At 37.4% G+C, this 72,089-nt stretch overlaps 3 protein-coding genes across 4 annotated transcripts in view; 2 read left to right on the top strand and 1 right to left on the bottom strand.

Moving 5' to 3' along the window:
- The window catches only part of NADK2 (NAD kinase 2, mitochondrial), a 32,712-nt gene extending 22,035 nt beyond the window's left edge, over positions 1 to 10,677 (top strand). Inside the window, 5 exon segments of the mRNA XM_012721712.1 lie at positions 2,966 to 3,061; positions 7,057 to 7,112; positions 7,244 to 7,297; positions 9,319 to 9,442; positions 10,225 to 10,677. Coding sequence (XP_012577166.1) covers positions 2,966 to 3,061; positions 7,057 to 7,112; positions 7,244 to 7,297; positions 9,319 to 9,442; positions 10,225 to 10,363 — 469 coding nt within the window. The 3' untranslated portion in view covers positions 10,364 to 10,677.
- Positions 10,678 to 14,090: 3,413 nt separating this feature from the next.
- SKP2 (S-phase kinase-associated protein 2, E3 ubiquitin protein ligase) lies at positions 14,091 to 41,193 on the bottom strand. Of its 2 annotated transcripts, XM_004678095.2 has the most exons (10): positions 41,014 to 41,193; positions 40,270 to 40,541; positions 30,320 to 30,431; positions 29,057 to 29,200; positions 27,858 to 27,992; positions 26,416 to 26,514; positions 23,983 to 24,113; positions 20,009 to 20,060; positions 19,735 to 19,842; positions 14,091 to 15,917 (listed from the first exon to the last, which is right to left on the bottom strand). In XM_004678095.2, exons 1-10 carry the CDS (start codon positions 41,019 to 41,021, stop codon positions 15,704 to 15,706), a joined length of 1,275 nt encoding a protein of 424 aa, XP_004678152.1. In that variant the 5' UTR covers positions 41,022 to 41,193; the 3' UTR covers positions 14,091 to 15,703. The 2 variants fall into 2 exon arrangements, with proteins under 2 accessions (XP_004678152.1, XP_004678151.1); XM_004678094.2 differs by lacking the exon at positions 41,014 to 41,193 and having other exon boundaries at positions 40,270 to 40,555.
- A 197-nt stretch (positions 41,194 to 41,390) lies between these two features.
- LMBRD2 (LMBR1 domain containing 2) lies at positions 41,391 to 71,043 on the top strand. Its single transcript, XM_012721926.1, has 19 exons — positions 41,391 to 41,568; positions 42,518 to 42,764; positions 44,760 to 44,997; positions 45,236 to 45,330; positions 46,908 to 47,003; positions 47,967 to 48,134; positions 49,551 to 49,761; positions 51,158 to 51,232; positions 52,334 to 52,447; positions 52,792 to 52,975; positions 54,257 to 54,438; positions 54,922 to 55,055; positions 57,253 to 57,358; positions 57,977 to 58,074; positions 60,732 to 60,835; positions 61,951 to 61,997; positions 63,276 to 63,381; positions 64,571 to 64,700; positions 65,620 to 71,043. Exons 3-19 carry the CDS (start codon positions 44,824 to 44,826, stop codon positions 65,678 to 65,680), a joined length of 2,085 nt encoding a protein of 694 aa, XP_012577380.1. The 5' UTR covers positions 41,391 to 41,568; positions 42,518 to 42,764; positions 44,760 to 44,823; the 3' UTR covers positions 65,681 to 71,043.
- Positions 71,044 to 72,089: the final 1,046 nt, after the last annotated feature.

Genomic DNA, 72,089 nt, shown 5'->3' with positions numbered 1-72,089 from the left:
AGTATAAAATATGTGTTTTATTAGTGATGAAATCTGTTTTCTGATGTTGAATGTAAGTAAGATTTAAGTTACCAGAATTTGTTTTTTGCAAAATTGTGTTTGTGTAACATTAGTTATTAGTCATAAAATGACTTCTATAATGTAAATTTAATTTAACTCTTGGCAGTACTTTAGAACTTGCCTTCTCATTTTTGTTAGCTACAGCTAAATCAGGAATGAAAGATTAGAGAGGAGTCTATGTCCCCACTTTTCTGTGTGACCCTTCGAAGGCCATCTAATGTTGATTTTCCTAGTTTACTGAGAATTCTGTATATTTTGAAATTGTGTTTGTTTGAAATCATATTCGTTCATAAGGTTATGGTGAGCAAAGCCTTAAGGTAGCAAGGTAGCTGTGTTTTAGCCAGTGACTTCATTGAGGTAGGACTGAAAAGAACAGGCTTGAATATTTTAACAATATTTTTGAGGCTGCAATTGTTTTGATTAGTGTAATATAAATTATCAATAGAAATACATTGTGTATCTGTTATGTGTGCTAGGGATATAAAGCTAGGGTGAACGCTTATCCCCTTGAAGGCGATAAACTAAAGTACTAAAATAAAGTATGTTCTAAGAAATTTAATGACAATATAGTCTTTAAGAAACTTAAAAATATAGTGAAGTTTAAAAAACATTTATTTTAACATAGTAAAACTTATGCTAGATATAAAGTATTGCTACATATCAAGTTTGAAGCATTATGAAAATGAACAATAGATATATAATAGAATAAAGAAGGAAGAAAAATATAACTCTAGTGGTATAATCTAAATATTGCTAAATATGTGAGACAAAAGAGCAACTTTAAATGGAATTGAAGAAAGTCTGCATTACAATAAGTAGGTGACAAAGGCTAGAATCTCTTGGGTTTATGCTTATTCTAGAGAACCCACTTAATGGCTTGTATTGTTTGTATATTTTAAAGGTTGAAACTTCTGAGAGCTTCTACTAGTGTAGTGTGGCTTCATAATTTGTACTTACTAAAAAGTGAAATAACTTGTAGAAGGAGGAAAACTGGGATTGTCAACTGATTAACTTTCAAGAATTCACTGAAGCCCCACGAGATGTCAGATTGAATGCTTTTATTTTCTGTGGCAAAGCGATTTGGTTGGTTTATCTCCTAAATAATGTCTGCTGCTGCTGCTTTTTGTATTCTTTGATGTCTCATCTTGTATCTTTACTAGCAATGTGCTTTTATAGCAGTGTGCTAGCTTCTGATGTAATTGCAAAAGGTTTAACTACTGGAGGTGTTAAAGCTTACTTTAAAAGACTCTGTGACATAGACCCTTGGGCAAAAAAGAAATGAACATTTATTGGAGGCCTGTAACATATGGAGCATTGTGTGTATTGTATATGTTATCACATTTAATACTCAAAGCAACCCTATGGGGAAAGGTAGTTCTGTTTGTCAGTGAAAAAACCTGAGATTTGGAGATTCAAATAACTTGACCAAGGTTATATAACTTGTGAATATCAGACCATTTTATAAACCCAGATCGATGTAAACCCTGAATCCAGATTCTGCGTTGAGGCTTCACTTTGCCCTGAAAACTTGAATGCTTTGCTTTGAAATGTGAAATGCAGCAATAATATTCCTGCCTCACTTTTAATGTTCTTAGATTTAAGAACATTTTTAAAAGCCCAATTTTTTTTTCTTTTCTCCTATTCTAACCTAGAATGTCTTATTCTTGGGCTGTAGCAGTGGACAATTTAAGAAGAAGTATACCCACTCTAAAGGGACTGTGAGTTTTATTGCTGCCTTAAAAAATAATTTCCCTGAAACAAAAATCCTGCTATGAGTTGACTAATCTTGATAAACCTGCATGTAAGAATAACACTAAATTTACTCATTTTATTTTGGCCTTCAGCATCTTTCACCTGAATATATTTTCTTCCTGTCCACCATTGCTTCTCTTACACCTTTACTTAACTTCTAAGCTCTTTTGTTTCTATGTGATTCAAGCATAATAGCAGTCATTCCTGTGGATCTGGCTGGCTTGTCTGTATGTATTGGGCTCCTAATGTACCTAAATTCCAGATTTTCTAGAGGACATCACAAAATTATGAAATAGATTAAATGTGAAAATTATTAAGGCTAGCTTTCTTTTATTTTTATGAAGAATGCTTTCCGACTTAAGAGAGAAAATGAAAAGGAATTATATCATGTAAAACTTTCACAGATTTAGGAAATTGGCAGGAGAAATTGAAAGTGGTAGAATGAGAGAAATTATCTATAGAGTGATAGTGTTTGTAAGCTTTGTTTAATAATTGTCACTATTTTAACATTTTTTAATTTTTGGAGAAAAAGAATCAGTGTTGATCAGTAACACCATTATTTTTAAGATGTAGTTTACAGCTTAGGCTTTCACATGTTTACGGAGTACTTTTAATAGTTGCAAATTATTTATATATTGTGCAGTTAGAGAATAGTATACTTGTAATGGTGTCATAATATCCACTTGGATATCTGTGAAAAAACACTTAAGAAGTTTAAGTTTTTTATGAATTTATGAAACTAAGAAATATAAGTAAACAAGAGGTTAGCAGAAACTGTTGGTAGGTAGTTCAAAGGATTAGACACAGATTAATGAAATACTAGCTACCAAGAATGAAACTTACTTAAGAAGTCATTTTCTTTCTGAGTTCTGAATTAAGCTGCTGGATGTGTTATATTTGATGAAAGCAATACTAATAATGTTAGGCCAAAGTTTTTAAGAAGCTTCTGTTTGAAATACTAGGAGTGATAGAAAAGAACAGGTAGATCAGAGAATGTAGTTACATGGAATTTAATTTGTTTTCACTTAATCAGTATTTGAATTAGCCCACAATATGTATTAAGTCAAGCTGGCCGACTTAGACTTTATTAGTTCTGAGAAGTACTACTTATCTATAAGTTCAACAAGTTCAGTTTTATATTCTCATTTCATAGGGCTTCCTACTATGAGATTTCAGTTGATGATGGTCCATGGGAAAAACAGAAGAGTTCAGGGCTCAATTTGTGTACTGGAACAGGATCAAAGGCCTGGTGAGTAACTTGGGATGTTACATATCAATTTTTGTGAAATCTTTTAAGTAACAAAGTTCATTCAAGAGCTTACATGCACGAAGCAGTCTGATGGTGTTACGTTGGTTGGTATAGTCTCTGCTTCACTCATTAGCTGGGTCCAAGAGTCCTGCCATGACATCATAGATTACAACTGCAGTCTCTGTTTTGTCATTATTTGATCATTATTTAGCCTACCGCATTAGATTTGTAAAGAGGAAAAAAAAGTTAAATATTTTATGGGACTATATATGTGTGTGTGGGTGTGTGTATTTTTTTTTTTTTTTACTAAGACCTTTTTAAATGATCGTAAAGAAAGGAAAAAGTATAATACAAAAAATATGCTACAGGTTTGTGCATTGAAAGCGTAATTGGAGATAACCTGGGGCATTCTCCACCCCTCACCTCCACACATATGTACAGGTGCATCCATATTTGAGTTGCTTTGCTGTTACAGACAGTGATTCAGTATATTGCTCCGTACCATCTTTTTATTTTACATGTATAGTTAGGCTAAATTACTAGAGTTTTGGCTAACTGATGGATGTCCACTTAAAATGTTAATATTGCAGAATTGTCCTCCAACTTCAATTTCTGTAATTTCATCAGTGTATGAGAAGATTTGATTTTTGATACTTGTGCAGGTATAGAACTTCTCTCTACACTTGTCTTCTCACCTGAGTACAATCTCCTAAAGTAACCTTATAGATAAAATATTAGTAGTACTTAAGATTTAGCACATTCAAAACTGTGTTTTTAATAATTTTTCTGTTTATCCTAACTTCATGCTACAGAGAAAAAGCATTCTTCCTCAAAATTTTGCTCTTACTTTTGAGTCTTCCTATTCTTTACTTTTCTACATTGGTCTATAAATCCTGTCATAAATACTTCTGAATCCTCGCTTCTGTTTTTCCATTTCTATTGCTGTTTTTTTAATTCAATGCCCATCCCCCTTTGTGCCTCACTCATTATTCTTCAGGCTGTCATCTATACTGACAAGAAAGTGATATTTCTAAAAAGTAGACTAACCTGACTATATTCCTCTGTGCTTTTATTCTTCTATTGACTATTGACTGTGCTCAGATTACTTAGTCGGTTGTAAAGCCCTTTAAATATGACCTAAGTACCTTATCAGCCTATTCCTGCCCTTTCTATACCCATCAGCTCACTTGAGACACTTCAAGCTATTTGCAATTCTCAGCACAACCATGTTCTCTGTGGCCTTTTTGTTTTTGCTCAATGCAATTTAGTCCTTCTTTGAATGCCTGAGCACTCTCACTTTCTATCCACTGGCTAGAAAGTTTGGTCTTAAGTGTCATTCTCTGAAGAATATTTTTACTAGGACCTAGTTCCTTTCATGAACATAATTAATCCTGTTTTGTTCTCCCCCAGTACCTTGTCCTTATAGCACTAACCACATCATTAGTTATCTAAAAAGTTAAACTTTTAGTTAGTTTGAGCACTTTGAGATGTTTGGGATAGTGACTGGTGATTGTTTCTTTGATGTTTTAACTTTTTATGTACACAGCATAGTACCTAATATATATTCACTCAAATACCTTTTGAATGAATGATCCCATGCTCATTAAAACTGCAACAGTATTTACTGAACTATAATTTTAAGTTCTAAGATTTCCTACTCTTCTTCCTTACATGATTCTGTCCTTGACAGATTTAATTCTAGAAGTGGAGTGCTCTTAGTGACAAAGTTACTAGGTGATGAAGATCTGAGACTTACATTGTTTTTCTATTGACTGTAGTAGAAGTTATGTCCGAGTTCAAATGGTGGTGATGTTTAGAATGGTGAAGATTGGAGGCCTAACAAGAACACGATGGCCAGCAAATGCTCAGGCACACAGTTTGTCTTTAATGTAGAATTAAGTCACTCGTAAAAGTAACGTTATTTAACTGAAATACAGATTACAACATAGAAAGTTAGTCTTCATTTAACACTAGTTCAGAGGACTTCATTTGGGTTGGGTAGTGGGATTCTCAATAACTTATAGTTCTTAAGATGTTAGAGCAGGTCTGTAAGGCTTTTTATCCTGTTAATGAAGTCTTACACAGTAAGGGGATCAGTCAGTATATATTTTTTTGAGAAATGCAGCTCATTTTATGGGCTTTTTATTTAAAATAGAAAATTCCAAAATTGTAATGATGTGGATAATCATAGGTATTAGACTGCAACTTATATATGTACCTTGCATTTGACATTGTCATTCATTGTTGAGTCCTTGCAATACCCAGGTAGTGCCTTACATGCCTTATATCTTAGAGCGTGTAGTAGTAATAGTGATGAGATAGGTATCTGACCCTTATATTAAAACAATAAAATCAGAATGCTTAAAGTATTTTACTTTATACCACATAGTACCATAGTAAGTAAAGAATGCATAAAGAATATATTTGGTGTGTTTTGAATGTGAAAATGGAGGGCAGATAATGATGAAAAGTTAAAATAATCAAGTGCCAGATTTTAGTTGTTTTTTTTTTTTTAATTATAGGAGTTAGTCTGAATAACCCTAATATTTTAATGTAAAAATGTGTGTATCTGCATACCCATTTCTCGGGCTCTTCCTGGTGGCACAAGTGGGTTAAAACACAGCACTAAGGAGCTAAAGCCACTTCAGCATGAATTCAGTCCCCAACCTGGAGGTGAACCACATGGCACGGGCAGACCTCTCCTGACCCACCCGCTGCTCCCCTCAGCAGAATACTTTTTTGATCTGTCTGTTCTCTTCCCTACTCTGTCTCTGGTGAATCCTCTCACTGCTCCTGAACCTCTGGCCGTACCCCAGTTCTGTATGCATAAATAAATAAATATTTAAAAAAAGAAAATATCCCATTTCTCAAAATGTGAAGGATACCCCTATATGGGATATAGAATATCCCTTACTTCCACTCCTGAATTAGGTTGAGTTGTGTGACTCATATTATTCCTATTCATTGGTATTATCTGTTAAGACCATGAGGTAGTAGAATTATTCTAAGTTGATTGGAAGAATTAAAAAAACAACCTTTCCATTACCATTGTGATAGACCCCAGGACAGTACTACTTTTAAAAGTTATTCATGTTTGTGTTAACAGTTGATTTTAAGTTGTTAAATAACTTAAAATCATACTGGTCAAAGATTTCTCATCATCAGGAAAACTTTTATTAATCCTCTTTTACTATTTTATTGAAGAAAAACTTAAATATGTTAAAAATATGTCAAATAGTACAAAAGTGTATGCAATGAGCACTAATATCTTTCATTTCATATTGTTAGTATTGATCGCCAGATATAACAATAATACATATATGTATAGCTTTTTATATGCAATAGAACAGGAAATACTACACACACACATTGTAATACTTGGATTTTAAACTCAACATAATGGTTATCTTTCCATATCAGCACATATAGTTCTAGTTCATTCCTTTAATGCTTGTGTAGTAATTTTGAGTAGCTATAATTTATCTAACCAGCTTTCTTATGGATACATACATATTTGAGTTGCTTTACTATTATAAACAAAGCTTCAATAAATACCTCCATATCATCTTTGTGTTTTACATGTGCAAGTATAGTTAGGCTAAATTACTAGAGTTTTAGCTAAATGATGGTATGTCCATTTAAAATGTTAATAGTGTAGAATTGTTTGCTAACTTCAGTTTCTATTAATACCATCAGTATATGTGCCATACTCATGCCAATACATTGTTAGTTTTTAATTCTTGAAACCCTGAGAAAAATTATTTTGTGTTTTTTTAAGTATAAGATTGAACACTTTTTCATACTGTAAACTTCCATGTACTTTACCTACTTTTTAAAACTGGGTGAAGTAACTACTGTCTTTTAGTTATTGTTGTTTATTTTTTTCCTGGTAATTTCTAAGCATACTTTTTTTATACTAAATAACATTCCTTTTTCATTTTTAGTATGTTTTTAGAATTACAACAAAAAAGAATTGATGTGGTGTTTGTTTCTAGGTCATTCAATATTAACAGGGTTGCAACTCAGGCTGTAGAAGATGTTTTAAATATTGGTAAGTACCAAAATAGCTACTTATATTATAACTGTAATTTGCAGTATAATGTATATCTTTTATTATATCTTACTCATTATATACAATATTTTGTTTAATCAAGATATTTTTTTCCTTTCCTCTTTCAATAGCAAAACGACAAGGAAATTTAAATCTTCCATTGAACAGAGAATTGGTAGAGAAAGGTGAGTGACAAATGATCATAATTACTAATAGTTTCTTTAAGTTCTGTGTTGTTTTTCAGGATGTTATCAAGACATGTACTTGCCTAATTAATAAAAGCAAATTTTTTTTAACTCATATACACTCTTATTATCACTTTAAATATGTTCAAAGAATAAAGTGTTTTAAAGGGGAACTTTATTCTAATTGTTTTCAACCATGAAAATATAACCTCTGTGAAACCCTAACATCAAACATGTCCTGGGAGATAGATAATATAGAAAGATACAAACCTGGCCAGTAAGTATATACCTAACCTCAGTGTGTCATTCAGTGCCTTCTGAAGAAGGAATTCATTTAGTTGTGAATACTCACCACATTCACTAAAATGTTTCCTTTCTGTCTATTCCTGTGCACTTAACTTAGGGTTTACTTAAGAAGCTAGAACTGTTGAAGAAGGATAGTAAGCAAAGAATTTGAAGGTGTGGTTTCTAATCCTAAACTAACCATTCCCTGAAACTATGGGGCAGCCTGATTTTTCCATGCCTCTACTTCCTCAGCTGAAACAAGGGAATGGATATAGATCACTGGTACACAATTCTTTAGATTTAGTATTTAGAATTTATCTTGCTAAAAATTTAAGTTCTTAAATTGAAAAACATTTCATTTGCTTTGTATACAACATTTTGAAATATTAAAGTACTCTTCTCTACCAAGATCATTTTTGTACCACCTCAAACTAACGCTTTTCTTGCTGTCTGTTGGTCAGAGAGAAAGCATCTCTGATAAAAAAAAAAAGTTCAGGCCCTCCCTGGTGGCGCAATGGGTTAAAGCACAGCACTGAGAAGCTTAAGCCACTTCCGCATGAGTTCGATTCCCACCTGCCCTGGAGGAGATCCACATGGCGTGGCAGACCTCTCCTGACCCGCCCGCTGCTCCCCTCAGCAGTGTACTTCGTGGATCTGCCTGTTCTGCTTCCCGCTATGTCTCTGGTGAATCCTCTCACCCTCCACATCTCTGGCCTGTTCCCCAGTTCTATACGAATAAATAAATCTTTAAAAAAAAAAGTTCAACAGAATATCCTGCATAATGACAGCTTCATTGGAAAAAGCATATTGTCAGTCAATATTTGAAAACTTTGTTTTATATCATTAAACTTATGAATTTTTGTATAACTTTACCCAAAAAGGAATATAGCAACTTAAGTTCCATTTTTTTGAGTGCCACAAATGAGTTTCTCTGTTTTTGGTAGTTTTTCCAAGTGTACCCTTTCTGCTATATTGTGGATTATGTAGGCTTCTGTGGGCTACTGAATTAATTCTTATTACTAAGGTTTAACATTTTTTTTTTTTAAAGATTTATTTGTACTTACAGAACTGGGGTACAGGCCAGAGGCTCAGGGACGGCGAGAGGCTTCACCAGAGACAGAGTGGGGAACAGAACAAGCAGATCGAGGAAGTACACTGCTGAGGGGAGCAGCGGGCGGGTCAGGAGAGGTCTGCCACGCCATGGGGTCACCTCCAGGGCAGGCGGGAATCAAACTCATGCGGAAGTGGCTTTAGCTTCTCAGTGCTGTGCTTTAACCCGCTGTGCCACCAGGGAGGGCCCAACATTTTTTTTTTTTAACGGAATGTGCTCTGAGTTCCAAGAAACTTGGTATTAAACAGACCTTTAGAAAGAATAGCATGTAGGACACTTCCTGGTGGAGGAACTGGTTAAGATACAGCACTGCCAGCTGGCTGCAGCCACTCCTGTGCCAGTTCGATCCAGACCCGAGTTGATCCACATGGCACAGACTTCTCTTGTCTTGCCCTCTGTTCTCCTCATCAGTGTATTTTGTCGATCTGCCTGTTCTGCTCCCCCCTCTGTCTCTAGTGAATCCTCTCACCGACCCTGCACCTCTGGCATGTATCCCAGTTCTGTATGCATAGATAAATAAATCTTAAAAAAAAGAGAATGGCATTTAAGTTGGAAATAGCATCCATTTTTCACTTTTCAGAAGTAGCCACTATTTATTGACAATGCTATTTATTTTCCTTTATAGTTACAAATGAATATAATGAATCATTGCTCTACAGTCCAGAGGAACCAAAAATACTGTTTAGTATTCGAGAACCAATAGCAAACAGAGTTTTCTCAAGCAGTCGTCAGCGTTGTTTCACCTCAAAGTAAGCTCCCAAAGTTTGACTCGTGATTGTCTTTATCCCATGTAATTATAAAGTGTACTTGGTTTGAAAAGTAGTCCAGTTCATTAGATTCATTCAATCAAATTTAATCTAGCACCAAGTAGATCTGTGGAACAAATGAGATATCATACCAACATGGTCAAAATAATTTTCGTTCAGACTTAATGTGCTATCTTAGAGAAGCAAAAATTTAAGTAAATAAAAGAAACATATTTAACTGGTGATGTGATTTTTTTTTTTTTTGGTAGTAAGACACAGTGAGGGGCCTCCCTGGTGGAGCAAGGGGTTAAAGTGCAGTACTATGAAGCTGGCAACTGCCACTGCTGCACTAGTTCCGCCCACATGGTGCAGCAGACCTTTCCTGTCTTGCCTTCTGGTCCCCTCAGCAGTGTATTTGGCCAGGCTGTCTGTTCTGCTCCCCAATCTGCCTCTGGTGAATCCTCTCACTCCTTGTACCTCTGCCCTACACTCCAGTTCTTGTATGAATAAATAAATCTTTAAATAAAAAGACACAGTGATACCACATTATCCTCTAAAAGAAACTTTTAGAGTGTACCTTTGTCCACTGATAAAGTGTCTGAGTGAATGGAGCTATACTGAATATTTAAACTTTGGTAATTTACTAATGTATTAGTCATTATGTCATGCCTAAGAGCCACTTGATCTTTAAAATCTGCCAGTTTTAATGATTATCGGCGGTTTTAATAAACTTAACTTCCAGTTAGAAAAACTTGATATTTAATGAGATGTTTCTTTCTTCATAGGGTTTCTGTTCGTTCTCGTTGTTGGGATGCTTGTATGGTTGTGGATGGAGGAACGTCTTTTGAGTTTAATGATGGAGCAATTGCTTCCATGATGATCAATAAAGAAGATGAACTTCAAACTGTGCTTCTGGAACAGTGAAGGATTTCCTCAGATGACAAGATTATGACTGAATATTTTCACTGTGGAAACAAACTACCAGTCATAAAGCTACATACTTTTGGTTATTTTTGAGACTGGTTGGCTCTGGACTCAAAAGTGACCCAAAAAGCGAGACTCTCATTATTCTTCTGTTGGATCTTAGTAAGGAATATGTTCAGTGTGTAAGAAAATGGACTAAACTGATTAGTATTAACTGAAATTTTTGTATTGTTTACAATTGGTATGCAGAGTACTGACATCTTTTTAAATTTAGAGGTAGGCTCAAATAAAGGATTAAATGTTTAGGATATGAAGTTTAACTGTACAAGTTTTTTTTTTTTTTTTCCCCTGCCTTCTTACTTTATGGAATTAGATCAGACACATATCACTTGATTGATACATATTTTTTATAGGACTTAAGAATCAAGATTTTTAACAAATTTTGATGATGGAGAACTTTGATAAATCCTGACATTGACCTAATTGAAGTAGGTAAATGTATTTTATATGTGCCAAGAATTTTCTAATTTCAGAACACAATGATATGAGGTTATTGATTTAAAGTTTTTAAAGTTCAAGTAGTCATTTTTGAAATTATTGTAGATACTTTAATTGACTTTCAGGTTACTTTTGACAATGCTGGGTGAAATACATGTACTGGACAAATCATGTTGCTTTTATAAACGTATTAATTATTCAGTAGCTATTTTAGGTCAGGATGAAGTGATTAGACATTCTATTAGAAGTTTGGTAAAACGTTTGAAAATATATTTTCATCTACTGCTAGTTTCATCAGAAAGAAAATGGATTCTTTAATATGCAGAACACATCAGTTTTGGAACTGCCTTACTGGTTTTCACCTAGCTCTTAATCAGGTTTCAAACATTAGCTTTGGAAAAGAAAATGTTAAGGTTTTTCTTTTTTCTCCATTATGAGACTTATTTTTGGAGGAAATTATTCTTACCTAATTTCTGCCCTACTTATAGGTAATCCTGGAACCTTTTGCTGCTTCATGAGACATTCTCATGTCATTTATTCAAAGTTGAGCCTGTTTATTTTTCATTTAATGTTAAGAATTTTTTGTTTAATCATTTTATTGTATACCCACTCTGTGCCATATACTGTGTCTGGTGCTGGATATATGTTGATGAATGAAACAGACTCTATCCTGATAGAACTTGAGCTTAGGAGTAAATTCTGTGAAAGTATACATAATCAAATTGAGCTCTCTTAGTTTTGCCAACACTTTCCATGTTCCTGTCAAATTTATATGACTGTTGTTAGTATTTAGGTTTTGATGTATATTCAGATTTTTTTTTTTGGTTAAGAATGTTTGCATAGACATGCATAACAAAAAGTTTAAATGATGCTTATAATTAAGGTTAGTGTTTTCCCAGAATTGGATCTAATTTCTGGTTTGATTTACAAATGATCTATTCAGATACCATTTTTATAAAGAAATAGAATTCAACAATATAAACTTCCCTAATAGGTTTAAAATACCTTCTTGTCAAAAATGCCTACTCAGTCTTTAATATCAAGGAAATCTAACTGTCCAAAATGGCATCATAGATATATTAATGTGTAACATATTAATAGGTAACCTGCTGTGTAAAATTATTCATAAGCCATATTTTTAAAGGTTTTGAAAATTTTAATGTGTTCTCTGTGTGATAATTTCTAACATTTCTGTGGTGTGGTGAGGGATTACATGTAAAGAATGATGAGAAGCAAAAGATGTTAGAATAGTGAAAATGCTTTAATGAATGAAGTTAACCTTTTAATTGCAACTATACATGAATAAAATTAAAATATTGTTATGTTCTCTTTTTTACTTCATTTACTGCCTTAACTCTTACGGGGTCGGTCAGATTTTTCCAAAATGCTCCAAAGGTCTTTGTACCCTGTTCCCCACTGCTAAGTATTACTCTGCGATCTGTTGACTTTACTAATTGCTAATATTTGAAACAAAATCATGATGTTATATAATCAGGTAAAGGGTTCACCTGAAAAATGTAAACTCTAAAGATAGTTTGACTTAAAACTTCTGATGCTCCATTTGTATTTATATTGTGGCCCCAGTAAATCAAATCACATTACATATTCCACTAAATGTATAGCCTTCAAGTATGAAGATTACCATTATTTTTTTAGATAACAAAACAATATGAATAAAATTAGTAAGAGCCAGCTACCAAATTTACTGAAAACATCACTTGAGTTGAAGATTTAAATATAAATTTAAGAATATATTGTTTATTGTTCTGCTGTGAAAATAATGTAAATTTTAGAGGTAAATCACTAAAATTCATTGCATTGTGCCAGTATACATAATATCAGCATCAGTAGACTAGGGTAGTAACCAAGACAACTGTATAAAAAAAAGATAACCAGCAACAATGTGACATGTAAATGATACAATGAAAAATATACATGGGGCATTAGAATAAAGGTACTGTGAACTAGAGGAGGAATTGTTTATCACAAGTAAAAATTTCTAATTGTTTATTTCAAATGCAGCTTATTCTCAACTTTAATTTGGGATGCTGAAAAGACAGTTCGAGATCCCCGAACAACACACCAAATTTTATACCAGAATGTAAGTTCCTTGGGACAGGGGAATGAGTTTGGACTTACTTTCACAATACCTAAAACTGGCATAACTGAGGAGTACTGCCATTAATAATGGTTTCATGATACTGAAACTTAGCATTTCTTAAGTAGTTTGTGAGAGAGGATTTGATATGTGGTTAGTTGAAATACGGACAAGGTTTGAGAACCAGGTTTTTAACAGAATGATCCCTCAACTGCAACTATTTGATCCCCCATATTTGTCTTTTTTGATTGAATGGATGAAAGGCTTGAATGATTTGTCAGGTTATCGGCATACTCCACTAGTATTACTTGACTTTTGCAAGAAAATTAAAATATATTTTTGTAATTAAGCATTATATAGAGCTCTTTCCCCCTGCTTCAGGTCTTTCATCAGAGGCTTTTATTTGTGAAATGATTCGTTACAACATTACCCTATTAATCTTTCAGATATGCTCATTAGCCTTTTAGATGTGTCACTGTGGCTTATTCACTTTACATGAAGTGTCAGATTAAAATACTGCCTAAATCTTAGCCCTCTGTGCACTTCCTGGCTCTTGTAGTGATGATGCCATTGCAAACTTAACTTATTATGAGATAATAGTTTTGAGAGAAAAAGGGACTTTACAACTTAACAGAAATGACTGCATGTCCAGCCAGTGTTTGGTTAAAAGGTGATACAAATGCAAAGTTACTGTTGAGACAGAATACAGTCTGATGTGCCTACGGTATATAGGTGGGCGTGGGAATAAGCTTTCAGTTGCTTCTGAAATTACCATAGTCCCAGCTATTTTAAGACCTCAGCAGTTTTAATGCTGTAAACTACAAGTTAAATATTTTGGAATTTGAGAAGTACCAAAATATTTTAATATTTAGATTCACCAAAAATAATTCAGATATTTAAGCAAAGGAAATGTGTAAAATGAAATTAACTCAAGTTTTAGAGCTTCATTTTGTATCATAGCTTCTTGATAAAGAATCTGCTGACTTCTTGGTGGTATTTGGGTAGGAAAGGTTGGGGAGGGGGTGGTAATGAAAGGATAATGTTTCTCATTTTAATCATAGTACTTAAGAAAAAGAGAAAAAAGGAATATAAATAAGTTGCAGACTCATTTTTATAAAAATGTGCTTTATTTTAAAACAAGTCTATAAAAGTCTATAAAAGAAATCACATATAAAAATACAGATTACTTTGACATATTAGCAAGATAGCTTATGGTTGAACTTGAATTCGAAAGTACTGTATATCTGAGGGTATCCAGAAGTCAGAGTCCAACTGATCCTATCGCCAGCCCCTGTCACTAATCTGTAAACAATAATTTCAAGTAGTATTTAGCACTTTTTAGAACGAATTGACACATTTCCTGTATAACACTACTTTACAGTGTTTTCCTTAGGTCTCAGAAGATAAGGGCACTTCATCATTTCTAAATTAGGTCTTACTTTAAAAAAAGAATGTTAACAGAAGTGGTGGATTTGGCTTTTTGTTCCACTTTGGATATAGGGGGAGCTCATCAATTTAAATATGAAACTAGTGTTTTGTGGTTTTTTTAAAGCAGAATTTAATTTTGCTTCATGTACCATTTAAAAATATATATCACTAATGCTATCCAAAGATAACACCTGAGTCTTAACTTTTATGTAGGTGCAAGTCATGTTTACTGCCCTGAAATCACATGGAACATACATCTGTGGCTGGAGCATCATTCTGATTGAGAGGAACAAGCATTTCTTAAGGAACTTTAGATCCAGTAACCTTACATAATGGGCAGTTTAAAGCAAATTATTGCAAGAGACACTATACAAAGACAATTTCAAATACCTGATTTCAGAGTAATATAAAAATAAACTCAAGAACTCAGCGGTAAAGGAAAAAGGCAACTTCAGTTCAATATTCCATCGAGCATTTCAACAATAGAGACGGCCTGGTTCCTGCCACCTTTCTAAAACAAAGCAAGTCATTTTAAAAGCTAAAAAGTCTGTGTTAACGTAATTGATATTAAAGTTTGAAGACCGTGCTTGTATTTCCTTAGCTACTACAGAATCACAGCAACAGTACATCAAAGGATATTTATGTGCATTAGAGGATACTTCACATTAATATGTCATATAAAACTGCCTCTTGAGCCTTCAAATTCCCCACTAATTCTATGCTTTGTATTTAGGTTTTAAGGTGAATTACCCAGGCAGGGCTATTTGTCTCTAGGATTCTTAATTTCAAATTGCTAGGCAAAGTTGAAATGGTGTGCTTTTTCTTTTCTATCCCTAGAAGAGACTGCTTAAAATGCTATAGTCCCATGATTTTTTCTGGTCACCTTGTAACACAAATAGCTTATTCTCCCAGTATATGTCATAAAAGCAATACTGAAAAATTAAATAGAAGAAAGTTACCATATAGTCTGTAGATGATTGCTGGTGACTTATAAGCTTGATTCTAAATAGATATAATAAGAAGGATACTTGGAAGAGGTGGGTCAGATTTCACTCTTTAAGGAGTCTTGAAATGATAGGCTTCTCCTAAAATATCAAAAGGCCTACAGGTTAGGCTCATAAAGGCATAGCAGTGACAGCTCACAGAATCATTACAGAAAAGCAACTTTTCACAGCTTTCTCTCAAATGAGTCTCTAATATACTTGCAGAAGGAAGGCAAAGGGAAAACCAAGAGTAAAAACAGCCTAGCACGTGCACATTTGGGCTTCCTGCCTACTTCCCTGTTCCAAAGGAGATACCATCCGACGATAAATAATTCATAGACAGCTTGATTTTTGAAGTGTCAGTCGGCATTTGATGCCCCATATCTCCTGGTTCTTTATGTTGCTTATGGTTGGCCTGGCAATGGTGGTGAAATGGGAACAATTAATCTGTAGATGAGGAAGGGCTTCCTTTAACAATTGAAGGGTGTTGTCTGGCACGATTCCAAAAACTTGTAGTGTTTTTAGTGTGGGAATTTCTCCAAGTTCACTGGAAAGAGAGAGAAACTTTCAGTCACAGTAGCTATGGGAACTGTTCTATTAGAGTTACATGACCTAGTTACAATTTGTGTCATAGTTTATAAAATGCAGTGTGATGGCATAATTTGCAATCGATTGAGAACACAAGGTGAATCAAACCAGAAAGAAGCTTGGACACTGAGGCCTGAGGAAACATAGCGGCAGAGAGCTTTGTTGTTACATAAAAACTCTAAGGCTCATTTACTACTAGAATCCAAAAATATTGGGTTCCTTTCTCCACTATTAATTTATATTTAGGGGTATTATTGTGTTGTAAGAAGAAACATACAAAACTACAGATAGTAAATGTCTTACTATGGCATCAATTGGAAACACCACAAATTACATGTAACTAAAAGAGATATGGATTTATTCTTTATTTGAACTAGTCCACCCACCCCCCAAAAGGAGATGTCAGAGGGTTGACAGCTCACTATTTGTTAATAGTCAAGTGGTGAAACCAAGCAGTGATCTCTACCAAAGTGTTTTAGGCTGGGACATGCAGTTGGGTGCAGATGGAGAAAAGGATGACCAACCACGTGAAGAGACAGACATCCAACCTCTCTAAACATTAACATTTTTCTTCTGTCACAGGTAAGCCTCATTTTGTCATCTCTTTTGGAATCTCACAGTAGATGAGATACAACTCTGTCCACAGGGAAATTCTGGTACACAGAAAAGTAAAAGGGATCCATTTCCCTAAAGTAAATACTTATTGGTAATGATTCTTCTTAACCCAGGTCTGTGCGCTTAGAATTTCATCTCTCTGATCTGTATTTGCTCCAGGTTGGGACACACAAAGTCTGAGGAAAGGAAATATTGACTTTGGAATTTCAACAAAAATCCCTCCACAGATCAATGGAACACATCAGTGACATAGAACTAGAAGCATTCTTTGTATTTTCATGCTGCCAGTAATTCCTTGAAAAACAAATTTCCCTTATAACAACTATTCTACATACCAATAACCAATGCAATGCATGTTCCTCAAGCCTCAGCTTAGCTTAGCTTGTGTTACTCTCCTGCTCCAAATCTTTCACAGATGTTCCCTTTTTATTTGCAGAACTCAAACTGTTCAGCCGGCTTTAAGACTGCCCAGGCCTAACTCGCAGACTGCTTCTCCATTCCCCCACTAAATTATTTAGTTGGCATTCAACTAGTGTCTAAAACACTATAGGTGCTTAGTATATATGTGAGCTGAATACAGGGTGATGGGCAATTTAGAATATTTTGTCCAAATAGAATAAATACACTTGAGCTCATAAGGCTTTGGAGGTCACAAGAGTCTTAAAGAAAATCAGGAAGAACAAATTGCCACTGATCGTTCAATTAACTAATTTCTGGAATGTAGAAAGCGGACTACAAAGAAAGGTCATAGTAACAGGCATTTACTATTACCACATATGAGGCTAGAAATCCTGCCTCAACCTTAAATCCCTTTCCTGTAAAAGTTAAAGAGGACACCAGAACCTAATGATAATCGTGATGACTTTAGTTCTGGGATTTGCAAATAGCCAAACTGTAAGGCATTCTGCAGTGGAAGGTATTATGAGAAAAAACCGTAGCTAGGATTAAGACATGGAAGTATAACATCAGAAGAAATGTGCTTGCAACAGGGAACGTGCTCTGGTGAGAAAGGAAGGCGCACCAGGTACTTGGAAGACATTCCTGGGCAAAGGTGAGTGAGCTGCACAAGATGGGGCCTTCCTAGGCCCACTCCCAAGTCAAAAAACAAGAAAGTCTTTAATATTTTAAGGAGGCCAAATAAACCAAAAACAGTCTTTTTGTAGGTGTGCCACCTGTCACAAAGCAGAACAAATCTGTAAGATGGTGACCACATAGCATCGAGAAGTGTTGTTGAAGCAACTTAACCTTACGTTCTGGGATAGTGAGTTCAGACGGGATACTTTAAAAAATGTTCACTGCATTACCTGATTGTATTATTTCACTTTTGTAACAAGTTTTGATCTTATCTTGAAAAAAAAAAAATCAAAAAGAATTTGAAAAGTCAAATAGGACAGCAAATAGAAATGAATCATTTAAGAGCCATTATTTTAAATTTAAATACAAAAAGAAGATAATGCCTTAGAGATCTGTTTAATTTTAATCAACTAAAGTTATCTCGAAATGCTTTCATGGGTTCACTCTTTCCCTCATCTACACAATATAACCCTGTTTTATAACATCTCAAGGTCCTCTGCTATAAAAATCTCCTGCTAACAATCTTTATTTAGTCTCTCTTAACCTTAGATCAGGTTACTATCTCCCGCTAGGGTTTCTTACTTGACTGAGAAATACAGAGTAATTAGAAGTCAGTTCTGATGTAGAAAATGAGACCAATCAAGGGATAAGGGAGTAAATACAATGGGAATCTATCCTTAGCAAGGGAACTGTACTTACTTAAGTACTTTAAAGCATTAAAACTACAGATGCTGCTCAAATTTTCTTTTTCCACTTCTGAGATAAACTTATGTGGCTCTTTGGAAATTATTGCTAAGGATTCTAGAATTCTTACAATGAATGTCATAGATATCCATTACTAGAATGACTGAAATTAGAGGGAAAGACATTTGAGTAGAAATAAATGCATAATTACATAATGCCCTAAAATTTAAATACAACCTCTATTTCCTCCATTTTTCACCCTAAAATTTAAATACAACCTCTATTTCCTCCATTTTTCACCTTTTTCTGATGATCTGATTTGTAACTAAACTCCTATTGCCCTAGTTTCTCTTAACTTCGAGATGAAGTTTTGACAAGTCACAGTAAGGCAGGGAGGGTTCACAGGGCTGTGACTGCAGTCGCACCAAGACCAAGTTCCCTGCAGGGACTACGATACAAGCCTTATCATCATGGTGGATAAAAATATCAAAATGTGAAGGCTCACAGCCTTCCCCTAATCTCTGCTCAAAAAAAAAAAAAAAAAAAAAAAAAGCATTTGGAGATTACCTACTTAGCTTCTTTCTCTCAGCAAAAAAGAACAAATGTATGACACATGGGTAGATTGTCTTGACACAATCAACCAAAATAGAATAATCACCATATTCCCCAGGGGCCTCACAGCCAAAGCAGCATTATGGCAAGGACAGGAGAGACTGGATGGCAAAGACCTTTTATGGGTAGATGGGGAGGAAGCCTCTCAAGAGTTATAGAAGCTAGAAAATGTAAGTGCAGAATTTTAATAAGAGTTCCACATTGATGAATGTAAATATAACACCTAAGAGAATGGAAAGTAATTCTTGGCATCCCTTTTTGTCAGTCAATTCTCCAGATGAGACACTCTGAGCCCCAAGATTAATTCAGAAAGTGATTAGTTAAAAATATAATTGCTGGATTTCTGACTCTAGTAGTTACCCCTGTATAGCTGAAGTATTTGATTTATTCATTAATTTTGAGACTATTGCAAGCGCCACGCCAGTAATTAGAGGACTGCATCCACTCCTCCTTCAGTTTACCACCTTGGCTGGGAATGAGAGGGGAAAATCACCATCCCTGGGATGGCGGACTACATGGTTTCATGTGGACAATATTGATTGGAATAAGAAAGAAGAACACGTGATTCGAGATACTGACTTTGGGGTTTTCAATACAGTTGCTATAAACATACTTAACATGAAGAATCGTCTAGCCCTTTGGGAAGAAGATTTTGTAAAAATAGATGGTACTGCTCCCAGGATGACTTAGTAGGCCAGGGTCTTAGAAGGGCAGACCAGGTTCCTTGTTTCTTTGAATTCCTTTGATTTTAGTAACAAGTGACATCTCTTCTGGTCACTGAAAGTACTTACAGTAAAGTCTCAGGTATTATATCATAGCACCGACTGAGAGACAGGTGTTGGAGGTAGCTGAGCTGGTAAAGTTCCTCAAAGCAATCATTCGTTAACATAGCACTATCACTGCAACAGAGCAAAGAACAGATTCAAAACCTACCAATCCACCCTAGAATGAGAAGACAGAAATAGTCTCCTGTTTACTTCCTTCAAATCAACATATTAAGATTCTTTCTTCATTCAATGAGCAATTATACTTTTCAATCATTTCTGATAGCAATTAAAAAAATACCTTAAGTCTAGGTGGACAAGATTGGGGCATCGTCCAACTAAGGTAGAGACATCTATGAAAACAAATGATAGTCACCATGAAACAAAGAAAAAGACAATGGCATCTGCTCGCAATATTATTACTTTACATGCTAGAAGTTTAGAACAATACAATTAGAAGTCACACATCTTTACAAAGAAAACAAATTATCACCTTAGCACGTAACATTTTCTATGCAGAAAAGAAAATTCAAGAGAATCACCTGAAAACTATTGGACATCAAAAGAAAACATATAAAATGACTAAATCTACCTCTTATCTATGTATCAGCAATACTAGCTGGAAAAATAAAAATGAAACAAATCCCATTCACAGTAGAAAAAAAGCAAAAGCAACCACTACACACACACACACACACACACAACACACACACACACACACACATATACACACACACATAGATATAGATATATAGATATATAAAGCCTATCACAAAGATAGCATTTACAATCAAAGGGGGCACTCGTGGAGTATTAAAGATAAAATTGCTGCCACAACCTGTAAAAATATATTTCTCAAGTAATATAATCAATATATTCAAATAAAGCCCACTTCTATTAAAGAGTTCTACAAACAAAAATATGGTAATTACTAGATCTTGAGACAGAGTTTCTGTACATGGAAGAAAACATAACAAACACTGATAATTTGCTACATAAAATCTTAAAACCTTACCATATTAAAGCAAAACAAAACATTAGCAAAATTTAAGTAGCAGAAAACCAGGCAAGTCCTTAATAGACAGCTGTCATATATAAAGAGAAAAAAGCAACAGTGAACATGACACTTTGCAAAAATAACAACAAAATGGAGCAAGAAATACAAAATGAAATACTGCTTTCCTGTCAGTGAATGAAAAAAAATTTGATTATACTCCAAATTAGTGAAATGCAATAATGCAAGTACCCCAGTACATAAGTAGATACTCATTTTTAAAGATGTATTTTTATTTGTTTATGCATACATAAGTAGATACTCATTTTTAAAGATGTATTTTTATTTGTTTATGCATACAAGAATGGGGGTGTAGGCCATAGATGTGGGGGGTGAGAGGATTCATCAGAGAGTGTGGGGAGCAGAACAGTTGGACTGACTGAAATCCACTGCTGAGGGGAGCAGTGGGAGAGACAGGAGAAGTCCGCTGTGCCATGTGGGTCACCCCCTGGCTGAGGATGGCTTCATGATACTGTTCTTAACCCCTTTTGCCCCCAGGGAGGCCCGTAAGTAGATACTTAATTTTATATAGATTTTCAGGATGGAAAACTGTTTTCTTTTTTTTTGAGGAAGAAGTGATTTTTTTCAAACACACACACAAACTCAACATTTGCACAAAGAAAGAGAGGAGTGGTGGGGGAGGAAATACACCCTGATGTTAAATGCAGTTACCAGGCTCGGTGGGATTATAAAATTTTTCAGAATTTGGAAGAAAGTCAGATGAGCAACGCTGTCGTCAGCAAATCAATCAATGTCACTTATTAAACAAAGAAGTCCATTAATGTTTGGGGTTTCCTTCTGTATCTTTAGTCACATCCACCCCAACCCCCGAATCCTAGATTTTCAATATGTGACAGGCCTCTCAGATTTATGCATAAGACCAAATACTTGATTTCTTTAAATCTGCTCCTTAGTTCCTAAAGTCTTTGCCATCTCAGTAAGTGGTAACTTCACTGATCTAACCAGCGGCGCAAAAAATCTGGGAGTCACACTTGAATGTTTTTCTCACATCCCACATTCAATCTGCTACTAAATCCTGCTGAGCCTGCTTTCAAAATAGATTCCAAGTACGATCATTTGTCACCATGTTGAATGTTACCACCCTGGCTTGCTACAGCCTTTCCTCAACAAGCCACAAGGATAAGACTTTAACAAAGCAAGTCAGATCCTATTATTCCCTGCTCAGAATATGCCAACGGCCTCCCATCTCAGAAAAATCCAAATCTAGCTTTTGGTTTACAGAGCTCGTGGTTATCCCATCTAGCACAGTGTTCCCTCTTCCTTCTTGCTGGCCCTAGAACCTTCTTTGCTTACATGTTTAGATGGCTGCTCCTGCACTCATTCAGGCCTCTGCCCATGTCATTTCCTCTGAGGGGCCCCCTTCCAGCTCCTTCCTACCACACTCCACCTGCTTACTTGCTTTCCTTTCCTTCTTTACATTTCCCTTCCTTTCTTCACATTTAGTTACTTGTTGATGGCCTGGTGCCCCACTAGCAGGTCAACTTCACCAGAGTGATGCCCACCATATAACCGAGAGCACGAATGCATCCCCTTCCTTCTGCACCCCTGTACTTGCCCCAAGAACAGCTGCTATTTTATTACCTACTATTTTTGCCAGAACTCAGTAAACAGGCGATCTGTTCTTTTTCAGAGGAACAAAGGAAAGTGTTATAAGCCAAACTTGGACAAAATTAATAGCTGCTTGCCTACAGCAGAGTTAGGTGACCTTGCATCCAGAACCTCAATTCATTTCAGAAGAACTCTCAGTAGAGTGGGAATTTGAGAGATAGGAAGAAAATGTCAATAGAGGCACTACCTTCTCGTCTTCCGAGGATAAAGAAGGCAGAACTGACAAAGGGATTCGCCGGGAAGAGGCTGCTCACTACGGGGAATTCAGCAGCCTTAGAAGGAATTTGGCAGGCGCTGCCTAAAGCTGGAGAATAAGGCTGAAGCCTTGACTCCGCGATTCCACTTGAGAAGCCTTGCCAGGACACACAAAGCTTTGTCTCTGTCCTTTCATACAGGGAAAGGCTGGAAAGTTTCTCAATGTCAGCTACAAGGAGATCCACTGGGTAAGTTATTCTTAAAAGTCGATACAAATTATTCCCTAACTATATATATATGTGTGTATCGCACAATCACAGAAAACAGGGTTATCTTAAAAAAGCGTATTACAAAGTATGCCACACTCTATGTTCCATTTTAAAAGATACTTTTGTATAAGAAAGAGTTGGCATGGCGCTGAGGAGATTATTGTTAATTTATCGTTGTGTTTTTCCCCATATTTTACATAGCCTTGAGAAAGACTATATAATGCTATAGTCAGATCTAAAATAAAATAGTGCAGAATACCATGTGTGGAGGAAGGAATTAAAAAACACACAGGGGCCTCTGTGGTGGCCCAGGGGTTGAAGTCTCAGGGCTATCAAGCTACCGGCAGCTACTGCAGCATGAGTTCAATCCCCGCCCAGGGAGTTGACCCGTATGGTGCACCAGATCTCTCCTGTCTAACCTCACTAGTATATTTCAGTCAGTCCAACTGTTCTGCTCCCCATTCTGTCTCTGGTGAATCCTCTTAACCTCCCTTCCCCACCTCTGGCCTGCACCCCAGTTCTTGCATGCATGCATAAATAAAAAGAAATCTTAAAAAATAAAAATACAACTGTTGCTTATACAGACCACCAGAAAAATGTTCCCCTTGTCTAAGACAGAGGCGATCAGACTCAAGGTTGAGTAAAGATTCAAGCTTCTGGCTTCTGAGGAGAATCTAGTTCATTTTCTGTATTCTGACCCATCTTACTTAGCCTAGTATGGACAGCATGCCCTCAAGAAGAGGTTTCCAACTACTACTTAAATGTTAAGATGCATTCTGCAAGTGATTGATTCCAATCTTTTAACTTGTAATCCACGTTATAATAAACAAAACCCATTAGGTGAGCAATGCCAGCATCAGGACTGTGGTGCTGCCTGGGCTTGCTTAACCTGACTTCAGGCAGAAATTCTGCTTCAAAGTAAGTTCTCTGAAAGGACAAAGGTTTCCATTTTTAGATTCTGGATTCAAATCCTCTACCCACAAGCTGCTGGCCTTAATCTAATTCATGTGATCAGCTACTGCCTCAGCTGAGAAAAGCGAGGATCAACACTACACTTCCTGGCTCAAGTGAGAGAACAGCACCTGCTTTTGCTGTTGCTGTGGTTAAGGGCCTACAAGAAGGTCTCACCTGATCTCTGGAGATTCTTCCTGTAACCGCTAAGATTGAGCTGGGTGATGGTCTTTGACACATGTGCAACAGCCACTTGCACATGCTTTTCAGTGAAGTCAAAACACCAGGAGAGGTTCAGCTCATCCAATCTGCACACAAGAATGCAACAAAGAAAGCATGAAATCACTGCACAGGAATGAGTCCTCTAGGCAGCACTGGCTCAAGCAGAAAAAACAAAATACGAGCCAGACTCCTATCTCATACACGGCCTCTGCTTCTCCAAGCGGCTACCTTTGCCCTAGAAAGTTGCCAGGGGATCTGAGTGACTGACACTAGTGAATGCTGCCCCCTTGTGGAGACGGGAGGGGCAAGCTCTTCCCTTCAAACTTGGTTCCAGAAATGGAGGTAGCTAGGATATTCCAGCCGGCCTCAGTTCTTTCCCAACTACTCATGTTGTTAGCAAATAACCACAGAACTGAGCAGTCACTTGAGATCTTTTAAGATGGTCTTGGCTTATTTGGCCTCGGTTAGCTGAGCAAATAATAATGTTCAATCATTAAGCCACATACCCCTCCTGGCATTACTGAATAATGTGGCCTGTATATCTTATCTCACGGATAACATTCTTCTAAGGCTACTTCCAACAGGTCATTAAGGAAACATAGGTACGCACCAGGGGATATTAAAAAGGAAACACAGCATACACGCACACATATATACACATATGCATGCATGTACATATATATACACAAGTGTGCACATGTGCACACACACACTATTGTGTATTTTGTAAACCATGTCCCCAATCAGTAACACCCGTAATTGTATCCTTTATTTATGATGTTTTTAATCCTAGCACCCAAATTAGGGAGGATGTTTGCTATGTATCAAATTTAATCAAAACCTCTAAGCTAGGTCTATAGATACTATAGGGAGAAAACCTGACCATATGGACAGTCAGGTGAAAACAGATTAATTTCAACTCGACTAGTGAAACTTCATACACAAGCTATCGGGCGAGATTGGCTCTTCCGATTCCAGCACTCGCTGCACATGGGCAGCCCCTCCCCTGGCGCTTGGCCCCAGAAAGTGTTTGTGGACAGAGCCAGCAGTGGATGATGGGCATCGTGCCTCGGGCTCAGGATGCAGGCGGAGGTCAGCAGAGATGGCGATGGCAGTGCTCCCCTGCCACGCAGCCCCAGAGCATGCAGCCATTGTTTCAGGGCTGCAGGGAGCAGCGCAGCTCCATGGGCCAGCTCCAGAGCGGTGGCTCCCACCAGCTGCAGGCAATAGAGAGGCTCATGGTGCCTGCATGGTGGAAGGCAGGGTCAGGTGCGCGCTATGAGCTGGTTAGCACTACAGTCCAATCAGTCTGCCACAGGATTGAAAATGGTCCAGTCAGACTTGTAGGTGAGGAGCCTGAAAAGGTTAAAGGCAGGGCAGGAGCCAGCTGGGGAGGCAGGCTCTGATGCAGCCTGTTCCGTAAGGAGGCTCTGTTTCTGACCTCTGAGGGAGAAAGGACGAGCAGCCGACCTCCGAAGAAAGAAGAGAAGCCGAAGTTTCCCAGAAGTTGGGGCCACTGGCTGGCCCTGCCTGACACCTCCTGAAAGGAGCCTCAGACCCAGGACTGGTGTCTCAAAGAGCTGTTTGTTGTTGTTGTGAGCCAACAACTCACAAAGAGCTGCTGACACAGTGACTTTGACAGTGCTGCTTCAGTGACCTGTGGTGACCAGAGCTACATGTCAGTGCTGTTGACAGGTGACTGGCACTCCTTGTCCAGGTCACTTGAGAAACTTTAGCTGCTCCTGAACAACCAGCACTGCCTTCTGGTGCTGTTCAGTGAGCGACTGTGGTGTCATCTCTGCAGCCCTGCCCACGAGCGCCTCAGTTACGGTGAGTTGGACACTGGCCCGCTGCTTGTCCACAATGCATGAGTTCTAGGGCCCTGCTGGTGGGGCAGTACCCTCTTGAATGAGCAGCCTTTTGCTGGCACATCCTGGGCGCTGCGGACACTATCTGGGGTGAGAGAGCCAACCACCCTTCCCATTTGTTAACGAACCCTCATTATTGTTGTTCCTGGGGTCTGAGTGGTCTTGCAGTTGAGAACGAGGGTGAAAACCCACAGTGACCTGTCCTCTATTAGGTACTACCTGTTGGCTCGCCATGGACCCTCCAAAACCCCATTTCATTATTTATAAACCTATTTCATTTTCTTATTTTAGTAAGTTTAAAAACGAGAGGTCATTTTGCAAAGTAAAGTATCTTTTGCAAACCTAATGGAGTTGGCTCCGGAGTTTGCACAAGGCTTGGAGGGAAAAGGATACTGCATCATCCAAATCAAGAGCTGGGAAAGTTAAGGACAGCTTTCAAAAACAACCCCTTATGTTTGTGTGCGGAATAATTGTCTATTTGCAACAACAACTCTGTAATCAAGTCTCAAATTTTTCCCACCTGCAACAGCTGCTGAGTAACATCTTCAGGGCAGATTCGGAAAATCCAGAACACCCAGAAAGGTTCAGGCGCATTAAATTTGCATTCTGCGCAAGATTACTGCAAAAAGAGAAAAGCGTCAGAAGACTACCATTAGGATAATGTGAGCACTGAGGAAAACAGGTTAGTGAAGCGGTAATTCACACAGGCCGCTGAGCAGAACCGAGTTCAAACACCGCTCAGCTCACACCAAGCAGGATGCTTCGCTGATCCAGGAAATGGTAAAATTGGTGCTTCTTGGGAGGGCTGATAAGATGAAATGATATAATTTAAGAAAGACTGTAGTGGCTGACCCAGATCAGTGCGCTAGAAATACTGATCTAGGCAGCACTGGAATAAACACTTCCATTTCACCCATTCTTGGAATTAGATGACAGGCCACCTTCTACATGCAAAGTCAGTGGGTTCTTCGACTGAAAAACCTCTCCCACAGCCCTCCTCTACATTCGCAAGAGGCCCATGTTAGAGAAACTCAATCAGCACAAGAGCCTGCGTCACATTACTTTGTGGGGTTCAAATCTTGGTGGTGCCTCCTAATTATGTGACCTTGGACAAGTTGTTCAGTTTCCCTGTGCCTCAGTTTCCACATGTGTAAACAGGGAATAGTAAGAAGTGTTTCACAGGGTGGTGACGAGAATTAAATGAACAATTACCCTCGAAAAAATTGGTGTCTGGCACACACTAAGTGTTTGACAGATAACAGCGACAATTACTATGTTTCTCACCTGAGTGAACCCAAGGACATCTGAACTAGACTAGCTTCTTCCATGTCAGACTGTCCCTTGGAGGTGCCAAAAGGAACAAAATTTGTAAATCTCAGTTCTGAGATGTTCTTTCCAGTCTCAGAACCTCTTTCCATCACGCTTCCTTCTTCATAACCTACCATAGAGTCAATAGATTTCTTATCCCACAGCAAAGGTCCCCTAGGCTCTGACCCCCCACTTACCCCGTCACTGAGCCCTGTGACCCAGCCACCCCCACTACTACAGAGCCTTGAGCCACACAGGCAGCTTTAGCTAGATGCTTCGTTTGCCCATCACTTGGCGATCTCCTACCTGAATGTATTTGATACTCAATGTAAGAGTCACTTCCTGTGAGGTGGCCACCCTCCCCGCAGTAATTAGGTCTCCCTGTGTTTCCACACAGTCACCGATGCAATAACAACACAGCATGCTGTCATTGTGGCCCCTCCCAGTGTGAGGCAGGGGCCATGCCTTTCATCCTGCATGAGGTCTGGCATAGAGGCAGCAGGCCTCGGGAGTCCAGGAAAGCTCTGCAGACGCTGAAACAAGCACGGGTGTGTGTATTCAGAGTCCGCCTGGCTCTGGACAGAAGGGCATCCCCGCTACACCCAGGACACATGTAAGCCAGCTGCCACTGGGACCGCTCCTGGCCGCACTCACTTGATAATGGGGTCCGAGAGCTGCAGCCCTTCCAGGCTGAGATTCTGTAGCTTGGAGCAGGGAGACAGAATGCCGTGGAGGGCAGAAACGTCGATCACTGAGTTTGACAGGTCCATGTGCTGTACACGAAAAGGGCTAACACAGAGAAAGGGGCTCGGTAAGGCGGCTCTCCCATGGAGAGCACGTGCCACCCAGCCCCGCCTCCTCCCTAAATGTGCAGCCAGTCACACACCAGCTCTCCAGATACACTGCTAGTATTAGCTAGGTTCTGGTCATAAAACAAATAGCCGCTAACTTCCATCCTCATTCATTTTCAAATTCAAGGGGATGTTTGCCAAGTGAAGAGGTGACTGCTAGGCAGTTCCAGCTACAGTTAATTAGTGGGCACGTCAGAATGAGCTGGATGTGGGTGACCAGAGGGTGACACCGTGACACCTGGTGAGGGTGAGTGGGTGAAGGGCAGGGCGCACACTAAAGCAGGGGCCACCTGATTAAGCAAGGTGCAAAGGGAGGCTGTCTAGCCGTAGATATACTAATATTGGGGTGTCTGGAGAGTTTTCAGGCCTGGAGGCTTGCAGTGTTAGAAATAGTGTGAGGAAAAAGAATATTGGATGGCTTCACTTAGAGGAGGAGTAAAGAGAAACCAAATAAAGGGTCAATAAAAAATAACAGAGAAAACTAGCAGGCAAGCTACAGAGGTGATGCATGTCATGGGGGAAGGGCAGAAACGGCAGAACTATGGTGATGGTTCATGGGTGGTATGGTGGTGAGAAATTTATGGGAACTATACCTGAGGAGAGAAGTCAAATAATGTACAAATATAAACAACAATGTAAGAAAATGAAAAGTTCAATCAGAAAAAAGAAAAAAAGGAGTTTGAATGAAACAGCTGGAAACGAGGATTTGAGAGCCTGGCATGATGGAGGTGGACGGGAGACCTGGCTTATCTAAGGTCAGTGCACGTCTGACTAAAGAAGCCCTGCTGCAGAGAACCCCATGAGAGCAGCTAAATGTGCACCCCTGAGCCCTGAGTGAAAATGGGGTGATGCCACGCAGCTGGGCTAGTCCCATCACCAGGGCCGTATGACAAAATATGCCGTCACTTCAGTGACGCGTGACAAGGCTGGGTCTCAGAAAAAGAAGGCTTCGACCTGTTTCCTACCTCAAGATTTAGAAGAAGGGGGTTTCTCTTCTTTTACCTGAAATGTTCAATTGATGGTTGGTCCATAAACGATCGTGGGCAGCGGAAGGCAATCACACCTCGAGAGAGCAACCGACCAGTCACGTCTGGATGCAGGTTTTTACCTGTAAGGTCTAAGGTCTGCCAGAGAGACTCATCAAACCTGGAAAAGAGGAAGTGATCCATTTAAGTGGGGACACAGGACATAGCAGGTCCCTTTACACCATATGTGCCTTTAAATTGCCTTAAAGCAAATTCTGAAGGAAGCTTTATTTTTCAGCTGACATACAATTAGTTATGATACTTTTAAGACACAAAAGGATATTTCTGGGCCATATCATGGATAAGCACCACTGTCCTGGTTTTGTGTACTGCCAGTTTAGATGGCTTGATACTCTCATTAGCAAGGCCCACAAGCTTGAACCAGAGAAAAAAATTCAACCATTCAGTTCAGCTGGATAACTTTAAAAATGATTGTTTAATTTTTTTTAACTGATTATCAATTAGATGGGTAGGATTCAAAATGGCCTAAGTGATTCCACTAGCCACTTTTGTTAAGCATGAATAGTTCCCAACCTACCCTAAATAACATATAAATATAACCATAAGTTCAAACTGAAAACTAAATCTTTTATTTCCTCTCCTGCTTCCAATCCTGTGGCCCATTATTGCTTTCGCAGTTCACCAAGACTTTCCCCATGAAGCTCTGTCCACACCTAAGTGTCCCTCCAAACTGATGAAAGTACCAGAAACTGTTGGCTGACATATGCTAGATGCTTCCAGGAGCCAGGCGGTGCACGGGCAGCTCTAGTTTGCATCCTTATAACTGCCCTGGCCTGAAGGCGCCATCGCCCGCATTTTATATATGGGAGTGTGAGAATCAAGTGTTAGGTAACTTAATCAGCTGAAGTGGCACAGGGACTGCGCGCTAATGCCAGAGCCCCGAGCTCTCTCTCCTCACCTCAGACACTGCCCGCCCACCCCATTGAGAACGGCTGTGCCCCTTGGCACCCCTAAAACTCTCCTCACAAATGGAGGTCAGCATCCAGTGGACATGTGCGTGCATCACTGAACACAAGGAAAAGAACTTTCAGAAGTGGCCCAAGGAGACCCCCATCTTTGACTGTAAAATGAAGATACAAAAAACATAAAGATAACCTGACTTACCTGTGCTGCTGTTATTTTTCTTAGCTTTTAGCTTCATGATACCCAAAGGAATGAAGGAATAACCCTCACACCACTTCCTTCTCCACACAGATCAACAGGGTTTGCAAATACTCACGCTAGATGATACCATCTTTTGCAGACACTGGAGACTTTCAGGAGTTCAGGGAGGCAAAGACAGGAAAAGATTCCCAAGAGCAGTTCATCTGGAAGGGAGTCCCATGAAACACCTTTGAGGGGGTAGAAAAGAAGTGTTTTCCATGACTGTTTTCTCCTCATCAGATCCAGAGGGTAAGAAGACCTACAGCACTCATCCAATTACCCTTGTCATTGTTTTTAAGCTCATCCATATTCTGTGAACTCTGAAATGAGCACCCCACTTCCTCCATAACAAGAATTGAAAAACCCACATAATACTTTTCACAACACTCTTTTCTTCAGAGCCAGCCAACCAAGGTTAGGTGAGGAGCCGCTATTATTAGTCTAGATCAGATCCCTACTGGCTCTGGCATCCATAACAATGCCTGAGATTCTGGGTGTTTGTGTGCTCACTAAGGGATGCCAGCCTCTTTCTTTGAAGGGGGTTTGGTAGAGGATTTACCAAATGACCATCTATATATGACAAATGAGTCTTCTTCCGGAAAGCATGCAGAAATCAATTTACTTGAAAAAGCAGTATTAAAGAAGGACTCTCATCTTGTAATTTAGTATTTATTACGCACCAGGCCTCCTGGTGGCACAGGAGTCAGGGTAGTGCTATCAAGCTATGCCAGCCACTGCAGCACAAGTTTGATCCCCAGCTGGCCAGGGGATCTGCCTATTCTGCTCTCTACTCTCCCACTCTGTCTCTGGTGAATTCTCTTACACCCCCTCCTAAACATAAACCTCTGGCCTGCACCCCAGTTCTCGTATGCATAAATAAATCTTCTAAAAAATATATTTACTAAGTACCCACTATATGCCTGGAATTGTTTTAGTGTTGGGGAAAGAGCAGACAACATAACTTCCTGGAACTCATATTCTAGTGGGAAGAAATGGTCACATGCACAAAATAAGCCAATTGCATGATGTAAGCAAAGTGAGGGAGTCAGCTCTCTGAGGACCTCAAATCTGCTAGGTATAGGGAACAGCATGTTTGTTTTGAGGAACAGCAAAGTGATCAGTGAGGAAGAGTGTAGAGATGGAAGGAAATGAGGTCATGACACAGCTCTCTGTTATGACTCCATGTTGGGAGGAGTTGCTAGAAGGATCAAGCATGGGAATGACAGGGTCTCACAAAGGCTACAGTGGGATCATTCTGGCTGCTGTGTTCAGAATGAACTGAAAGGAGAAAAAGGTAGAAGCGGGAAGATAATTTTCTTGATCTTACAAAAGCAAAACAGCTATTGAACAAGTATGAAACTCCCCCGCATGGGTACACAGAATAACTCATGAGATCAGGGTAAGATGGAAACAAGCAGGTCCGGCGAAATCCTGGACGTGGTTACTTCGGGTTAGTAACTTGGCCTCCTGGTGTCTAACTCCAGTCCATCTTGGATGCCATTCTAATGAATCCTCGCTACACCGTGAGGGTTGATTTTATGTGATAACCAGCTCAGGGGCTGCCCAGATATTTGGACAAAGACACTGTTCTGAGTGTCAGCGAAAATGTTCCTGGAAGAAATTCGCATCTGAATCTGTAGTATGAGGAAGGAGACTCCCTCCCCAGTGTGGGTGAAAATCATCCAACCCAAGGTAGAGAGAAGAGGCTGTCTCTGCCTGCCTTGAGATGGACATAGGCTTTTCAGACCCGGAGTGGGATTACATCACTGGCTGCTGGTCTCAGGCTTATGCTCTGAAAATCCTGGCATGTTTCAGCTTCCATGTTTCCACTGAGCTAATTCCTTATTATAAATCCCCACCTTCCTTCTACTTGTTCTTTGTCTCAGGAAAACTATAGGATAGCCCTCCTACATTTAAGGGGTTCGAGCACTGTTCCAAGCTCTGTGAATTGGATGTAGAAGGGCATCCAGGGGAGACGGACAGGGCAGTGCTTCCTCCGGGCAATCCTAAAACAACACTCGAGATCAGAACCTTGACCAGTGCCCCCAAATAGCTGAAAGTGTACCCTGCCAGTGGAGGCTGAAAGCTTTCTTCAGAGCCTCACCCACTGGCTGGGTCTGTTAATCCAGAACTAAGGCCCAGCCATTGGTAGCTACTTGTAATTCACAGAACGAGTCCTTAGGCCTGGTGTCTTAATGCCCCGACCGGCTGTGCTCGCCCCCAAGTGGTAGTAACTTAGTGAAGTTGATCTTTTCAAAGCTCCCAGCTCTTCTGGAAGTCCTCCCAGGATATCACCAAGAAAAGATAATCTTTTTTTTTAATTGCAATTTTTTATTATCTGTTTAGGTTCCTAGTAGGCCACACATTCTTGAGAACAAGAACTGAATCGCCTTTTACAATTTCTATTTCTAGTAAATAGCATGTCTGATACATTCATTGTTTCACATTATTTATTGAACATGTACTATAGGCGGGGGTCTGTTCTAGGATGGAGAAATATAAAGGTGAATAAGGCACGACCTGCTGAGAGCCTGAGAGCACAGACAAATAAACAGGACATTTTAAAATAAAGTATCACGAGGACTTCAACAGAGATCAGAGTGCTGTATGTGCTGGGCAGTGTATTGGGGCAGAGCAGTGATCAGGGCAGCCTTCCTGGAAGAAGTGGCCACTACTGAAGAATGAGTAGGAGTAAGTAGTTGCTCAATTAACGCCTGTGCCTCTGAAGCACAGCGGCAGAGGGATGCAGGTGGCTCATACACACTGATCCTGGACACCTCCTGGCCAGGGAGCCCCATATTATACAGGCATCCTCACTGCTACACATCTCCTCCTAGGTCAGCATGGACAGAGGCTGCAGGGCCTGAAACTGGGTTCTTACTCTGTGATCCAAATTGGAAAAATGCTGATAGGTTTTTCTTCCATTCATTCTTATCCCTGACTTCTGCTGCCTCTTGCATAGGGAGGTCATATTTATTTAGAAAAAAATTACACGTCTCATAATTTGATTTGGCAAAAAATTACATGTCTTGTCATTTTGCCAGTGGAATCTTGGGCAGGTTACTTAATCCCTCTGGGGCTTGGTTTCTTCATCTGTAGGAATGGGAAAAAAGATTTATTTGCAAAGTTGCGGACAGTGAAGGCTGAGGTATGAGAAAGGTTAAATTAAGCAGCACAGAGTTCAGCCTTCTCTTCATGCCTTTCTTCCTTTGCTTTCCTCATTAAATCTGAAGATTTTCTTTCATGAAAAGATTTTCTTTTCAGTGTTGCTTAGAATTTTTACCTACATGAAAATATCTAAGGTCGTAGGGTGTGGGGATGGGTAGACACAGACAAATAAACAAGACATTTTAAAATAAAGTAGTTTAGTCCTCTATCTAAGTGTGGGATCCACAGGCTCTCATTCAAAGTCATTTATTTGGGAAGTGATTCCAGAAAGCACTGGAAAGAGTGAAGAGACATGAAAAGGAAGGAAAGCCAATCTGAGTGTGTTAATAAGCAATATCCCATATAGCACCTGCCCCAGACAAGGGATGGGTGCTGGGTCACTGCTGGCAGTCATTAGTTGGGGTCTGTGGGGAGGGGGGAGCAGGAATGTTAACTCCCTAGCATGACTGCCTGTTGAAATCCTTCAAGTAGAGTCAAATCTGCATGCAGGAGAAAATTTTCGGCTCATGAGGGCATGATGCCTTTCCAGGGGTTAGAGCTGGGGCACCAATGTGTTTATGGGAATCAGGAAGGAGGAAAAAAGGAAGTTGGGGGGGCTTGCTGGGAAGTACAGAAGAGAGAAATAAATGAACAAACTTTCTATTTTGCTGGGAAGACATAACTCAGAAACACAAGAGCACTATTGGAGATGTCACTTAATGCTTAGGAATATTTGGCTCAGCCACGAACAGAGGTTTGCAGAGAGCTGTAGAGGACAGTCAAGCCGGCAAGGAATCAGAGGATACAAAAGGCTTTGCATGTAGCTCTCATCTTTGTCTGTCCAACTCCTACTCATCCTTCACTTCTCAGATTCAATGTCACTTCTTCAGAGCCTTCCAGGGTCATCAGCACTGCTCTCATAGCCAGATGTGTGCACTTGGGACAAAACAGGCCTTTGACTAACCTTTGCTAAATGCACACACAGCTCACTCCCCCTCATGCAAAACGGGAAGATGCTCATTCTGTCCTTACCAACTGATTACCTGCCCAGGGCTAGGACAGTCTGGCAATATCTATAAGAAGAAAGTGCCCATTGACAGATCACAAAGGAATGACTGACACCTGAGAGAAGAATCTGCCTCTGCCTTTTTACAGACAAGACGGTTGGCTTCTCAAGGCCAAATTTCCTCAATTGTGAAATGAGAAGGCCGGCCTGTGGCTTCGATGCAATAAACATTCCTGGGTGCCTAATGAGTGTGTTAGTGCTTGGAGCTGGGCGGAGTGCAACCTTAAACACATACATCACTAGACAAAACTATTTACCAAAAGCCTGAAAAAGGCACAGGCATTTATTAAAGCCTGTTGGTGCTAACCTGGACAACCAGTTTGTGCGGATATTATCCAGTTTATAGATAAGGAAACTTAGCTGAGTCAAGTAACTTCCCCAACTGATACCAACTATTAGGGAGTAGAGCCAAGAGGAAAAACTTGGGTTGGCCCCAAGGTGAAGCCACTGGGGGGCACTGCAGGTGGAGAACAAGCGGAGACAAAACCCAGCACAAGGGTAACAGGCAGGCTGCAAGGTGGGCAGGAGCTTAGCAGAACATGCAACTCTTGACAAAAGTGGCAAGGTCACCCCGCTAGTAAGCCGAACAGTAGGAACTCAAACCCAGCTCGCTCCAAGCCACGCCCTTTCTTCCCAAGTGCCTCCAGGATCTGTCTTCTCCCAGATGAGTCTTAATGCTCTACAAGTTTAGAAAAGGTGAGAATGAAATGACTTCCTATGCGAAAAGAAAACAACCAGCATTAGGGAGAGAGGAGGGGCAGAAAGGGAGAACAGCTGCCCAGAGCCATCAGCGGATTAGCTAGAGGAAGCTGTGCTCAAGGAAACCTCAGCCTCTGCCAGCAGATATCAGGGTCTCCGGCCACTGACCGCAGGACGTGGCTGATCCCAGGGCCCCTGGGGTGAGCGGGTGTGTACTTGTGGGGGTGCCACAGCCTAAGGTGGCTGCGAGCCAAGCAGATGGGGGAGAAGTCTCGCTGCACGGAGCCGTTTGAGCGCACAGCTGGTATCCAGGCTGGTGATATGCTTAATCTAATTTTACTTGCCATTTTTAATTTTTAAAACATCAACCATCTGTTTCCTGACTCTTCTGCTGCCCATTCTGCTCGCCTACAGTAAGTGGAAAAGTCCAGAGCAGGTCTTCTCTTCCCTTAGCCTCTTCGAAACCCTTTGGGGCTGCATGCAGCCTCCTGCATGGAAAGAGACAACTTCAGGGGCAAGAAAGCTGCGATTTGGCCAGGTTCATACACACAATGGTCATCCCTGGCCAGTCCCTATTTCCATGGTCATCACGACTCAACCCAGCTCTTTCCCCTTCTGTAAGCACATCACAGTCTATGCCTCTTAAATTCTCCTGCATTCAAGAGTTTTCGCAGTGTAAGATTTGCAGTCTCACTAACACATCTTTGACACATTCCTTTCTTGAATCACCTACGCTCCGATTCAAATGAAAGCTCCAAAATAACCTTAATCATAAAAACATTTGACTACTAAAATTGGTCCTCTCTAAGCATAGATGAATTCTACCTGTGGAAGAGCAGGTTCTGGGTTCACCACCGACTGGTACTGGGGTTTCATTTCCTTAAGGGTGGGAGCTTGCTCTTGGCTAGTTTGTTTTTAGTAACAACCCATGCTCCCATTCTGGACGACTATAGATATTGACCCCATTTGTGGGTCCTCTCCCCATTCTGGAAGACTATAGATATTGACCCCATTTGTGGGTCCTCTCTCCACAAATGATTAAGGGAAAACAAGAGGCCAGCCTAGCTCTTGGCGTCCCAGGGGAAGGCGGGGATTGGCTAGGTGGACAAACCTGAGAAAAGATAACAAAAGTAGAGAACTGGACTCAACTGTATTTCTGGGACTTTCTCAGTCCTCAAGTATACGGAGAATAGCAAAGAAACCTTAGGAACTGGGGTTTGGAGACTAAGGCACAGCCACATACAAGCTCTCTGAGAGCAGAGGCGATGCCGGTTGTATTTATTCCCTGTCTCTAGAGTGGTGCTAAATAAGTACATGGTGCAAGAATGAATCGAAAAGGCAAAGCGGTGTGGTGGGAGAATCCTACAGGCTTCAAGGAAACTGTCTGTTGAGATGTGTAGGCTGCGATTCACTGGTTAAGTCATGAAATCAACTTAGTTTGCCCAGCACTGTTTTCAAAGAACAGAATAGGAAATCTCTTTTAGTTTCATGACATCTCAGTTTCAGATCAACACCCAGGATAATGTAAAATATATTTCTTATTGGCAAAATGTTTTTTAAAAACGGAGGAAAAACATTTCCCTGCTGGTAATAAAAAGCAGATTTCAGGGCTGAAGGTGGAATCAAAAGCTCAGGAATTGTGTGCTTTAAACATGTTCCTTGGGGACATCAGTGTGCTCCATGCAACTGTGGAGTTGCCAGTCTGAACCACTGCAGGATCTGCTTTCAAGCCTTTAGCCAGCATGGAGTTGCTGATCAACACACTGGTTCAATGGCATACTCATGGTCACCCCCAGTTTAAAGAGGGGAGTGGAGGCATTTTATGACTATGACTAAAAATGTAGTGGTCGTCTTTCTCCCCATCACTGACCTACCACTGGGCCATTTGTTCCAGCAACTTGCACACTCACCTCAAGGGCCAATAAGACCTGGGGTGGCATGAGTTGGTCAGAGTCTTTATCATCCAAAGTAAATAGATGAAGAAGATTTAGCTGCCAGATGTATGCCCAGCTTGGGGCAGGCGGGGAGAGACTGCTGAGGGAAGAACTAAGAAAAACTCGCAGGCAGGGCCAGTGCGATCAGGTGTCTATGTACAGAGGCGTGGCCTTCCTCCCTAATCCTGCCAGAGCTGCTCACCACCTGTTCTGACAACTGCAGACAAAACTCTTTGGCATGATGGCCAGATTACCCTGGAGCCCATTGGGAATCCTCTGTACCAGCTGTCCCTCCCCCAAGCTGCACTGCAGGTAGGCTCACACAGTACAGACTACACCATTAGGGTCCCTCTGTGCTGCTCTCAAATAACTATTTAATCTCCTTCACTTTATAAATATTTTTTTTCAGTCAAGTTTAACAAGGTTGATTTGATTGGACCACTTCCAGGCCCTTCTAAGAGCTTTCACTTTTGCTGAGGCTCTCACCTTGGACGCCCTTCTGCATGGGAAGCTTAGGGTCATGTTGACACGGGGCTCCCTCCCCCCCAGCAAGAGTCACTCAGCAGCTGCTAGTGGATTGGCTGCCATTTTGCTGTGAGCTCCTCCTAATGCACTGTCATTGTTCCTCTTAACTCGCCTTGCAATTTCCTCAGACACACCAACTACCCCTGTATTTCTTTATTTCTGATCTCACTTCCACAGTGCCTTGCTTTAAAAAATAACTTTTTTCTTTACATCTGTATGTGGAGATGGAAGGAGATACAGCAACTACATGTCAAGTTAGAAGTCATTTTCACTGGAAAAATAAATCCAAATCTGTTTGTCTCAGCAGGAAGTTTTTTTTTTTTTTTTTAAACCAGATTTGGTCGGTCAATCCCCAAATTGCTGGCATTGCATTCCAAACACTAAATATAGCAATGGCACTCAAATCTGATGAAAGAAAAAAGAGGACACTGAGAGGATCACACTGTCATAGTGCAAACAAAAGGAAAAATGAAGCAGCCTCCCAAGTGTGTGGCAGACATCTTAGCGACCAGATCACTGGCTGGACTTACCCAGTGTGGTGTGCCGGTCAGCTGTCTAAGAGCTTTTGCTATACTCTTGTATTGAATTTGATCTTCGTAGCAACCCACAGGAGGATTGCCTTACACTTCACAAAGAAAGTAAGACAGAGAAAGCCGAAGTAACTTCCCTTGGTTGGTAAACAGCAGAATTGGAATTCAAAGCCAGAATGTGTAATTTTACCATAAACCCTTCAATGAATTCTAATTAATCCAGTTCCTGATGTAGATACCCAGACCTTACCTTGAAGGTTATTTTTCTTAAAGAAAGGGTCAAAAACTAAAAAAAATAAATACCCAGATTCTCTTAAAGGAAAGCATGCAACCAGCCAATCAACACTACTGCAAAAGAAGTCAGATTGGGGATCAGTTTAGACTTTATCACTCTTCTACAATTTCAACTGCATCCTAATTCTGTGGAATGTAATGTCAGAATCCATTTAATCTGACCACTGTTATCTCCACTCCCACACCTCCTAAGAAATCTCCAAGCTTCTATCCTCCACGCCTAACAGTTAATCTCAACATATTAGCGTGTCCCTATTAAAGGTCATATATCACAGCTCTCTCAATACCTCTAGCTGCTCTCCCTTTTGCTCATTCCACTTTTGGAATATAACTTCCTTGTTCCTTGACTGGTCGCGAAAAAGCTTCTTTGTGAAGTTCTGTTCCCTCTGCTCAGCATTCTCCTCCAAGTAACCATGGCATAGTCCCTCACCTCCTTAATGTTTTATTTAAAGCTCATTGTCCAAGTGAGGCTACTTTCAGTTTACTGTTTGAAATTGCAGCCTATCTTCCCACCCCAAAATTTCCAACCTCCCTTGGCTTGTAGTTTTGTTATTCAACATGGCATGTATCACCTTCTAACAGACTGCAGATTTATTTTGCTTATTGCATCAGCTCTCTAGCATAGACACTTCAGGACAGTAGCTATGTTTATGTTTTGCTCACTGCTGTAAGCTCCATACTAGAGAAATGCCTTGCACATAATCTGTGCTCAAGCAAGTACTTCCTGAATAATGCTTTAAAAATTTTAAATGCATCATTGCACATTTTATTACATGCCTGATATACCATCCAAATAACACCCCTGAAACTACTCAAGTTATATTCTGCTCAGAGCACTACGCAGTGGCTTGTTTTCTTCCCTATCACCATCCTGAGTGTGTTCCTTTGACCTTCTCACCCCTCTGCCCCCACATCTTAACCTCAGAGCCCTTAGGTTGTTTATTATAAATTAATGTTTAAGTGATTTGTGAGAAAAATTGATAACCCCAGGTCAATGCACTATGTTTACACTATGGGTTTGATTACTGCTGGGTCCTAATCTACTCTGGCAGGTATTTATTCACATAATGGAGAAGCTTGGGAATGGGGAGCTTTAAAGGGGGGAATGGCATTATGAGCTCTATATTTCAGTCGTCTACTCTAGCTCTGGGGAATACTTGAGGAGGAGAAGGCTGAAATCATGAGTTCAGGCAAGAGATTACTAGAGTTTGAGAAATATTTAGAAGGCAAGAAAGAACGGCTCAGTGACTAGATGTTGGGGGCTGGTGGGAATCTGAGTAACCATCAGGATTTGGAGTTGTGTAACTGAACAGATGCCCCTGGTAATGGAGACAGAGCATACCAGGAGAATTCCATTTGGGAGTGGACCTGGGCAGGTAAGCTTGGCTTACCATTTGGCTGAGCATTCACTTTAGTAGTTCTCTGACAAATATCTAGAGTGATTATGAGGACCAAAAAAGCTCAACCAGAGCAGCAGAATAGAAACAGAGAATTCCACAGGTTCATTGTTTACATTTTCGTTTATCAGTGGCACCCGGTTGCCCTTTGAGCAGCAGGAAGTTTCCCTGCTAATCAAAAAGGCAGGAATGTCTTCTTCTGAGTTAAATTTCACACAGGTTACAAATCACTTGGACACCAGAAGATAGCTACTAAGATTCCTGCAGACTTCAAGGATAATTAATTGGTCCATTTCTTTGGAAAATAATTTCATAACGAAGCAATTTTAAAAGGTCCCCATCCTAAACAAATCTTCCTGAACAAATCTTCATTCTGCACAACAAAATCGTTCAATTCCCTCTATGTGATCGACATTTTTATCCTCATACATTACCTGGAGAGTTGTCTTTATTCAGCTTAGGTCTGCGAACGATCACAAAGTCTTTGTCATTCCCTTTGCTCTTGAGCCTTTTCCGTGGGGGGCTCTGCGAGTGGCTGAGGTTTGAGAGCAGTTCTTGGGGGATGTTCTCACTGTCTACCTCCTCCTTCTCTAACGCGGAGACCCCCATGCCTGAGAGAAGTTCTGAAGTCTTGCTGGAATCCCATCCCCACGTGAAACTAGTGGTAACGTTGCTGCTTTGGTCTGGAATCTCCTGGAGGTGTTTCCTGCAGAAATGCATAAAACACATCTCCTTGCTTTAAAGAATAAATAAAATAAAAAATTCCATGATGGGTCTAAGCAAAATTTCATGTATTGTAGAAATTTTCACACAAGCATTTTTACGTGCCTGTGATCAGCATGAAAAAGAAAATAACTGAACAAGTGGAAAAATCTGTTTGATTTACGATCATGCAGTAGGACTCAAGAATTTCTTAAAGTGGAGGGAACAGACAGGGGGAGGGGAAGGGCGATCATACAATGATGGAAACCGTAGCAGGAAAGCCCAGTGACGGAAACCAAACAGAAACATACACTGATCCCTGCACTAACGCATCCATCCATCCACGCCGTCCCAAAAGAGGCTAAGCAATCATTTACATCGCAGCATTAGTAACAATATTAGCAATCAGCACTAATCGCGGCCTAAAGGAATCAAGACGGTCATTCATACTCTGCCTCTTTTTGCAATCAGTTTACCTATGCATGGTGTCCACAGGTTCCGAGCGTTTTAAATATGTGCATTAATCTCGGAGCTGCCCGCCTCCTGGATTCCCGCTTTGGCGTCAGGCGGCTGACGGCGTGCTGCTCCGACCCCCTAGACCCGCGAACTGTAGCAGTGTTGCATCCCTGCCGCGCGCGCAAGCCTCTCCCGCCCGCTCTCTTCCGCCGCAGTCTCTCCGGCCCCGATGCCTGCTGGGAACTGTAGTTTCCGCCTTGCCTCGCAGTACGCCTGGGTCTCCAAGACTTCCTGCCCCTGCAGTTTGGCCCGCCTCCGAGATACCCACAACCCTCCGCGGTCGCCGGGCGGGGACCGCCCACGGAGTAGGCGGGGAAGCGGAAGCGGGCGGCGCTCCGGCTGACTGGGAAATGTCAGCCGCTTGACTGGGGACGGGCTTGCCTTTCCCGGGAGCCCGCAGGCCTTCTGGTGACCGCCACCAGTGGCGTTTTGGAGAGCGCGCCCCAGCCACTGGACAGCTGTGGTGGACGCAGTTTCCCGGCCCTTCCAGACGCTGTCGCTGGCGAGATCTGATGGTGAGCCAGAGGGGGAGAGCGTGAGGCTTTTGGGGGTCGGGGGTCTGTGGCTCAGCGCGAGCGGAGAGAGAAAGGACCCCGGGGAGCTCGACCGGTCGCCGCCGCGGTGCCCTCTCCCTGCGTCCCTGAGGGAGGCTGGAGTCCGGCGGGCCCGCCAGGTGAGAGGCTGAGAGCCGCGGGCGTCACACCTGCCCGGCGCCTGCCAGCAAGCTGATTCCTCCGCCGCGGAGAGGGCGGCCCTTCGGACTGGATCCCTGGAAGGATCCGTTCTGATCTGTGGACCCGTCGCCTGCTCGACGTGGGGCTCAGATCAGATTCACGTGGGAATGCGCTTCTGTAAATTGAAGCGCAGCTGGAACGAGGGACGGTGATTTCAGTTTAAAAGAGCAGGAGACCACAGTGGTTCCTGTGCGCGGTGCACAAGCCTGGGCATCCCCTGCAGCCTTGGCAGATCCCACAGATGATACCATGGGGATAAGGAAGGTGACTGTGAGTTTGCAGAGGGCTTCCCGGTGCCGCTCTTGGGGCTACCAGCAAAGCCACTAGGTTTGATAGTGGCTGTCTCTGCGTCTGGTTGCGTCGCTCCCTAAAAGCAAGCTGCTCTAGCTCAGCTGAGAAGACTTTGGGGGCCATTGGAGGAGGGAGCATGTCCCATTCCGGATAGGATGACCATGCGAAATCCGTTGTGTAAACTATACTCCAACTAAGAGACCAGGGGGAATAGTGATAGAGGGAAGGGGGAGCAGAGGGGGTACATAGGTCCAGAAGAAGCAGGCCAGCGTCATCACAAAAATAGTAGAGTATTAGTTCAGGAAGCTGAATGACATACCTTCTTGGTTTTTTTGGATAAATGATTTACTTTATGCTGACACAGAACCTGTGGTGAGGCATGTATTGATTCAGGCTTGATGATTTGATTAAAAAGTAACCACCTCCTTATTTCCACAAGTGCAAGGAACTGAATCCAACCAATCCCGATGAACTTGGAAGCAGATTCCACCCCAGTCTCCAGATAAAAGCCCACCCAGCCTTCACCTTGATTTCTTCCTGGGAGACCCTGAGACCTGCCCAATGGAGCTGTGAGGAAATAATGTCACAGTAATGCTGCAGCGAATTATAACATTGTAGCTAACTCTACGTTCCCTTTTGTTCTTTCTTGGATTAAGTTATTTGAAGAGGAATTGCTAGGACGAAGGGTATGTACCTTTATTTAAGGATTTTGATAAATATTGCCAAGTTGCTGGCAATGAAGTTTTTGCTATAAGTTATACTGGAGTTGCCCCCAAATCGCTTATTTTTACTAGATTTTTAAAAAAAGATTGATTTATTTATTCATACAGAACTGGGGTACAGGCCAGAGATGTGGAGGGTGATAGGATTCACCAGAGACAGAGTAGGGAGCAGAACAGGCAGATCCACGAAGTACACTGCTGAGGGGAGCAGGGGGCGGGTCAGGAGAGGTCTGCCAGGCCATGTGGTCACCTCCGGGGCAGGCAGGGATCGAACTCATGCGGAAGTGGCTTTAGCTTCTTAATGCTGTGCTTTAACCCGTTGCTCCACCAGGGAGGGCCTATTTTTACTAGATTTGAATTGTTACTTTATGCATTTAATATACAAGTAACTGTATTAAATTGCAAATAAGGCACTCAGAGCAGTGACAGAAAATTATTGAGTTGAAATAACTGAAACAGGTTATTGGAGTTTTTAAGGAACCTTGAACATTGCTATAACATTCAAGATTTTAAAAAGACATTTCCTCATTTGAATTTAAGTATAAGGTTAATGATGAGGATCTTAAAACATTTACTCAATATTTTTATATTTATTTTCAATTTTATGGGATCCATAGGTGTAAAAATTTTGTGTCAGAACTATAGGAGCTCAGCTTGAACAGAAATAGATGTACAGTATGTGTGGTAAACAGATTAGTAGGCCCATGGATGTGTATCCTTTCATCCCAAAAGCCAGAAAATGACTAGATTGCTTGAGGACCTACTGAGATAAGATGCATCCTTACTAGCTGAGACTACAACAGGAGATAAGAAAGATTCAAGCATGGACTTGAAGAAGGATTTGACAAGCCATGGCTACCTCTGACGTATCACATGCAAAGACCAAAGAGAGGCCTTCTAGAAAGGAAAAGACAAATAAATGCCTGCTGACAGCAAGCAAGGGAACAGGGCACTCGGTCCTATACAGCCAGATGTTCTGCAAAATTGAATTTTTGTGAATCCCCTGAATGAAGTTAGCAATGGATTCTTCTCCAGAGGCGTCAGAGAACAAACTTGCTGACACTTTGATTTTGATCTTGTGAGGGTCTAAGTAGAGAATTCATTTGAACCATATTTCACCTGGACCCACAAAAGCTGATACATGGCCCATGAAAACTGTAAGATATGGGAGTTGTAATGCCATGAAGTTTATAGCAGTTGTTTACAGCAATAGGAGACTAATATGCTGAGGACGGGGAGAGTAGAGAGATAGCAAACCTTTTGCTGATATCTATGGCAGTATGTATAATGAAAAGGTTTTTTAAATGTATGACTTTATTAAATATCTGTGATAAGATTTTCTGCACATAAAAGAGTAACTTTCATTAAAAAAATAAGATTTATATAGACAAGTGAAAATCATCTTATATGGTTGTAAATACTTTGTAAACCTATAAATGAGTAAGAATTTCAGGTCTTGAAAGTTCCTAGACAAGATTAGCTATTTGAAACAAAGGACAGGTTACTTTCAAATGCTCTGTCTTATTTTGAAAAAATATTAAGTAGTGGGCTATGGATGATGTAGAAAACTTGGTTTTATAAAATATCTGTTTTTCTAGGATCTAGTTAATAATGCATTTGTATAAAATATTTTGTTAGGACATAAAATGAAGAAGCAAACATAAATGACACTATATTGAGAATGTTCACATCTAAAATTCTTATCCTATTTTTAGAGCTAGTATAATTTTTGTTAAAGTAACTTTCCTAAAGATAAGATATATGTAAAATTTTTTAAGATATACTTTAAAAAATAAATTGTTGAGTCTCGAGAATAGAAATTAGTCTTTTCCTATTTTCATAGTTCATTGTAAAGCATGACAATTTTCCAGATCTGTCAGTTCATCAGTTAAGAAATATTTAGAAATTTACAAATGATCGTCTTCTGTGTTCGTCCCACATTTTTTTTTCCTTTTCCAGTTTTTCAGATATGATCCAGACCTGTACGTGAATTATTTTGGTTTGTTAGAGTGAACATCTGATAATGAGTGGTGCAGCTTTGGGACTCGAGATTGTTTTTGTCTTTTTTTTGGCATTGTTTTTACTTCACCGATATGGAGACTTTAAGAAACAGCATAGACTTGTAATTGTTGGAACACTACTAGCTTGGTATCTCTGCTTCCTTATTGTCTTCATACTGCCTCTGGATGTTAGCACGGTAAGAGGTGAAACAAGTTAAAAGGCACTTGTAATCATATAGCATGTTCAAAATGTGGGTCTTGAGACAGCTAAATTATGTAAGGTTAGACAGACCTGTAGATTGAGTTTAAACATTACTATGTGAATTGGATCATTTTATAGGTATAGTGAGAAAGGTAATTTGGGATAGATAGGATCCCTTAAATACTTGGCAGGCTTTTGATTTCCAGCTTTAAACCATGCATTCTTTGTTTTAGACAATATATAACCGGTGCAAGCATGCTGCTGCAAATTCAAGCCCCCCTGAGAATAACATTACAGGAGTGTATGCAACTGCTACCCCAGCTCCAAGGTACTTTCTTCTAATATTGTGCGAGGCAAATTATTTTTTACAGTTTTTACCATTTGAATTTTATGTTTCTAAAAGTTTATCCTGTCCTTACCCCTCCCATACCTGTGTCCTTTCCTAGTAGATTTCTAATTATTTTGTATTTTATTAAATGGTATAAATGTGAAATATTTAGTGTGTACAAGGCTTTTCAGTACATATTAATGGAAAACTTGAGATTGTTTTTGTCTTTTTTGGCATTATTTTTACTTCACCGATATGGAGACTTAACAGCATAGACTTAAACAGCATAAACTTGTAATTGTTGGAACATACTAGCTTGGTATCTCTGCTTCCTTACTGTCTTCATACTGCCTCTGGATGTTAACACATTAAGAGGTGAAACAAGTTAAAAGGCACTTGTAATCATATAGCATGTTCAAAATGTGGGTTTTGAGACAGCTAAATTATGTAAGGTTAGACAGACTTGTAGATTGAATTTAAATATTACTATATGAATTTGGTCATTTAGTCTTGGCTCTATCCCTTACTAAGTACACATCTTCCAAGAGCTATTTTCTTTTCATCCTGTCTTCAGTTTGGAAAAAAGAAAAATGAGGTACGCATTCTTTCGCCTGATTTACAAGGTTGTACTAAAGACAAGAAGGTTAACCATAAATAGGATATTCCTTTCATATTTCACATTCTTTCAAATCATTATAGTTTTAGACTAAGAGCTAATGAAGTTCAAATTATCAAAAGATATTTAATGCATATTAAACTTCTAAATGAAAAAATGATGTTTACTATAGCTGTAATCAGTGATTCAGGTAGCATTTCATGTTTCTTTTAAATTTTTTTTTGCATGTTTCTTTATGTAGCTGTTATTTTAAAAATATAATTTGAATTAAGGGTAAATTTCATATGTAAATATTATCCCCTGTGAAGTGCTATTCAAGATTGGATATTGATCTGGTCAAAGTCCTTCCTACAGGATAGCCTCACAGTCTAGGAAAACTACTAATGAAAGAATCTATGGTCAGAGATACATCGTATCTTCAGAAAACTGAAGCAGAATTATATAGAGATGTTGGCATATATGTCCTAGGGACTGCTATAGTGACTGGTGTAGGTAGTATTCTACTTCTAGAAATTAATTCGTTAATGTCTCCAAAAATAAATAAATAAATAAACACAAAACCTCACAACTAGGATGAATTTGCATTTTAACTTAATTGTCAATTTTACAATTGTCAATTTATCAAATCAGAGATGTGGTAATCAAGATGCACTTGCTTTTAAAGAATGTTGAATTATTAATTTATTGGATGAGCATTACTTCCTCTCTATTCATTGACTAAAAATATACTAACACTGGAAACTTAAATTGCATTCCACTTTAGAACAAATTGTTTTGTTTCCTGTATGTAGTTTTGAGTTTGATGGTCAGCTTTGAATTTTAAACTTTTTATGAAATTTTAAAGTTTGACTCAGTAATTTACAGCTTGTATGTCAATGAACTTTACAGCACAAATTAATGGCATAACTCATTTAAGTTGTCATAATTTATAATTAATTTTCTTTAAATTGCTATTAAACAGCCAGCACTCTTGTTTCAAACCATGGAGTTACATTCCTGATGGAATCATGCCAATTTTCTGGAGGGTAGTATATTGGACATCACAATTTTTAACTTGGTAAGTAGTAATGAAGAATGAGTTGTTTAAACTTTGGCTAAAGTTTAAAAAAAGTCATTATTTCTCAGTAAACCTTCATATTTTAGAATTTATTCACACTTCACTTTCTCCCACTCTTAAATCTTTTTTTTTAAGGATTCATTTATTTTTGTGTAGAAGAACTAGGGTGTAGGCTGGAGGTGAAGTAAGTGAGTGGATTCACCAGAGACAGTTCCCTCCCTTAAGTCTATGAATCTTCTTTCTACTAGCCCAAGTCTCTCCTACCTTAAAATAAAAAAATATATATAGGCAAACAAGAATGGGAAACATAAACAAAAATGTTGCTTGTCACCGTTGACTTTCATTTATTGCTTTTTCTCATAGCCCTCTTCAACTTGGTCTTCTTCCAGCCCCGTTATTCACGAAACTGCTCTTCTTATCCCCATTTCTTTGCATCTGCTCAGCGCAGCTTTTTGAATTTACTTCTTGACTTCTATTTTATGGGCTCATTTCTTAATACTGCCAGATCCCTAGGATCTGGTTATCTTGTTTTGTGATTCTCTCTGAACAACATTAATTAAAGATGTAGTTTCATTAACCTGTGATGCATTCAGATTTTTAGATGTCCATAAAGCTTCCCTCATACCCTCCCCCATTCTTACTTTCCACAAAGAGTAAATCACCATGGACTAATTTTGTCTGTTTTCACATTTAACAGGCCTTTTGTCAACTCCTCTTCAGTCACTCACAAACTTGTTCTTCCTGCTGACCATTGTGACAGTCTTTATTTCTAGGAATGTACTTCCTCCTGCCTTAAAGCCTTTGTTCTCTGCAAAGTTTAGCATTAATGATTTATTATATTTTACCTAATGTCAGTTGCTCCATGGAATGAATGACATGTTAAAATTAGTATATATGTATCTCTAGTATCTGGAGATGATTCAAATACAGCAAGCCTTTTAAAATCATGTTTTCTCCATCTAGGATTCTGTTACCTTTTATGCAATCATATGCAAGATCAGGAGGGTTTTCCATTACTGGAAAGATCAAAACTGCTCTGATTGAGAATGCAATCTACTATGGCACCTATTTGTTGATTTTTGGAGCATTTTTGATTTATGTAGCTGTGAACCCACGTTTGCACTTAGAGTGGTATGTTTCCATTTTTAAAATTAATTTTTATCTCATATTTGCGGGTAAAGATATTCCATTGAGAAATTTATATTTTAAAATTTTCCAGAAAGAATATCTGAATATATTGCTAGGAAGGAAAATATGGAATAGTATCTTTAAGTACAGTTATTACAGAGAACTAATACTTTTTCCAATAGATAGCTTTATGTTAAAAGTGTTAGCCATTATGATGGATAGGCTTGCATATTTTGTATATGAAAAATGTCTGTTTCTGCTTCACTGGAACTTCTGCAGTTTTTCTTAAGTTCTGATTGTAGTTGTGAAGCATGTTTCTTTAATAATCAAGTTTAGGTAGTGCTTTTAAAATTGAAACCTTTTTTCGATAATATACATGATGGGCTAGATATGAAAAACTTAGGGATAGAGTAGTAATAATTCTTACTGTTGCATTACTTAAAGAGGTCTTTGTATAGCTTTTTTTTTAAAAAAAAAAGATTTATTTATTTGTGCATGCAGAATTGGGGAACAGGCCAGAGGTGCAGAGGCAGTAAGAGAATTCACCGGAGACAGAGTGGGGAGCAGAACAGGCAGATTGTCGAAGTACACTGCTGAGGGGAATAACGGGTGGGTCAGGAGAGGTCTGCCAGCCATGTGGGTCACCTCCTGGGCAGGTGGAGATCAAACTCATGCTGAAGTGGCTTTAGCTTCTTAGTGCTGTCCTTTAACTTGCTGTACCACCAGAGAGGGCCATGTATAACTCTTTTTAAACAAAAGATGTGATTATTTTTTCAGGGTTTGAAAATTTATTAGACTTTTCCTGATTAATATTGAGTAAGAAACCACCTAATGAAAAATATGTTTTCTTTAGTAAAATACATGTATATTCTTGCCTGAGTTAGATTTTACTTTTAAATTGAAGCAATGTTTCCTGTGTTAAAGTCCATTTGTGCAGTCACACTCTAACTTTCTGTTAAAACACCTATTATCGGCCCTCCCTGGTGGCACAGCGGGTTAAAGCACAGCACTAAGAAGCTAAAGCCACTTCCGCATGAATTCGATTCCCACCTGCCCCGGATGTGACCACATGGCACAGCAGACCTCTCCTGACCCGCCCTGCTGCTCCCCTCAGCAGTGTACTTCATAGATCTGCCTGTTCTGCACCTCACTCTGTCTCTGGTGAAGCCTCTTGCCGCCCCTGAGCCTCTGGCCTGTACCCCAGTTCTGTATGCACAAATAAATAAATCTTAAAAAAAAAAACACCTATTATCTGCCTTGACTCAAAGAATAGCTGAGGATTTAAAAATATGATTATTCATATAAAATCCTAGTCATCCTTTCAAGGCAATTTTCTGAAAAATCAGTTAATATCATTTTTTTGCATTTTGTTGGAAATTTTGTCTATCACAGCTTCCTGTTTATGGGTCTCTCTGTTAGGAATCAGCTCCAGACAATTGGTATAGCTGCTGCAAATACATGGGGCCTGTTTCTTCTTGTGCTGTTGTTGGGATATGGCTTAGTGGAAATTCCTCGGTCATACTGGAATGGAGCAAAAAGAGGTTATTTACTAATGAAAACGTATTTTAAGGCAGCCAAATTGATAACAGAGAAAGCAGATGCAGAGGAGACCTTAGAAGATGTCATGGAGGTAAGCAAGCTTAAACCTTAAACCTTTTGTCATCAGTCAGCTAGTTGTGTTGCCACCTTTTCCCCCCTTGTTTTTGTTTTGTTTTTATTATTTTATAGAGAAAACATTGGTTTACAATATTGCATGATTTAGAGATACAGGATCATCTCCTTAAGAGTAGTATTAACATACCAATACAGCAAGGCACCCATAGTGCTTCATAGTCCATTGGAACATCCTCGATGTCTACCTTCCCCTGCCGACTCTGTTGGCCTCAATACTGCACTCAGATCTCTAGGGTTTGTTAATTGGTTTGATATTGTCTGACCCTTTTTTTTTAATTTCTCTACATTCCACATATAGTAAACCATTTGGTATTTGTCATTCTCTTCTACTTTTTACTTATTATTCTACTTTTTCACTTAATATTCCCTCCAATTCCATCTATATTGTCACAAATGGCAATAGCTCAGTAGCAGAGTAGTATTCCATTGTGTACATATACCCTATCTTCTCAGTTCACTCATCTGCCCTTAGGCACTTAGGTTGATTCTATTACCTGACTTTTACAAATATGCAGTGAATGTAGGATTGCAAATATCCCTTCAAATCCATGTTTTTGAATTCATTGGGTAGGTTCCTAAGAATGGAATTGCTGCATCTATGATAGATTTGTTTTTAGGCTTTTGGAAAACCTCCGTACTGTTTTGCATAGGGGCTGAATCAGACTGTATTCCCATCCACAGTATATAAGAATTCCACAGCCTTAACTACATCTATTGTTTCTGATCTTTTTGATATGGGCCATTCTCACAGATATGAAATACTATCACTCTGGTTTTGATTCGCATCCCTGATGATGAGTAATGATGAACCCGTTTTCATGAGTCTGTTTTCTTTGGAAGAGTATCTTAGTATGGATTGTGCTGAACTTACACCTAGCACAGTGCTCTTAATCAACAAATGTGGAATGAATCATTAGTTATGACTCTCCATTGAATGGAGCAGGTGCTTTGTGATATTTATAACCTGTTCTTTCTCTGATTTCTTCGCTGTATTTTAGATAAAGAGATAATTTAGGTTGATAAAGAGGAATACAGTCCTTTTCTTTTGGGATTGCAAAATTTGTCTGCTACATTATGCTTTTAAAATGATGCTTATTCTTCTTTATGTATCAAGTAAGGAAATTATCAGAGTCTTATCTGGAAAGTAGATGAAGATAATAGCAGTTCATTAACTTTGTATTTTTAACTGTGCTCTTAAGAATTTTTATTTGGTAAAAGGAACTTTGTGTATATGCTAAGTAATTTGTGTTGAAATTATACTTGCGAGAATATATATTTAGTGCCTAGAGCATTCTCACTTTAAATGTCTGATCTAGAGAAATGGCAGTATTTTTCTTTTAATATTCTTACAGGAGGTTCGTAAAGTGAATGAAAATATCAAATATAACCACCCACTGAGAAAATGTGTTGATACAATACTTAAAAAGGTAAAGATAGTGTATTCTTATCTGTTTTCTTTTGAAATATAAATTCAACTTAATATTGTAATAAAAGCCTCAGAAAAAGTATGAGATAGCCTATGAGTGAGCACTTCCTAATTTTCTTCCATTTTCCTGAAAATATTAACCATAAATCAGTAGTAGTTTGTATATAGAATTTCTTCTTTTGCTATAAAGGTTTAGTATTAATCAATTGGTAGCATTTTTCTTTTGAAATGTGGGTTTAGTGGTTATATTAGTAATGTATAATTGTTTGACACAGAAATGGAACTGGTCCTTTCCAGTTTGGAGAAGACTCACTGAATATGTCCTGTAAAAAATAAAGTAGGCTTCAATAGCTCCTTCAGTCAGTTTCTTATATGTGATTTTACAATGTATCATATGTCATAAAAGGAATGACATGATGGAATATTTAACACAGATATTTTATAAGCGATGCAATTTGGGTTTTGATGCATTGGATATTGAATTAGTAATATTGATATACTTCCAAATATGATTATCCCCACACTACTTTATTTTCCCATTTTTAAATATACTTCCTGATTGTTAGTATTTCTTTTGGCTAAGATGATAGCCATTTTTACTACATTTCAAGACATACTCAGGGAGGTTGATTAACTTGCTCACTTTTATGTAGATAGTAAATTATTAATAGTGGGGTAAATAACTTCAAATCATGTATTCATTTCACTGTACTATAGTTTTTAAAAATTCAGCATCTTTAATTGTTCTGATACTTCATTACTTAACTAGGAAAATAGTTGACAGTTTTGTCAGGTGCTTCCCTAAAACAGCCCTTTCAAATATTGTAGCTTTATATCAATAAACTCCCTGTTTCTGTCCATCCTCAGTTGATATATTTGAACATGTATATTCTTGTTAATAGAGCTAAAAAAGCTTAATTCAGCTTTAAAAACATTTTCAAGAAAATGTCACTAACTAAATATCCAATTTTTTAAAGATGTCAGGAAATGAAGATGTTTTTGATTTGAAAATTAAAAATAGCCAAGAATGAAAGATTCTTAATAAAATATAAAATTTTTATCTTATGCAAATAAAATTTTAAAAATCTACTGATTTCTTTAGTGCCCTACAGAATATCAGGAAAAAATGGGTAGGAACATGGATGACTATGAAGATTTTGATGAAAAGCATAATACCTACCCAAGTGAAAAAAGTCTAGTAAAGCTCCATAAACAGGTAATTTTATTAATTATGGCTATTTTACTTACTGATTTTGATTTATAATTGCCCTACACAAAGGGAATTTTTAGTGAATGTGTATCTGAAACTTTATCATATCCTTATTACTCTTGGAAGTGTTTTGACCTTGTCAAACAAATGTTTCTTTACAAAAGTACTGTTGGCATTTGGGGAGGGAGAATTATTCACTGTACATAGCTGTTACATATATTATAGAATATAAATATCCCTACACTGGCACCTTTTCATTACTGTTATAACTAAAACATCCATAGTAGGGAGTTGAACCACTGTTGGATCTGAATACTGATAAATATACCCTCTATTTTCTTTTTATGCAGGTGATTTATGCAGTTCAGAGGCACCGTCGAACTCAAGTACAATGGCAAGTTCTTTTGGAACAAGCATTTTATCTAGAAGATGTAGCAAAAAATGAAACTAGTGCTACTCGTCAATTTGTCCACACCTTTCAATCGCCAGAACCAGAAAATAAATTTACCCAGTATTTTTATAATCCTACAGTTGGTATGTATTTTATATAGATTTAAAAGTTAATGATAATTTTTGTGAAGGAAAAAGCTAATTTTATTTGTACGATTTGACATTTACCTTATGATAATATTATCTGACAAACGTATTCCCAAGAAGTATTTTATGTTTCATACAGTATATAACCTCAGTTTCTGTTGTTATCAATATTTCACAGTTAACCAACTCTATGCAAGAACTATGCAATATACTCAGCATATTTTATAGATACAATCTATACTTATGATATTTGGAATTATAAGCAATTTATATAACAAGATTGGGACTCTTCTTCAATCTCACATAACACTATAATATTCCCCTAAAACACCTTTGATGATTTAGATTTCTTAGTTAATTACAAAAGCCATATCAATAGTAATAATTATTTTATTCTCCTTTATGACACTCTTTAAATGTAATCAATTTGGTGTGAAGAACTTAATGAAATACAAGTACCACAATATTAAAGCTTCTGTTTACCTTATTTGTTTATATAAATATTTATGACCACTTTTCTCTTTTGCATATTTGGTGTTGAGTATGAAGATAAACTGACCCCTAACAAATATGTCAGAAAACTTCTTCAGTGAAGAACTTATTAAATAAAGAAATCATATAATACTTGTTTTCATTCATTCAACAAATGTTAGAACAATTACATGCTTTATAGTACCAGTTGTGATGTACATTAGTGAACAAAAATGATAAGCATTCCTGTTGTTAGAGAGTGAGAAAAATAAGCATAACACAGATATAAGTAAGCTGCTATATAGGTAGTAGTTGGCCATAGAAATACATCAGTACACTGTATCATCTCCAGATGTTATTCAGATTTTGCTAAATATCCTGATAATATTTTGTAAGAAATCTCAGTTCATGCTTTGCTTTCATTGTTCTGTCTTCTCTCATCTGGAACAGTTTCTCAGTGACAGTTTTGGTTTCATGATATCAATGTTTCCAAAGAACATAGGATACTCACTTGCTTACTGAGTATCACTGAAGTGATGCTTCCCTATGACAGACAGGCTTTTTGGGCAAGGACACTGAAGCAAGTGATGTCATATTTTTGTTGTGCTTGATAGCAGTACACACATAATTCCAGTTTGCCCCATTGGTGGTGATTATTTGGTGAGGATGGTGTCTTCTGGTTCCTTTGCTATAAAATTACTATTTTTTTCTTTACAATGATATATCTTACATAGAGATATATTGAAACATTGTAAATACTCTATTATGCTTGTCATTTTCCTAATTTTTTTTTCTTTTATCTTCCAGAATGGTACTGGGAATGTCTTTTGCGACCATGGTTCTATAGGATACTTGCTGTGGTGTTGTCCATCTTCTCTGTGATTGTTGTGTGGTCAGAGTGCACTTTCTTTAGCACTACGCCTGTCTTATCACTCTTTGCAGTCTTTATACAGCTGGCAGAAAAAACATACAATTATATTTATATCGAGGTCAGTTTATTTTATATCTTCATTAACATATTTCAGCTTTTAGTGTAATCTTTAATTTTCATATCTTTTCATACATCCTAGTAATAGTGAGAGCAGTGAAGTTTTCCACCGTGATGTTATCCAGACATCCAAAAATGAGTCTCATCAACTTACACAGAACTTTATTTGAGAAGGGATGGAAAGGTGCAAAATAGTACAAAATTCTCTAATGAGCTTTGATCCTGTTTATATCTGAAGCTACATACCTTATAGTTTTCATGTGGAGAACTGCAAAAGGATAAGACGTCAGGTTTGCTGGGGGTAGATTTGAAACTTACTTCTAGGATGTGGAACTGCTGGATGAGAGGTAGATTTTTGTCATAACTTTATCTTCTTAGGTAATTAAAAAGAAACTCCTATGTTTAAATTTTAGCTGGAAAAAGGATAATGTTTATGATAGAGTACAAAGTGGTAAAGTCTCTTAAACTTTGTTTCCCCCCACAGATTGCTTGCTTCCTTTCCATCTTCTTCCTGAGTATCTGTGTTTATTCTACTGTGTTCAGGATTCGTGTATTTAACTATTACTACTTGGCTTCACATCACCAGACTGATGCTTACAGCCTTCTTTTCAGTGGCATGTAAGTAGGATTGTGTTTAGAAGCAAGAGAAATGTCTCCATTACAGATTTCTTATCAGCCTCCCTTTTATTTTTTGTTGTTGATGGGTGTCCTAATAACATTAATATTTCTATGAGCTAATTATGTTTAAGAATCAATTAGGTATTGGTGATTGTTACTTCAATCCTGCTTGAAGTTTAAGGTTAAAATAGGTATGCTAGGTTAGGAAGGACAAGACATAATGAGCTAAATTTACCAATTAGAGACTCAGTGAATATATTAATAAGTAAGTGAAACATTTGAAACTTTAGAGAATAAATCAGATCTAGAGCATGTTCTGAGGTTCACTGGCCTTGAACTGAATGGTGGAGGATTTGGAAAACCAAAAGAAGTTATTTATTTTTTTTTTTTAAAGATTTATTTGTTTGTGCATACAGAACTGGGGTACAGGCCAGAGGCTCAGGGGCGGTGAGAGGCTTCTCCAAGGATAGAGTGGGGAGCAGAACAGGCAGATCTACGAAGCACACTGCTGAGGGAAGCAGCGGGCGGGTCAGGAGAGGTCTGGCCCGCCATGTGGTCTCCTCCGGGGCAGGCGGCAGGCGGGAATCGAACTCATGCGGAAGTGGCTTCAGATTCTCAGTGCTGTGCTTTAACCCGCTGCGCCACCACGGAGGGCCAAAAGAAGTTATTTTTACTAAGAGATTTTGTAAGAGTTTGCAGAGGTGACTCCAGCATGGCCTAGATTGCACAATCTGTTATTTGTCTGTTTTGGAAAACAATCATAAAGATATTCATAAAGGCTGGATTTGGGGAAGTTCACAGAGAAACTGATACCTGAATCATCTTCAAGACTTTTTTTTAACCTTTCCCCCCAAGTGATTGTACATTCAGGAAATTGCAAATATACTTAGAGAGTCCCTTAAGCTTTACCCAGCCTCCTCTAGTGGAGATGATTTATACAGCTATTGTATAATATAAAAAATAGGAAATTGACATTGACACATTATTGTTAACTACTACAGACCTTATTTACTTCTCATTTTTAATCTTTCATGCATCTGTGTATGTATGTGTAGATCCCTTCAGCCACCACAATTAAGAGAACTGTTCTATCACCACAAACGAACTCCTCTTATTACTCTTTGTATTTTATCCTCCATTAATTCTCTTCTCCTCTAATTCTGTAGTTCTGAAAATTTCTCATTTTTTTTCTGAACACACCAAGCTCTTATATACCTGTATTTGTCAGCATGACATTCTTTTAAGACATCTTCAGATCCTTTGTGTACCAAGTACAGTTAACCTTGTGGATGTTTCCACCCTTGTCTCTGCTGAGACAGATTGCACAGATGGTAGACTTAAAAGAGGGACATATGAAGACACTCCATATGGGGACAAGCAGTGGCAAGCACCAAAGTTTGAAGCTGGGGTTCTGCCATATGGTGGTAATACTTTAGGGGAATGGGATTAATAGGATTTTCCAAAAGTCTTCCAAATAAGTAAGTCCAGTTAACATTAAGAAGAATTTAAAATATCCTTTCTGCCTATGATGCCACTGAATAAGCATAATAAAAGTCTCCCTTTCCGCTTCTGTTATATCTGAGTCTAAGAAGTCAGAACGGCTGTGGAAGCTCCTGATTGGAGCTTTAAGCTTTGAAACAACCGATGAGCATCTGAAAAGCCATTATAAGCAATGGGAAAGACTCAGACTCTGTGGTAATAGTCTCATCATGATGGTGAATAAATGTCTTTAAAAAAAGAATTTGAGGGCCCTCCCTGGTGGTGCAGTGGGTTAGGACGCACCACGGCAAGCTGGTGGCAACGGCTTCAGTGCGAGTTCCATCCCCTGCCCTGGAGGTGGTCCACATGGCGCAGCAGACCTCTCCTGACCTGCCCACTGCTCCCCTCAGCAGTGTACTTCCTCCATCTTCCTGTTCTGCTCCCCACTTGTCTCTGGTGGAGTCTCTCACTGCCCCTGCACCTCTGGCTTGTACCCCAGTTCTGTCTGAACAAATAAATCTTTAAAAAGAAAAAAAAACTTCAAAATTTAAAAGTACAAGAAATTAAAAAGAATTTGAGATATATGTGACACAAATAAATGAAAATAATAGTTACAATGATACAAAAAATGTTCTTGATGCCTTTCCATATATCATGAAATACAAATGTATTTTGCTGTATTTAAAAAAATATATTCTCGTCATGATCTTTATTACAGGTTATTTTGTCGTTTGACTCCTCCTTTATGTCTCAATTTTTTGGGTTTGACTCATATGGATTCATCTATCTCTCACAAGAATACACAACCAACTGCTTATACTTCCGTAAGTATGGTCAGAAAGCAGATGTTTAGATTCATTATTTACATGAGATGTTATTGTGAAATTTCTTTTAGTGCTGATGGAAAAATTCTACAGCATTATTAGGATCTTTTTTAATAACTAAAACTTTAAAAATATGATATGCATATACTAATTACTGAATAAAAGTGACTTTACTTTCTTTTAAAAGAAAATTGGTTTTGATTCATACAGATTCTCTAGCTAAGTAGTATCAATAGACTTGACCTGTAATAACTTTTATATTTAGTCATATTTCATTTTCATTAGTATTTATAAAATTTAAATTTTTAAGAGAAAACCTTACTAAGCAAATTAACATATAATTAAAATGTAACTGTATTAGTTTACGGTGTATTTCGTGTTTGATGTATGTGTATAAATTGCAAATGGCTAATGACAATAAGTGACATCCATCACCTCATATACTTAGAACTTTTTTCAGTTTTTCTACTTTCTAATTTTTCCTCATTCTTAAAGTAGTTTATTTAAACTTTTTGAAAGTCCAAGATTATCAGTGTAACTGGTAATGGATAAATTTTGTATGATGGAAAATAATAAAACATAGCACTGTACTGATTAAACTTTTTTCTTGCTCTTCAGATTATGGGTTCCATGAAAGTTTTATCCTTTATTGCAGATGGATTCTATATATATTATCCTATGTTGGTGGTAATCCTCTGTATTGCCACTTATTTTAGGTAAGAAACTTAACATTAAATATTTTTACTCATTTTGTTAGCCTGATCTAGATATTGTTAAAGTCCTAACCTCCTGAATGTTCTTTTTTTTTTTTTTTTAAAGATTTATTTATTATTTGTACAGTACTGGGGTACAGGTCAGAGATGTGGAGGGTGAGAGGATTCACCAGAGACAGAGCGGGGAGCAGAACAGGCAGAACCACGAAGTACACTGCTGAGGGGAGCAGCAGGCGGGTCAGGAGAGGTCTGCCGCGCCATGTGGGCACCTCCAGGGCAGGCGGGGATCGAACTCATGTGGAAGCGGCTTTAGATTCTCAGTGCTGTGCTTTAACCCGCTGCGCCACCAGGGAGGGCCCTGAATGTTCTTTTAAATATTCACTGGAGGGTCACTGTGAATTTTTGCAGGTCTGGGGGTAGTTTAAAGAGATTGCTTGAGTAATCATGTTAGCTTCTTTCTCTGAAAATATTTTCAAGGAAAGAGAGGAAGAGTTTTCTGTAATAAATATTTAGGCTACAGAGTGATAGGATTAACTTTACAGATTGTTAACTTTAAATTCTGGCTTTTGACTCTACCAGACAATGTAGCTTATCACATACCCCCATGACCAGCTTTTATCCAGCAACTTATATTAGTTTTTGGGCTTCTCCCACAATTATTGTGGAGTTTCTAGGTGTATCAGACTACAGTCTAGTCAGCACGAAGGGTTACATGAAGGACAGTGGAAATCAGACAGTACATGTGACCTGGAAAATTCACTAATTTGTTTTTATGGGATTAGAAAAAGCAGTAGAATCTTGGTAGAGGTAAGATTGGAAAGAAGTTAAAGGGCATGTTCTAGCTCTCTGTTTTCCTTACTTTCACATATCAGGTGCCTTCTATACGCTTATCTGCTCTCTTCTCTTCTAAAGTGTTCCATGGCACACCAAAAATACCACTTTTTAGAGAAATAGTTTATTCATATTAATTGGCTTGCTTCTCTGATGAAAATGTTTCATCCAGCTGTCTTTAAATCTCCCAGTACCATTGTGTGGTTGTCAATAATATACAATTGGTAAAGTTAGGGTATTGAATAAATTATATAAATAAATAAAGTATTTTATATAAATAAATAAATATATTTTATTTATATAAATAAATATATTTTATATAAGTAAATAAAGTATTGCTTGAAATTAATTCTCTATTGAATTTTAAAAGACATGTTTATTTTACTTTTTCCTATGTAAAAGAACCAAAGGGTGTAATTTAAAATAAAATTGTAAATTTAAACTGATAGTAAGCCTAGTATTTCAAGCTTTTTCTTTAAAGGTAGAAAATGATACTTTGAATGTTTAAGGCTCAGATCTGATTATATGCATATGAAAGGCCTATAAAATTATTAATGGAAAATTAAGAGCTTGTGATCTATAAATGATGTCTTTTCATGTTAATAACTATGTTATCAATATCAGCATCTCTTATTACCTTCTTAAATTGTTATATAGATCAAGTAGTGGGTGGGATTTTTTTTGTCAGGTACAAAATCTTAAATAAATTTAAGGAATTATTGTCTAAAAATAAAATTGTTAAACTTAAAAATAATCAATTAAATGTATTCTTTTAAAGTTAATTAGGATAATTTAATATATCAATTTGTATTTAACGTGAAAAAACTTTCCATATTCCTCATTTTCAAATTATCTTTCAACATATTCAGTTATAGGCATCTATAAAGCAGTGCTTTTTAATATTTCATTGGTATCTTGACTTTATAAATCCATTTTTTGTAAATGCATCCATAATTAGTCTATACTAACCACATAGCCACACCCAGAATTAATATGGAGAAATTAACTGTCTAGAGAATGTAAAACTACCTTGTAAAATTTTAGACAAAAGTAAGACCTTCCCAGAAACAGTGATCCAGTTTGGGACTTTTCATCTGAGTCATAGTATTCCCACAAAGATATGAGGATGATAAGGGAACATTGAAAGTCACATAATTAGTATGATTATCTCTCTTAAACCTGATAATATAAAACATTCCTTATATACTATAAAAAACAGATGTATTCTGAATTAACCAGGAATGTATGTATTGTGAGTGTAAATTAGGCAATCTTCACAATATTTTAATTGTTCCACTTGCTTTCTCTTGTGCCACTTTCTCTTCCTTGTACTCATTCTGAGTTTGTAATAAAATATATTTTAGTAGAACTGACTAGCTCTCAAATGAAAAATACAAAAGAAAATCAATGTGCATGATTAAGGTTTCGAAACCAGAATGTTACACACTTGGAAATTTTGATTGTGTATGTACATTGTCCATGTTAAAATTACTTCTGAATACAAGAAAAGATTAAAGCTGCTTTTGGATTATAGTCATTGTTTAACATCCTTATATAAACATTCTCTCAAGATATGCTGATATCCTGACTTAATTTATTTCTGTAAGAATATGGTGCATACCCTGGTCGGTAGTGTACTCAGCATATAAACATCTTAGAAAGAAAAAATAAATACATTTTTAAGTGTAGCTTGCTGTAAGTTGCCACAATAACTAATGGTCAAACATAAGTGTTTTGGGGAAGCAACTAAACTAAAGAGCAATTAGAACAATGTAACATTTATATGATGTGAAATAATGCTTGTCTTTTTGGAAATCTGCTTCTATTAGTTTGGGGACTCGATGTTTGAATCTACTTGGTTTCCAACAGTTCATGGGAGATAATGATATGACATCAGATTTAGTTGATGAAGGGAAAGAATTAATCAGACAAGGTAAGATTTGTCTTTTAAAATAAATGAAGGAATAGTGTTAAGACTCAAAATGTAAAGTTAATGTCTATAACTTGTTAATTCTAATTTATCTTAAGAAATTATAAATTAATGGTTTTAGCTAAAAATCTATGTAGCCTTTATAGAAAAGATAATTTGAAAATAAAATGATGGTTTCATCTGTCTTTACGAAATTCTGCAGCAGAAACTATTAGTATATCTAAGTAAATGATGCCCTCTGTAGTGTTGGAGTAATTTTTATATTCTCAAACAGATTTGCAGAGTTCAGTTCAATTGTAAAACTCATTTAATTAAGAAATACCGTTTTAATATAGGTCTATAGGAATTTGATGATTATTTACAAACTATTAGAATACATGGCACTCTGTTTGAATTTAATCTTATAACTAAATGTATCAAATTTCCTAATGGTCAAGAAATGGTAGGATAGCAAAAAGAAAAACAAAACAAAACAAAACAAAATTTGAACTTGGAGACATCATTTCTTAGGCATAGTCTCCCTAAGTGTGTCTGAGGCTTTTTGTGATCATTAATTAATGTAAGCCAAAATGTGTTAAGCCTCTAAAATAAGCTGATGTAACCTTTAAGTGCTCTCATAGCAAGGTGGTGTCTAGTTGATGTAACAATTCTGCTGTTTTTAGCATTAATTAGACCTCATCTAGAAGTATCATATCCAGTCCTGTGTAAGATTTCCTAGAGTGAGATTGATAAGCCAAAGGTATTTAGAGAACGATAGCCAAGTTGTAACTCTGGCCAGCTAAATTTACATGATTTTTTACATGTAAACATTTACATGTTTCGATAAAACTAAATTTTCATGATAAAATAAAATTTACAGAGAAGCAAATGTCAAGTCACACTAAAGGAAACCTTTTCCTTCATTAAAATCATTTAAACAAAGCCAAAAAACTATCTATAAAATAAAGTTTTCTCTAAGGAGCTAAGAGGCCTCCGTGGTCTTTTCCAACAATCATCTGTTACTTTGACTTTGTGGTAATTTAAAAGAAATTGACCAAACCTTGATACCTTTACTTCAGTGAATCTGTATCTAATTAAACAATACAATACCAAATTTGAGACAACTTTTCTGTCTTTAGAGAAGAGAAAAAGGCAAAGACAAGAAGAAGGTGAAAATCGAAGAAGAGTAAGTACAGTACTTATTAAATTGCTGTAACCTAAAGGTTAATATTAAATATAAGAATCTTGTGGATCTAGAAAAATGATTAAAATCTGAAAAATAATGGGCAATTACATAGGACATATTTTTAACGAATGGTGACTTTAATGCTTTTCAGTTGTATATGCTTAGGTGTCTTATCAAGACCTGTTTTTAAAAGTCATTAGCATTGAGTTTCTCAATTACCTCATCTAGTAGTTTCTTGCATAAGGCAGGTATTTGGTAAATATTTGTTGAATAAATGAATTAATTCATATAATCTTGCTGTTGAAGTGGATTTGATTGCTTTAAAATTACTACTTTTTTTCCATAACATGACATTTATTGTATTCCTCTTTAATTTTTCTTTAATCCTCCATTTGCTGATGCAAATGAACTCCCTTGTGGAGAGTGAAAAAGCAGAGAGAGAGAAATCTAGTCAGTTACCACAAATTTTCAACACCTAAGTGTATCTGCATTGGCGACATGAAGATTCAGAGGCTATGTGATTGTTCTCTTCATGTATTTTAATGTGTTATGTGAAGGGAGACTTGTTCTTACTTCAGAATGCATATAACTAAAACCAAGTAGTAGAATTTACAGGAGGTAGACTTCATCTCTCTAAAAATGTCTAACTTCCACAGTTTACCAAAATTGCAGTGGGCTGCTCACTCATAGAGAGAACCCAAAATCATCTGACATGGCTATTAGAGAAAAAAACCCTGCACTGTTAAGTTAGGTAACTTCTAATCACCCTTTCAAGTTTTAGTGAACAGAATCCTAGTTAATACGGTTTTCTTGCACCTGACATGGTGATGCACAGTTCCCTATGAATCATGACCTTATGTTTACAACTTTAGCTGCTGTTGAAAATGACTTTTCAGGTGTCTAGTGTTTATAGTTTATTTGGATGGAAGAAATTTTGTTAATATCTCATAAAATTCTCATAACTTACAACTACTTGTGGTAGTTGTAATGTTGCTATGACATTTAGAAAAAAGACTAAAATAACTTGAAATAGTCATAGATGGAAAAATGTCTACATATATGTCTTTTTAAAAGTTAAATTTGGGGTTTGTATTCAATTCATGCAGAGATAAGAAAATTATAATTTTTAAAGGCATTATGCTAATTATATTGATTTTCTGATGAATTTTAAGTGGGATAAAATTAAATATATAATCTGTTTAAAATCTGTTTGCACTATTGACTTATTTTCTGCCTTTGAGTTCTTTTGTTACATAGTAGTTTATATTGCTTTCCTAGGAATGGAAGGAACGTTATGGGCATAACAGAGAAGATTCCACTAGAAACAGAAATGTTCATAGTGACCCAAAAGAGTCAAACTTCTCAGACATTAGTACCAACCGCTGTAAGTTTATTTTCTAGTTCTTTTAGAAGTTATCTTTTTCTTAGATTTGGTTGCTTGCATAGACTCGGAACTAAGATACTGACTTAGGAATGCCTTTATCATACTGTAAATGTGACTCTGCAATGATGTTCTTTTTCATCCCTCAGTATAGAAGGAAGAGGAAAGTGAAATGTGCTGTATGGTAGAAGGAGAAAACAAGACAAAAAATGAGTAGTTGTGACTGTAGTACCCTCAGTAATATCAGTGCTTACCCCAGACATAGTCTGGGCAGGTACTTATTACCTAGAGTTTTTTTTGTTTTTGTGTTTTTACTTTTGTTTAGTTGATGGAGACTATTCTGTCATTTTGTATTTTACTGAACCAAATATGTCAGGTACCTTCTCAGGGAAACAGAGAAGATAAATTTTCTGTCCTTGGAATGCTTATAATTTAGTGAGGGCAGATAACAGACAGTAGACAAATGCCAGTGAGTTGGGTTAGGAAACTTCCTCACATTTTTTAATCCTGTCCTCTGCCTCTGGAGAGGTGGGTGACAAGAGCCTGTTTTTGCTGTCACTGCAGTAAATAGAAGGTGTAGTTTGTCTTGTAGGAGAGAACAGAAGGGTATACACCTGATGCTCAGGACTTAGAAAGGGAAGCCTTTACAGGTAAGAATGTCAGTACTTAACTGAGCATTTACTAATGAATTTTGTTTACCCAAAATGAGGGTATTTTTGGCAGAAGGAAGAATGTGACATAAGAGAGACTTGGGAAAACGCAAGTTTTCTCTGTGACCATAACTAAAGATCTTGAATTAATTACATCATACAGAAAAATCTTAGACAAGAGTGAAATTTAGCAGCCTCTGGATTGACTATGAACCCAACTGAAACTTGATTTGATAATGAACAATTTCATTGTTACAATAACATTGTTTAAATATTCATTCTTATTCATATTAAGTCTACTTTGTGCGTTCGCATTTAGATTAACTACAAGGGAGAATTTTCCCTTCATATTTTCTATCGTATTGTTTAGCATTTAATCTTTTTTTGGAGACCCCCATAAAAGTCATCTTTTCTTAATATTGTCTTCACAATCAAAAATGCAGATCCTTCAGAAACTTCACTTTTCTTCCTACCAATCCATAGACTGTGACTCATAAATTAAAAGACAGTGAGAAAGTCTACATTTTTTTCTTCCTTTGCAGCAGCATCCAAGTATACAAGAGCTAGTAATAGGACTGAAAGGGACCGTATAGAACTTCTCCAAGATGCAGAACCTTTGGATTTTAATGCAGAAACATTCACTGATGATCCTCTTGACTCTGAATCAGGAAGGTAAGTTCCGGCTTTGTCTTTCCAACTCTCGCTTATCTCTGAACTTAATAATTTACTGACTTGAGATGTAAACATAAGAAAAAAGCATATTAAGCAGACTTTGACACATCTTGTATCTCCTTAATACTTTTTATCTCCTTAATACTTTTATATTAAAAATATATATAGGTTCTGCTGGTGTTGGTAATTAAAATTGGTATAGTCATAATACCAATTCTTTATCATAAAAAAGCATTGAAATCAGTAGTAGTAAGAATCTTAACAATGCCTATTTCTGACAATCCCATTATGAAAAGTATTATATTTAACAACAGCTATGTGGCTGTTCCTCGGTATCAGACACTATTCTAAGCATTGTAACAGTGATGTATTTTATGATTGTTAAAACAATTGGATTTGAATCCAGACAGACTCGATAACTTACCCAGAGTCACATAGCTTGTAAATGATAAAGTCATGCATTCAAACCACAGGAATCTGGCAATAGAATTGTAGCTTTTAGTCACTAGGCTATATGGAAATAATTAAACAAAAAGCAACATGTCATATGCATGAAGATATTTACTGTATAGTTTTGCCTAAAAATGCCAAAAACAGCTGGGATATATTTATATTCAACATTTGAGAGTGTTATTAAATCTCTTAAATTCCATAATGTGTTTTACAAGACTCCACCCCTTTCTTTTAACATTTCTCTCCCTGTAGCATGTATATTCTAGGCTCTGAAACAGTTGGATGATTTATAATTAAGTAACTCCTCCTTAGGTTAATATCCTTGGAGAATAAGTTTCTGTTTTCAGCTGCTAAATAGATTTTCCAATGCTTAGAAATTATATAGCCATTTCCTCTTAATGTATCCTTGTTTCTCTCTCCTTTATTATTTTTGATGCCTCAGATCATTTCTTTATCCACCTTTCAGATACCAACCTGGTGGACGATACCTTTCAATGTCTCGCAGCAGAATATTTGAGGATGTTTAAAGTTGGAAAGAATTTATGAAATAACTGACCAACATCCATCATATCAGTTCAGTGATTAAAAACATTTCTGTGTCCAGTGAAAAGTGTTATGATCACATCTTAGTAGTAATAGTTAGTGTTCATTGGAAAGAGTACTATCTTTTCTAAAAGGATTCATTACATACCATTCCTAAAGTGTCTGCCTTAGAAGTCTAGTTACAATAGAAGGATTTAATTTATGATAAAGATCAGTATATGTTGAGAACATGTAGTTGCTTGTTTCAGATTTTTTTTTCAGGAAAGTTGCTTTAAAGTTCTAAGGAAAGCCATATAGTCATAACTGAAAAATATTTAGAGTTTATTATTTACATTCACTATTCGTGTTATTTATGATTTATATTTTTGTTGTTTCTAAAGAAAATGTTAGTAATTCCAAAGAGATGGAGACCTCAACTAACCATATTTACAAAACCCATGTCTTAACACAAGGCTTACTTAGCAGACACAACTGAATGTAAAAAGCGCTTTTTCATTCTTGTATGCAAGTTAGTTTTTGCCTGCATAATTAAGGTTATTTCTCAACTGATAGTGCTAGGACCTTTAGCATGAATGCTGCAATCAGGTGATATAGTATTCTTTCAGTCTTTAGTAGTAACTAGGAATTGTTTTATGCTGTTGGTACTGCTTTGTAAAAGATTTTCATTTTAGAGAGAAATGCTGATCTTTGCTGTGTTTAAGTGTTTATCATTCCATTTAAGGCAAACCCTAAACATTAATATTAAATAGTAAAATTTTTGTTAATTACTGAAAGTTCCCACAAAATTATCTAATTTTTAAAGGTGCTTGCTTATGCTTTTCGAAAAAGAACCCCTAGTTATTCAAAGGTAAAAAACTAATCCATTTACTGTTTCTACTAATATTTAAAATTGTGGTTTATAGAAATCAAATGATATTAGATTGGCTATTGTAAAAACTTGGTTAAACACGATTATTATTTTAAATTGAATTTTTAACCTTTGTATTTGAGCCGAAGGTGGTATATTCTAAAGCATCGGTGTTTTATTGCATGAGGGAATGTACTTGAGTACAACATGCTTGTAGAGGGTTTTTTATGTCTATGAACTGTTTCTGACGCTTACAGAATCCACGCTGTGGCTTCACCCAATGCTGACTACACCAGTCTAAGTTTAACACATTTTTCCTATATAATTTTTTAATAGCAGTTACTTTCATTCTTAAGTATCCCAGTTTGAAGATGGGTTATAGAGGGCTCCTAAACATATGACTATAGATTTCTTGAAGGTACCCTTTCTTCCAAATTATAATTTAATTTTTTTTCATTTTTAAGTGTTACCATGTAAAGTTTTTAAAGACACAGTTCTATGCAGGTACTGAAAGAATAGTGTATCATCCGAATTAATGTGATTTTCTTTACTATTTATAACTAAGATTAGATCTCCTTTAAAAAGTTGGATAGATTTTACTCATAATCAAAGGTCCTATAGACTGGCCATTTGAGAGCAAACACACAAACATGCAGTCTTTTATTGGAAATTATGGTTAGGAAGCAATAGGCCAGGAACAGAGATAATTACATATTTTTGGTAATTTCATGATTGACTCTTTGAATACCTTAGGCAAATCTTAATAACCTTTCAGTGCCTCAATTTCTTCATTTGTGAAATGAAGACAATGCTTCTATTTACCTGCTGATCTACCTCACAAAGCTATTGTGAGGGTATTAAGTTGATGTTTGTATACTGAAAAATTTAAAAGGTGTTGGATAGGGACATGATTGCTTCAGAATGGGGTCTGGTTTCTTACTACTATAGAGAAGTTTGCAAGTCCCCATGCAAAAACTCTTTTGGGGGTAATTCATCAAAAGGCCTGTGAAAATAGTGTTGTTTTTTTATTTTGCCTTCAGGTTTGCTTTAGAATACTTTCCTTAAGTATAATGTTTTTTCTTATCAAGTTTCATCATGAAACTCAAATGTTATTGATAGAAGCAGAGAAGGAAGAAATTATCCAATTAATTTTATAATGCCTTCAGATAAATTGATAGAAATGTGTAAGAGAATGTACTATTTTCTTTTGTTATTAATTTTTTATGATTATAGTAATTGGTGTATATGTAATAATTCACAAACAGGATAGGTCCTGTTGTGACTTTTGAGGTATTTCCAAAATAATTTTTGGTGTTTTAAGTTATCCAAAGTATTCAACATTTTAGGCAGAATATGCCGTATAGGATGTTTTTATAAAATCAAATAGGAAGATTACCTCATAAATTTGAGTTCAGAAGTATTGATTTTATACTTATAAATGTAGAGTTTATTGCTGGGGATCTGAGGTAATATTTGTGAAGCCACTTGTGTAAAAAAACAATAGTATAGCTTAGATTTCTGTTCTGAGATACATTAAAATGTAGTATCTATTGCAAAACACTACTACTAAATTCATATACTTCACAGGCAAATCACATTTCTTAAAAGAGTTAATGCTGACCATTACTTTTTGATGTCTTTCTTACAAAATAATAGATATCTGATCAAATTTTCTAAATTATTTTTCTAAACATTTGTTAAAGTTATTCAGTGAGCCAGAAATTCAAAAAGTAGTAATTAACAGCAAAAGTAATAATAATGTTAATTTGTGAAGCACCTGTAAGTTGCTAATTAACTTTTCTTTCTTCATCAGTAATTTGTTGTTATCTGTAGTATATTTTTATAAAAAAAATTATGATAAGAAATAAGGTATAGGGCTAATTATTAGAATTTGCTCTCTCAAAAAAAAATGAATACAGGGCTTTGGAATAATTTTGTCATTTTCAGGAATAAAAAGAAGTAAACCAAAACCAAAATATTTAAGAGCTTTCCACTTATTAAAGAATAGATCAGAGAATCTGACAGTCCAGACCTTCCCCCCACCTCTATAAAGCTGCCGATTGATTTGACTAGATAATCAGTCCTAAAACATGGTAGTTGTGTATCCAGATGAAGTTAAATATTAGATAGGAAAGCCAGTGTTGTTTTTCTTAAGTATATTTTAGTGTATTAATGAAGGACTTTTATTTCTGTACAGTAAAAAAAACCTCATTGTTTTTTCTTACCTTTGATAGATTTAGGGAATGTTCTTGATGATGTATTACTTACTACTTTAAAGAAAAACTGTACTCTCCATAATTATAATTTACACTGTTCACTAATGTGAATTTTGTACTTGTGGTTTGAGTGGACTATGCCTGAAAATTAAAAGGCTGTGTATATTTGCACTAATAGGAAAATATGTCCCTGAAAAATCTTAACTTACTTGAATCTCCAAAGTATAATGAATCATACTGTATTAAATTCTAAATGTTAAAAAGTAAATGGATTTAGAATTTTATCTTTGTTTTCTTCCTCCTTTCATAACCTTCCTTTTCTGAGGTCTCTGTGGTGTGATTTTCAGTGGACTTGACAGACTTTACTTCTACTTGTTTTGTGTACAAAGTTATTTTTTAACATCAGTACACTAAAAAGGAGCTAGATCTCACTACTTGAATAGCAGCATTGCAACTGAAATACTGAAATCGATTTTGGTAGAGAACTGAACAATATTGCATGTAAAAGTGATGTATGCTGATCTACTGTGTTGTGTTTTAAGTCGTTAAGGAGGGCAGTTCAGTTAAATTGAGTTACTCTCAAAGTTGTTTGGCATACAAATAGAGTTCCAAAAGCAGTGATTGTTAAAAGTAGAGTATTAAAAAGAGTGAGAACACTATTTGTGAAATTGAATTCACAGATAACATGCATCATGGTCAAAGTTTTCATTAGGGAAGGTTGAAATGATGTTAAGGGGTTCACAGAAGAATATCAGTTCCTTCTGTTTGGGGTACTTCTTTTCAACTCAGTGATTCTTTTTGCCCACAGACCTAGAAAACCAGACAGGGCTTAGTCTCTGCCCCAAATTCTGGCAGCTCGGTGCGCTGTCTTTTCCAGCACAGCAGCACCAGGGAGCCCTGCCTCAATCCCACTGCAACCGGAGGGAGCATGGCCTCTCCTGGGAGCACCTTTGCTGCTCTGCCTGATTTTCCTAATTTCACTTTCATCTTCAAGACTTGTCTACTGAGGCTGATTAAAGCCTTGGTAAAATTTTAATTTTGTTAAAGCAAGAATATTGGTATATTCCTTTTTGCATTACTATATCAAAATCATTTGTTTTTTTAACACGCTCTCTAGGGAAATTAACTTTTCCTCTGAAAATCTTTTGTGGTTACTTTTATCTCAAATCATTTTATAAAAGGAGTTACTATATTCTGTAAAAGAGTAGAAAGAGTGTCTTACTATGGCAGACATATGTAAAGTTATAATTCTGTTAACCTTAAAGCACCATGTTGACATAAATCTTATCAGCCAATCACTTGAGAGTTGCATTTCTCAAAAGAATGCTTGCTAGCATCTTCCCTACTTAGTATATCAAGTTATAGGGGAGAGACTGTATTTATTTTTTTTTTAAATGTAATCCAGTGGATTTGGTTTTGTTCATATTTTGAAAACAAAGAAGGATTTTTCTCATTTTAGAAGCTAGAGAATATGTGGATCTGTGTTTTAAATTTCAGTAATCTCATATATATTTATAAATTATAGCATTGAAAATGAGCTCTAATATTGATATTGTTACTTTCTGGTATTTAATTTTTATAAAATGTTTTTTGTAAGTCGCTAACCGTAGTATTGCATTTAACCAGTTTTAAAAATTTTCTCAAGTTCTGCCCAGAACCTATTTTCCTTAGGGCAATATTCTGAAGTTCAGTAATCCAGTGTGAATTTGAAATGCACCTGCATTCTTCAGTCTCTTTATACATACCAGTACCCAAAGTATACCAAAAGACTCATTTCTGTGTTGCATTAATAAAGTATTTGTTATAAATCAGTGGATTCAGTGAAATAGAAGATAAGTCTTTTTAAATGTGCATCTTATCATAATATTTCAAAATAGTAATAATGTACATTTTTGGTGCATGATGCCAAATTTATCTTTAACCACTCATTACTACCTGATATGTAACAACAAATGTTACCTGACATGTAACAACAAATGTTTCCTGTTGGACCTGATCAGTGGGTTGCGGATTTAATTATTTTTCTCTCAGATTCTCACTACATTCTAATATCTGTATTTGGAAAAGCTGCAAAGTGCTACCTATAAGTGAGTTAGCGTCTTTGGCCTTACCTATGCATATAATGTTTCTCAATTTGGTTCTGACAAACTCATGGACTTGCAGTTGCTTTGTAGTTTTTTAACTTATTGTGATGTACTGATTTTTTGAAATGTTTATTTGATTAATGTTAAAATATGGGAAATGATGTAGCTTTGCATGAAATAAAGTACATTTCTACAAGTTACTAAGTATTTTGTTGATTGTGTGCTTTACTTCATAACGCCTTTGAGATTAAATCCTTTTAAGTTAGCTGAGATATTATGACAAGTGTACTAGCTGCTATTACAAAAGAAATGCTCTAAAACATATCTATTTTAGGTTTCACATTACTTTTATCTTATGATTAGAAATAATGTAAGTGATGCTTACCAAAGTAGAAAATAAAAACTGAAAATTGGAAACAATAAAGAAAATCAGTGAAACCAAAAGATGGGCCTTTGAAATGATAGTAAAATTGATGAGCTCCTCATCAGACTGATGAAGAAAACGGATTCAGTTGCTTTCCTATATGCCAAAAAGAACAATTGAAATTTAAAATGAAGAAAAATAGCACCATTACATTAGCCTCAGCTAGTGCAATAACAAAAGGAGATGCAAGATACGCAGATTTGGAAGGAAGAAATAAAATTGTCTTTGTGTGCAGATGACAGGATTATCTCCCTCATATGAAGCTCATTGATTATATTTTCATTTGTTAATTTTCAAATACTTATGCCATGTCTTGAAATTCTCAAAACCCATGTTACTTTAAAATTTTTGAAAGTTTCATTTGTAAACAAGTATCCCCACTAAGTTTAGTAGTAGCACACACAGAATCACTATTCTAACTGCTAAACAAATTATTTCTACAACTTCATAATGCCTCTTTCCTTTAAAACATGGACTGTGCTTATTATTGCTTCATTTATTATCTGTAACTATTTGCTTAGTCTCTGTTCTCCCTGCCAAATTTATGAACTCCCTGAGGGCAAAGATCACGTTCAAGTCCATAGAACCTATCAGTGTAGCACAACTAAGAGGTAGAGAGTGAGTTCTTATTGCATGTCTATAAAGATCAAGATTTATTGAAATACCAGACCAAAGTATTAAGTCATGTTTTTCTTGACTAGCCTTTCATACTCAATGAAACCTCTGTGATTGCCCCAGGTATAAGTTGGAGAATTATTCTGATTCTATCATTGAATTCAAGAAGACTCCTTGGATGATTCTCTTTCTTGCCTTAAATAGCTG

Source organism: Condylura cristata, unplaced genomic scaffold (genome assembly GCF_000260355.1).
Source record: "Condylura cristata isolate star-nosed mole 26May11 unplaced genomic scaffold, ConCri1.0 scaffold00007, whole genome shotgun sequence".
NCBI classification, from domain to species: domain Eukaryota; kingdom Metazoa; phylum Chordata; class Mammalia; order Eulipotyphla; family Talpidae; genus Condylura; species Condylura cristata.
Note: the sequence above shows the minus strand (reverse complement) of the source record. Positions and strands in the feature narration are given on the sequence as shown.

What these genes read in the sequence shown, in the direction of transcription:
- SKP2 (XM_004678094.2), bottom strand. Translation starts at nt 40,555, where the DNA reads ATGCATTTCTGCAGGAAACACCTCCAGGAGATTCCAGACCAAAGCAGC. An exon ending in CTCTCGGACCCCATTATCAA is followed by an intron (nt 26,515 to 27,857) that starts GTGAGTGCGGCC and finishes CTCTTTTTGCAG; the next exon opens with TAATCTTGCGCAGAATGCAA. An exon ending in CTTGTCCACCTAGACTTAAG is followed by an intron (nt 19,843 to 20,008) that starts GTATTTTTTTAA and finishes GCTCTGTTGCAG; the next exon opens with TGATAGTGCTATGTTAACGA.
- LMBRD2 (XM_012721926.1), top strand. Translation starts at nt 44,824, where the DNA reads ATGAGTGGTGCAGCTTTGGGACTCGAGATTGTTTTTGTCTTTTTTTTG. An exon ending in TGTATTGCCACTTATTTTAG is followed by an intron (nt 58,075 to 60,731) that starts GTAAGAAACTTA and finishes TGCTTCTATTAG; the next exon opens with TTTGGGGACTCGATGTTTGA. An exon ending in AGACATTAGTACCAACCGCT is followed by an intron (nt 63,382 to 64,570) that starts GTAAGTTTATTT and finishes CTTCCTTTGCAG; the next exon opens with CAGCATCCAAGTATACAAGA.